Here is a 72089-nt window from a genome sequence, read left to right on the forward strand (position 1 = left end):
CCCTGTTACAGCCTAAAGTTAGATTGTTGCTCACTTCTTATGCCCTAATGTCAGATTCCTGCCTGAGTTTACTTCCAATGTCAGATTCCTGTCTGAAGCCCACTTCTTTGTCCTTAGCCAATGTCAGACTCCTGCCAAGCGGTACCCCAAAAGGCTTTCCACAGACAAGCTGATGGAGGAAGCCTGTGTGCTATATTTGGCAGCTTGGAAGGTTCTGACTGTGTAGGTTCCATCAGGAAGGACCCCAAGCAATAGGGGTTTAGATGAGGGGCTGATATCTCCAGTTAAGACCAGGTTAGTCCTGCTCTCAACTCTGTAGGATGATCTGACACCTTCAATATTGCAAATGTCAAATAGCTGTTAGCCAGGTGACAGCAGATGCCACCTGCTGTGTCTGACTTTGGTCTGACATGAATCTTTGAACACTGATGACCCTACTTCCCCCAAGGAAGTCCAGAGATCACTGCAGTGGAATTATTTTCTTATCTGCATCCTGCTCCTTGCTGCTAACAAGGAACAAACTAAACAGACCCTATCAGTCAAATGGCTTAGGGAAACTTGGAACCAGCCTGAGACCTCAATGCTCTGTGTTCTCAAAGCAGGCTCCTCAAACCGCCACTTTGAACAAAATGTCCCTTATATGCCACATGTCTGGTAAGACACTAATTAAATTCTCTGAAATAGGTGACAGAAGAAGTTGTCACTCTGGCAGTTATTTCTCAAAGTTTGTCTGTCTTCTCCAGAGACTGTTTTCTCTAAAGCTCACAGGACCCAAGTTGTGTCTCAGATCTCACCAGAACACAGAGACAAAGGTTGTCAGTGGCACGCCCACTCCAGTGGAGTCTTTGTGACAAGTCTAAAAGCTTGGCCACAGTCCCGAGGCACAAAGTTTCAATGGAAACTGGTCTCCTGGAGAGTCTTTGTCATCCCATAACAGAGATGTGTTTCAGATTTGTCCTTGTGATAGTGTGGAGGGTCTTGTATGCTTTCCTTCAGTATTTTACTGAATAAGAGCTAGAAATCTCAGGGCTAGTTCAACAAAGTAAACTTAGAATTCTTGTTACAGTCAGGTATGGCAGACTACATTACATATTAGAAGAAAGTTGGTGAGTTCCTCTGACAAATGGAGGTTCCCTATGGATACTTGAAATAACAGCTGAGTCACTCCCATATTCAGGAATTTACAATGGTCTAAGAAGAAGGAGGGTTGTGGTTTAAGGAAGAACTAGAGTATTGCATTATTCATGAAAAGGTTAACAAGAGCAGAACCCCCTGGTGCTCTGTTCAGGGGAATATCACAAATTGCATAAGGCTCAGAGGAATAGCATAAATTGTGACTAGTATGCAAAGTCCTCACCTGGCTCCTAGAATAGCTAACTTTAGATAGGGCTGCTTTTTATCTCAGTTGTAATCACTGCCTGGTTCCTTTATGTATGCATTTCTCTGTTTTGTGTCATTATGCATAGGATAACTTCAATGTACCTTGGCTGCTGTATCACCTGACTTCTTTGTTTTCTTCTGTAATATAAGTCTGATGCTCGCTTTGAGAAATTTCATTCAGATCCAACATTCCCTTGTGTACGTGTCTGTTTGTCACTCACCAACTCCTTGCCCACCTGAGTACGGGGACCCTGATTTCTCCCGAGGGTTGAGGGACTCTGAGCCAGCCGTGGCATGTCAGTACATGACTAGTTGATCATGCACAAGATATAGATAAGATGGTATTTTTCTCAAAACAGCATATAAGACAACTAACACCTATTAATTGGAATTGGTCTACTGAAATAATATAGGTGTATGCCTATAATCCCAGTACACAGGAGGCTGAGGCAGAGGCAGAAAGATCACTATGAGCTTGAAGCCAGTCTGTGTTACATAGCAAGCTCTGTATCAAAACTATACATACATTCATACATAATACATACATACATACATACATACATATATGAATGCATGGATTCATGCACATACATACATACATATGACCAATTTAATATTTCCAATTGTGTTAATGAAGCCTTCTGTTTTTGTGAAAAGTACTTAAAAGAAACAGGTGAAAGCAGGAAGCATTCTGGCTCAGAGTTTGAGAGGTTTCAGCCTATGGTTGACTCTGCGCCTAAGCAGAGACTGGGCAGCACAGCAGGGACATATGGCTGAAGAAAGAAGCTCACTTGGACAAGAAGCAGAGGACAAGAGACGTCTTTCTGAGGTATGCCCCAAGACCTGCTTCCTCCAACTAATGCATCTTATGAATCTATTGAGGAATCAATTCATTGATCAGTTCAGAGGCCCCATGATTTCATCGCTTCCCAAAACCTGTTAGCTACAACCAAGTTCCCAGAACACAAGCATAGAACATTTCATATTCAAACCATAAGACTAATCAGTGGTATATTGATGATTTTTAGACACTGGAGATGATAAGATCAACAAAGAAAGATATCTGCCTTTGAGGAACAACAGCTGGGTGGACAGACCACGAGTCATAAATCGTGGGGAAGGAAGGCTGTGGGAGTCTGAGAAGAGATAGCTCAAGAGGCAACGTTAAAGGAGTAAAATAGCACAGTGAGGAGGGGAAGCAGGGGCGGCTAGGCAAACAACAATAAGAAGCCAGTGGACAGGAATGCCCAGTGTGTGGGGATATGACCCTTAGCTTGTAGCATCAAAAGGTCACATGGAAAATGCTGCCTGGAAAAGCTTTGGAGGACATGAGTAGATAGAATGTCAATGAGAAGATAAGCAGAGCAACCCATGAGAAGGATGTGGTCAGATCAGATCTGAGTCTTAGAAAGTGAATTCTATTATCATAGTGGATGCAGATTATAAAGACAAGGTTTGAGTCAGGCAACCTGATCTGGAAAGTACATTGTTGATAGATTCGAGGCCAAATTTCAAATCATAGTTATTGAATTGATGAATGGATTAATCAATTAACTAATTAATTAGTAATAGCGAGAGTGGGTGAGCAAGCAGGGATCTGGCTCCAGCCTCTTCTCCAACTAAAGTAGCTTGCTTTTATCTATGCACTGCTCTTTGCCATAGACCTTGAAAGAAATACTTTGTGCCCTTAAAGAGGTACTCTGTCATCCATGGCTCAGGCAGGAGGCGGTGCGGGCCTCTAAGGCAGTGCTTCTGAGAGAAGACACCATGGCCCAGGCAGGAGGTGATGCAGGCTTGTAAGGTAGTACTTCTGAGAGAAGAAGGTGGCCAACAGTTTGCAGTTTCTAGAACACAGAGGGAATGCTGACCAGCCCAGTATGTGAGTTTGGGTTTTCAATTTTTTTCTTTCAAGAACAAAATAACATAAACAAAAGTACCCAACAAGAACTTTTCAAATCTATCTCAAAATTGTCTTCATTTAAATTTAATTTTTTCATTTTTTTTTTCATTTTTATCATCCAGGTTTGAAGGTGTATGCTTGTAATGCCAGCATTTAGAAGGTTAAGGCAGAACACTAGGCTGGGCTACATGAAATTCTATCTCAAAAAAGAAAATTATATTTTAATGCAAACTGACAAACATTATTTTAAAGAGCATATTGGTAGGTTAGTGAGATATTTCCCTATAAACTTTATGTTAGTTTTGACTTTACTTCCCCCACACCACACACAACTCACTAACACTTTCAACTGGAAATCTCATAAAGTTTGAATTTGTCCTAATTAGCAAACTGTGAAAGCAGCACCATTGGCTTGCCTAGGATACTTTTTTTCCAGGTAATTAGAAAAAGTTAACAATCCCAATTAGTTCTTCCTCAAGACATTTAAGTCACAAGACAGTGAGCCATGTGCCTCTGTGTACCAATGGTAAATGACTACCCTTACACACTGCCCATCTCTCTACAAAAGTCTGTGTTACAGTCCTACTCTTCTCCTGGGATTAGGAGGGGTAATGGTTGGCTTTCTGTCACTATTCTGTGTTTCTGTTACACAAAATACATTGAATAATCAGGATATAAAGAGAGAAGTTTTGTTTTGTTTTGTTTTGTTTTGTTTTGTTTTGTTTTGTTTTGTTTTGGCACAGTATTGGAGACTTCAGTTTTAGTGACGATTTGCCTCATGCTCTAGCAAGGGTGTGATTTTTATCAATAGCAGATAGTTTCTGCAATTGTGTAACATTTAGAATTCTGGAGATTTTCAGAGGGTATATAAATGGTAGGGCCCCAAGAGGTGTGGCAGGTTGTTGGTTGTTGGTTGCTTGCTATTGGTTGAGGTTGGTTACAATTTGTTAAGTAGTCATGCACAAAGAAGAAATTAGATGTCCTGAAGATGAAGATGAAACTTGCCCTAAGGAACTTGATGCCCCTAATCAGCAGGAAGTAATCCCTTTCCCCTTTATCCTTTTTTTTTCCTCTCCTATCTGCCTCGGACTGGACTCAGTTGATCCCTCAACTCATAGGAGAATCAGGGTTCCAGTACTCAGGTGGGCAAGGAGTCGGCGGGGTGACAAACAGACACAAACACCAGAGAGAGTGTTGAATCTCAGTGTAATTTCTCGAAGCAAGCATCAGACTTATATTACAGATGAAAACAAGGAAGTTAAGTGATACATTAAGGTCATCCAAGGTACATTGAGATTACCTGATACAAAATGACTCTTTACACAAAACAGAGGAATGCTTACATAAAAGTTAGCAGGAATCAGGCAATGTTTACAACTGGGATGAAAAACAGTGTTTGCAACTGGGATAAAAAACAGCCCAGCTAAGGTCATCTTAATCTTAGAAGCCAGGACCAAAAGCTTTATGCTCTTGCCATAGTTAATCCACCTTCTCCCTAGGCCATTATAAATTCCTGTATATGGGAGTGACTCAGCTGTTATTCTAAGTATTTACTCGAGTTCCTTCTTAGACCACAACCTTCCTTATTCCTAGGTCATTGTAAATTTCTGCACATGGGAGTTACTCAGCTGTTATTCTAAGCTTACTTTGTAGAACTAGCTCTGAGACTTCTAGCTCTTGTCCAGTAAATTGTAATGCCTGATTTCTTTCACTATATACACTGGAGGCATTTCGTCTGAATGAGTAGGATTTTTACTAAATTTAAAACCTAAGGTCAGATCAACGATTCCCTAGGATATTGGAAAACTGGTGGAGGCTAATCTAACTTAGCTATATTTCAAATCATCCCTTGGAGGCAATTATAATAGAACAATATTGAAGGAATGCACACAGATCCATTCACTGACTGATGTAGAGACAAATTTGGAGCATTCGTGCTACGGGATGCCAAGACTCCAGGAGAAAAGTTTCCATGAAACTTTTTGCCTCAGAACTGCATCCAAACTTCTGGGCCTGTCACGTGGTTTTCACTGGCGTGGGTATGGCATCTATCTAGTGTTTGGCTGTTGAAAGGGTAAAAGAAAAAAGAACCCATAAAGTAGCAAAAGATGGATACATTCAGACTAATAATCAGTTGTCCCTATTACTTTGGGGCCTGTATAGAAATAGCGCATTATAATAGAAAGACGGGGGAAAGGGAGTCTGTCCACCTCAGAATCAGAACAGGGCAGGGGTAAGGTCTCTATAGCCCATTCAAAGACACACCTTACAGTAGTTACTTTTGAATATGAATAATAGGAAATTTCTAATATGAATTTCCTAATGTGGACATTAGGAAACTGGAACTGTTTATTAGAATCATCACCAAGGGCAACTCAGTGACAAAAAGGCAAGAAAAGGATCCTATAGTAGTTATCATTTCTGTAACATGCAAGGAGCCACAACCCAGGCAACTGTGTGTGTGTGTGTGTGTGTGTGTGCGCGCGCGCGCGCGCATATGGGAAGGGGGCGTCCCCTGCAGGTGTCACAGTAAGCAGGGAACTAACTAGGAAGAAATGAGAATGAAAACTCTTAGTCAAACTGGATCAAACTTCTGGAGAATCTGATGCCAGGAAGTTTATTGCCAGTATGTTTAAACACAGTACATTTAGGAAAAGGTTTCCAGGTGATAATCATTCCAATTCCAGGTTGTCTTAGTCAGAATTTCTATTGCTGTGACAAAACACCATAGCCAAAAGGCAAGCTTGGGAGGAAAGGGTTTATTCACTTATACTTCCATATCATAATCCATCATTGAAGGAAGTCAGGATAGGAACTCAAACAGAGCAGAAACCTGGAGGCAGGAGATGATGCAGAGGGCATGGAGGAGTGCTGCTTACTGGCTTCCCCTGGCTTGCTCAAGCTGCCTTCTTAGTGAACCCAGGACTACCAGCCCAGGGATGGCATCACTCACAATGTCCCATCAATCACTAATTAAGAAAGTGCCTGACAGCTAGATCTGGATCTGTAAACATTCTAGCTTGTGTCAAATTGACATACAAAACCAGCCGGTATACAGAAAGACAAGAAAGTTTAATGTGTAACTACATTGAAATAACTTTACAAAGTACATGCCACCATGAAGATAGGTTCTATAAGACCTGGTGTGGTCTCTGACAGAGGTAGCAGAGAAGCCAGAAGGCTATGAAGTATATGTGACATTTTCTCTAAGGGTGAGTTGTATTAATGGAGAGATAAAGATAAAGGTGTAGGGAGGGATAGTCTGGGATAGACATTCTGGGTGATTTGGGTGAGGTCTGACTCCACAGATTGCACAGGACGCAAGGTCATGGACAATATCCACTCCAGCCTTCTGGGCATAAAATAGGTATTCCCTGCGTTGAGGAGACACCCCTGTGTGATTGCCATTCTTGGTTTCCCTAGTGATCTGTAGGTGCAAGGACCTTTGTGCTCACAGCAGGTATTTGACCTTACAGTTCAGAGGAAGAATCTATAAGGGCAAGGGGGTGAGGCAAGCTGGCTGCCAGAGCAGGAGGCTGAGAGATTACCTCTTCAACTGTCAACTTGAAGCAGAGAGACTGAATGGAAAGTAGGGAGAGGTTCTATGCTCTCAAGTCCCAGAACTTAAATGTCCTTCCTCCAGCAAGCTCCACCTCCTAAAGGATCCTCAACCTCCCTAAACAGTCCCACCAATCAAGTGTCTATGAGCCATCAAGGAACATTTCACATTCAAACCACCACACACCCCTAATGACCTGACCTCCGTTCATAGGCTTCACTTCGTAAAGGTTCCAACTCCTCACCCTTCCCAAGTTTTCTCTTCTCTCCTTCTCTCCCCTCTCTCCTCCCACTTCAGTCCCTCCTTTCTCCTCACCACTCCTTTCCTTCCTTCCCCCATGGACCTCAGTGGGGGCAATCCAGTTCTAAACGATGTCAAAAGACAACGGGATCATGGGGACAGAGTTCTCACACCTGAGATTAGTGCCCTTACAAAAGGGACCCTTAAAAAATTCTATTTTTCATGTGATAAGACAATGACAGTGGTCATCTATAAACCAGGAAGCAGGTAGCACTTTTTTTTTTTTCAGTACTGGGAAATGACCTAGGGCCTCACCATGTTAGGTGGGCTGCTGGGCTCTCTGTTTATTTTGAGAGTCTCACTGACTAGCTAGGCTGGCCTTAAACACACTCTGGAACACAGCCACTCTTGAGCTTGCAGTTCTTTTGCTTCGGCCACAAGAATTGTTAGAATGGCAGCCCTGGGCCACCGGGCCCAGTTCTGATCTTGGATCCACACTTCCGTCTGTTGTTTTAGCCACCCAGTCTCTAGAGAGCTTCTGTTACAGTAGCCGAACAGACTAGAACACCAAGGGACCCCAGCTCCTGGATGCTCCCTTGTGTCTCCTGACAGCAGGTTCTCAGATCTGAGGAACAGTCTGTAGGCATTATGTTTTTGGGTACTGTGTTTTCTGATTTCTCTGTCCCCATATCTTGTTCCAATCTGGACATGGCATTGTAATTGCTTATACCAAGAATTTCCTGTCTCACATTTGTATAAACAGTTCTTACCATTTATTCCCTTCCAGGGGAAGGGGGTGGGGAAGATTGTCTCAGATTTGCCATGAGGATGGAGAGATGAGCCAGGAGGAGAGGATCTGAGAAGACACCATGAGAAAAAACATCTGAAGCGCAAGAACCAGATCAATAGTAATATGCGAGTATTTGGATCATGGCTGGAGGTAGCCGGATAGCTTAGGGGCTAATATCATCATTTACCTAGCTACTGAGGTGCAGCATGAAATGGACTCTGTGTGGTTATTGGGGACTAGCATAGGTTAAGGAAATACAGCCACTGGATTAATTCACTGGTTACGTTTATAATAAAAATAAGTAATTTTACGACAGCTTCTGTCAATTCCCCTGACCATAAGGCCCCAGAGTCCAGGCAACTGATAGCTTGATGAGGAGGGATCATTGCTGTCTTCTGAGACAGGGCTTAGAGTTCACTTGTCCATAAACAAAACGAGTTTCAAATGGTGGCTTGCTGCCGCTGGAAGCCCATCAGGCAGTCAGGCACTTTATGCAAAGGCACATGTTAAACACTGTAATCTGAGTGTAGAGTCTAACCATTACACTATGGCTTCTGTCTGCAGTATGATGGAGTACGCAAACAAATAACTGAATGAGAGCTTTAGAGAATCATCCAGTTAGAAGTGAGAGGCAGAGTGTATTCCTTTTGACTTCCCCACCCCTTTAGAGTCACTATGCAGCGTTACTCTCATCCCTGGACTCCATACTAAGTGGAAATATTAGTGTCTCATGAGTACCAGTTCCTTAAGAGGCTTAGAGCTCTTTCTGAAAGTGTGTTCTCCTGTGTCTTTGGGCCAGCTGCCTGGATAATGGGAGGGTTCCAATGGATAGGTAGTTGAGGCCCTATGTTTCAGTCCTGGGTCAGCCACGTGTTATACAGCTGAGCCTTTGAGCATGGGTCGGGCCAGGTGCGATTTCTGTTAGCATCTTGCATTCTGTGTGTTACAGGTTTGTTTGTTTGTTTGTTTGTTTTTGGCTTGTAGGTCATACTTGGTGACAGGACCTTTCCATAGCTCTTCTTTTCTGGTAAAAAAAAAAAAATCAGTAATAACAGTCCAACCGCTTTACTATGTCTTTATTTTTATAACTTTCTACCAGAGTATTGCTTCCCTTAGTTGGCCTGTGGGTTGGGGACACAGATTTGGCTACCACACCCACAAATACTTGACGACAGGCAGCAGGGAAGGCAGGGGGCCAGGGCTTGAAAGTCCCAGAGTTTACGGTTCCCACTGGGATGTAGATTTGATGGACCCATCTCACCTTCATAAATTACCGACCATGGCCTTTACCGACCGCAGCTTCTCTTTCCTTTGAACTTTTCTCTGTGTCTTTGTTCCAAAAAAGTCCAAAGAGTCTGTTCTAAAAATTGGCCATCCCCCTGTTTGGACGGGCCGAGGCTGCAGGGTGTCACTGTGAAAGGAGACCTCTCTATTAGATGTTCCTGTGGTTCCAGGCTCACTGAGAGCTGTGCCTCTGCCTTGGCAAAGGGACTCATCGTTTGAAAAGTTATTTCTAGCCCAGAGCAGCTGTTCACAGCTCAAGTTCAGCAAATGCCGTCACTTTTGCAGACTCAGTACCAGCATGCCCAGGGACAGCATGGTGACCTGAGTGCCTGACTTTGATGAGTAAGCAGAGTGACCACTTGTCCAAGGTCTTATAGAAGTCACCCATCGGGCATTCAATTATACTCTCTCTTCTCACCTGGTCCAGCAAAAGCCTTAGAAGCAAGAACTCAGAGAGTCTCCTAGCCCCAGGTTGCTGCCCTGGAGTTTCCCAGGAGAAATAAGATTATTATAATTAAATCAGCAAGAGAATCTCTCTCTCCCATGGGTGCTTGTGTGGCAGGAAGTGTACTCGATACTTTCAAAAACTACCGTGCTCATTTAGAGACAGAGGCTTCCATGAACTTCATGGCTAGGAAATAACAGAACTAGAGCTTAAACCCAGGTTCCCAGGGACCCCAGCCTCTCCTTATTCCAGTATGGTGTATGGACGCGTGGAAACCCGTCTAGCTCCTTCTGCCTACTGTTCTTCAATAGTTTGACGATATTCTGCTAAAATAATCACTCCCCTTGCCCAGCACCATCTCCATCTCCTTCCTGTATGAGGACATCTTCCATTCCATGTGAACGTCAGAGCAGGAGGCATGGAAGTGCAATGTGCACAGCTCAGGCTACTGCCTGAATTTCTCTTTCTCTGCTCTCCTTGGTCAGCTATGCCATGTAGTAGTTTTTAAAGGTCAGCCAAAACGTCAGTATGACATTAAACTGCCTTTGGCTTCTGGTATATCCTTAGGTCATCTCTCCCTCTGGCTGCTTCTTCATGGCCTCCAGTGTTCATAATTCAGGTCTCTATCCAGAGGTGCAAGGACAGCAGGAGCTCTACCTCTGTGACCTGCTCTTCTGTTTCATTTTCCTGTGTGGTAGAGGTGGGTTGAGGAGATGCAGATCTCTCCATCCTTGCTCTGGGAGGTACACCATTGGCCTTGTCTCCCTGACTCCATAGATAGACTCAGGAGGAAGGTCACATAAAGTTTTGTTCAGATGCTCACTGCACTCAGTGCCTGTCTTTATGGTGCCTCTATGAGTCAGTGTACCAAGGGCTCTTTCTCCTAAGGAGGTGTTTTTTTGTTTTTTGTTTTGTTTTGTTTTTTGTTTTTTTGTTTTTTGTTTTTTGTTTTTTGTTTTTTGTTTTTTGTTTTTTGTTTTTTGTTTTTTGTTTTTTGTTTTTTGTTTTTTGTTTTTTGTGACTCCCAGGGTTCCAGTCCTTCCTGGTAATTTAGTATCCTTGTCTGTCTGGGAAACCATGGGCTCCTGGGCCCACAGAAATCAGAACATGTGGATAGAGGGTTGAAGTGTGGTTTTCCTTTACAGCACTGGGAGATGTGATTGTGTGCTCCATTGTCCCAAAAATGTATCTTTTATCATTGTATCCATCTCACCGTGTTTTCTTTCCCTCCCCCTGCCCCACCTTAAGAAGACTGTAGATGACTGGGTCCTTGGCTTCTCAGGAACTGTGTAGACAAGACACAAAATTAAAACTTCCCCTCCCACCTTCAGAAGCAGAGGCCTTAGTTCTAAGAGGATTCTTTTTATTTATGATTTAAGAGATCCAAAGAAGCAATTTCTCAAACTCCACAGAGAGCCTGTTTGTCTGGCAGGAGGTAATGGAGAGGAGACAGGGAGATGGATTTGTGGGTTCTAGGAGCTGAGAGTCAGCCCTGCTTCCAAGGAGAGTGATTTCAGTACACATTACCCCAGGGCACTTGGCAGACAGACTTGGAGGTGGCTGGGCCTGAGGGTCCAGTCCAAGGGAGGCTGCCACAGAGATAAATGATGTGGGCCAAGGAGCCAGGGCCAGGTGGGCTTCCTGCAAAGGCCTTGGTTGGCCTCTGACATCAACAACTTCCTGGAGCCCAGGGACATTGAGGTGACACATTTTTCATTTTCTGTATTTCTTCTGCCAACAAGAAGAAACAAGAGCTTGGCAGTAGAAATTAAGTTGTTATAAGAAAATGGAGAGATTCTTAAACTTTCTGTTTGTGGACTGGGATTTACGGCCTTGCTCACCTGCCTCTGCACGCACCCCTTGTGCTAATCCAGTGAGGAGGGAAGGGCTTTGTTCACACTTTATGTCTGGACCTTCTGTCCTGGGCCCAAAAATAGGCCTCTAGCTGTGTCTCCCCCTCCCCACCCATCCCATTTCAATAACCATTCATCAAAGAGTTTTAAATGGAAAGCATTTGGTAAACACTGCTCAGTTTTTCCAGGCCTTTCTGCCTCGGAGGGATCCGGCACGTCATCTTCGGGAGACTGGATAGCCCTCGAGAGGCTGAGAAGCAGACTCCTTCCGGACAGACCTAATTAACCCTGCGGACCCTTCTGTCGCCTGCCTGGGTGTTCTGGCGCAGGGTCTGCCTTACTGTTTAGACAACACCTAATCTTGGAAATGCCTCTGTTGAGGAGCCTCACCCCGCCCCCAGCATATATTAAATTGACTATGCACTCAGCTGGGGGAGCAGAAATCAGACGTGGGAGGGAGAGACTGTTACTGAGAAGCAGGATGGGTAGAGATGTGACCAGGACTGAAACTACACCGAAATTCTGATTAAAGTACCAGATCCAGTTGTACACTTACACTGTTGAAAATAAACTGGAAAAAAAAAGTGACTACACACTGGCTCTCATGTGCAGTTGTTTAACGGACATGGTGTGGCCTGTTTCCACTTCCTGACATATGGCTACTGATGAGGGAAAATCTATTTTGATTGCAGAGTGACCTTCAGCAGTTGGCTACTCTGAGAGATGACCAGCAGGCCACATTGTTTTCTTCTTGCTCACACATCACTTTCTGGCCGTTCTTGACGGGTCATAAACACACATAGAATGCTAACTCAGTGGCTTGCTAGCTGTCCTCAAGTTGAAAAGGCACTTTTAAAAATAAATGTTCCTTATGTCTACTTTTTTCCACATTTTCAACTCTGACATTTAAGTGCACATCACAGACTGTCAAGTAACACATTTGAAACCCAACTTTGGAGCACCCCCCCCCCAATGTGTTTCCTCCTCCAGGGCCTGAGGTGAAGCATCAGGCTATGCATGCTGTAGATAAGATCATTAGAAACAGTGCTCGTTAGCTATCATTACATTGCAAAGCAAGCTCAATCTATTCTTCTAAATTCCCATAGGAAGCTGTGTGTGCAACCAAGGCAGATGACTCCACCCAGGTTGATGAGATCCACTGTGGCAAACACTCAAGGTCTGCTCAGCATGCTCAAGGCTGGGAAGGGCACATGCTATGTCATTCATGAGCATTCACCAGTGGTCAATTACTTTGAAGCTGGCCTTGCTTGGATCTTCTTGTTAGAAAGCTGATATTCCAGAAAAGGTCTCACCCCCTGGCTTGCATGATGTCGCTCATTCTTTTTTTATTTATTAGATATTTTCTTCATTTCAATGCTATTCCAAAGTCCCCTATACCCCACCCCCAACCTGCTCCCCAACCCACCTACTCCCGCTCCCTGGCCCTGGCATTCCCCTGTACTGGGGCATATAATCTTCACAAGACCAAGGGCCTCTCCTCCCATTGATGGTTGACTAGGCCATCCTCTGCTACATATGCAACTAGAGACACAAGCTCTGGGGGGTACTGGTTAGTTCATATTGTTCCTCCTATAGGGTTGCAGATCCCTTTAGCTCCTTGGGTACTTTCTCTAGATCCTTCATTGGGGGTCCTGTGTTCCATCCAATAGATGACTGTGAGCATCCACTTCTGTATTTGCCAGGCATTGGCATAGCCTCATAAGAGACAGCTATCTCAGGCTCCTGTCAGCAAAATCTTGCTGGCATATGCAACAGTGTCTGGGTTTGGTGGCTGTTTATGAGATGGATCCCCAGGTGGGGCAGTCTCTGGATGGTCCTTCCTTCTCAGCTCTGAACTTTGTCTCTGTAACTCCTTCCATAAGTATTTTGATCCCCATTCTAAGAAGGAACAAAGTATCCACACTTTGGTCTTCCTTCTTCTTGAGTTTCATGTGTTTTGCAAATTGTATCTTGGGTATTCTAAGTTTCTGGGCTAATATCCACTCATCAGTGAGTGCATATCCAGTGTGTTCTTTTGTGATTGGGTTACCTCACTCAGCATTTTCAACAAATGGTACTGGCTCAACTGGTGGTTATCATGTAGAATAATGCAAATTCATCCATTCTTATCTCCTTGTAAAAAGCCCAAGTCTAAGTGGATCCAGGAACTCCACATAGAACCAGAGACAATGAAACTTATAGAGGAGAAAGTGGGGAAAAGCCTCAAAGATATGGGCACAGGGGGAAAATTCCTAAACAGAACAACAATGGCTGGTGCTGTAAGATCTAGAACTGACAAATGAGACCTCATAAAATTGCAAAGGTTCTATGAGGCAAAAGACACTGTCAATAAGACAAAAAGGCCACCAACAGATTGGGAAAGGATCTTTACCAATCCTAAATCTGATAGGTGACTAGTATCCAATATATACAAAGAACTCAAAAAGCTGGACTCCAGAAAATCAAAAAACCCCATTAAAAATGGGGTACAGAGCTAAACAAAGAATTCTCAACTGAGGAATACTGAATGGCTGAGAAGCACCTGAAAAAATGTTCAACATCCTTAATCATCAAGGAAATGCAAATCAAACAATCCTGAGATTCCACCTCACACAAGCCAGAATGGCTAAGATCAAAATTTCAGGTGCTGGCAAGGATGTGGAGAAAGAGGAACACTCCTCCTTTGCTGGTGGAATTGCAAGCTGGTACAACCACTCTAGAAATCAGTCTGGTGGTTCCTCAGAAAATTGGATTACAGGAAGATACAGCTATACCACTCCTGGGCATATACCCAGAAGATGTTCCAACTGGTAATAAGGACACATGCACTATGTTCATAGCAGCCATATTTATAATAGCCAGAAGCTGAAAAGAACCCAGATGTCCCTCAACAGAGGAATGGATAAAGAAAATGTGGTACATTTACACAATGGAGTACTACTCAGCTATTAAAACAGTGAATTTATGAAGTTCTTAGGCAAATGGATGGATGTCGCTCATTTTTGAGTTTCAACTATATTCTGCAACTTTTTATTCAATTCTTTGGTAGGCTCCACCTCCTCACCCAGATACTTGGATGCTAGAGTTAAGCAGGGTTTCATCTGTGCACCAATATTTTTCTTACTGGGTACTGTGTACCCCAATGGCTTAAGTTACTCCTCCTCAGACACTGCTCACATCCACAGCTCCCACCCAGCCTCTTCTGTGAGGTCCCTTGTGTGTATACTGCTTCATGGGACCCTTGTCTCCACTGCTAGGCTAGGCCATAAGTCTCGGCATCATCCCCAGTGCCTCTTCCTTCCTCATCACTGTCATCTAATCAGTTTCTACTGTCTCTCATCTCTCCCCGCCACCAACCTACTCCTGTCCTCCTCTCTTATCTAGACTTCTACAACCATCTCTTCACTGATACATCTTTCCCTAGCAAGACCAGGAGGATCTTTCTAGACCCAGTAGGACTATATCACTCTTCAGCTAAAATCTTTGTCAAGAGCCCTCACAGCCTTTAGAAGAAATTTTAAACTTGGGTAGGGCTGACAAAGCCTTCGTGATGAGGAACTCTCCTTCCAGAACCTTCTCTTCACCTTTAGGACCCAGACTGGATATCCCTGTTTGCATTTTGTATTACTGCACACAGACTGCTCCCTCTGGATCTATGGAGCCTTGTCCCCTCTGTGAGGTCACCTTTCCTGCACAGCCTTCCCCGCCTTCCCTCTCTGCATTAGAGGCCCTTGTGGTACTTTGTTCTTCCCCGGTGCAGCACTTCACGTGCTGAACTGCGGTAGCATCTTTGCCCCACAGGCATGCTCCAGAGAACATAAAACGCCTCGTCTGTCGTGATGTCTACAGTGAGTACTTCATCATGGATGCTCAAAAATACTTGATGAGTGGATGACTGAGGATGCCTTATAGACCTGTTTTTGTTTGCTTGTTTCCTGATTCTAAATTCTGAACAGGGAGAGATCAATTTGCCTGGCTGGAGTCAGTCCCCATCCTTGGTCTGACATGCTGAACAGAATGTGAAAGTCTGGATGGAGTTTTTTAGAAGATGGGGGTATGCTCACTAGAATTCCATGAGGTCCTTCTCTAAAATGATGAAAATAAATTTTACTTTTTGAAAGCATGAATTATGTAACACTCACTACTTGATACAAGTCCATTTAGCTCATCCTAAAGAGATGAAACTTCACTCAATACTTATTTCTTACACACTCATTTCTTACATATTACTTGCTGACCCATCAGCCCACCCCGCTGTGTAATGAAGTTTCTGCTGTGTGCCCAATGCCAGGTAGATGCCTGGAGGATGTGATGAAGACCTCTACTTTTATGATGCTTACTTTAAAAGATATACAAATTGAAATTTTTGTTGTGAAGACTAAACAAGTTACTATCTAGGGAACATTTTGACCACTGCACATATATAGGTTTTGTTTTTAATTGCTGGGGTACAGAGTGTTTGAGGTGGAGTTTTTTTGTTTGTTTGGTTTTTGTTTGTGTTGTTGTTGTTGTTGTTGTTGTTTTTGTAGCCAATGCTGGCCTCTGTCTTACTGTGTGACTGAGGATGACCATGGGCTCCTGGTCTTCCTGCCTCTATACCACAACAGCCTGCTCTGAAAGTAGATTTTCTTACCCACTGAAATGGAGAAGTGACCCTCCAGATCTTTGGGGAGAGCAATGCAGCATGCGGAACTGGGTTTGGATTCCCAGAACCTACATAAAACCCCAGCTGCAGAAGCCTGCACCAATATCCCCAGCCCTAGGAGGGCAGAGACAGGGGGACCCCTGGAGCTTGTGAGTCTAGTCAGCTCTGGAAAAACTACACTAGCTGAGAGCTCGCCATCTACTGAGAGAAGAAAGAGAAATATCTGGATGGTGAAGATCAGTCAGCTTAGAGACCACTCTGGGGTTGCTATGGACTCCGGAGCATCTATCTTTGACTATGATTCAGATCTCAAAAGAGATACTTGAGCTAGAAATGTCAGTCTTCAAAGTCTCACCACACAGTTAGTCTGTAAAGCTGAGGGGAAGTGTACAAAGAAATAAAGTATGATTGGCTATAAGGAGTCTCAAAGCCAGGCAGACAGGCTGGTCACAGAACGCTGTGCAGAGTTGTTATGTACACGTGTTAGAAAAGAGGAGATTAAAAAAAGTCTGGTATTCCATAAGGAATACTGGAACCGAGAGAAGGACCTTCTGTTTCTGGTTTAATGGAGCTTAAAATCAATGGTCTGCTTCACCTTCTTAAGCTGATAGAGTGGCTTCTCCTATCAATCACTATGGCCTCCTTATCCAAAGACTTCAAAGAAAGCCTGGAGTGATTGGAGATCAAGGTGGCTTTGTGGCTGGTCAAGCCAGAAGGTGAGGGAATCATTAGGCTAGACCAAGAGGATCAAGTGTGTCTAGGGGGTGTGATGAGCAGCCATTAAGGGCACCAAGCAAGGATGCGGGATGAGCACTCTGTATTTTGGAAATATGAGCGGTGTGGAGAGTGGTTTGGGAAGGTAGAGTCTCATGCAGAAACTGGGAGACTGATGGCATTTCTACTTCAGGGATCCGGAGCAACAAATCCAGGGCCATGCAAAAGGTGAGCTATTTCTATGCAAGCAAAGACCATGGCAAGGAACCAAAGAGCCTAGGTGACTTACTGGCTAGAAACAGTAAGAGAGGTTGATACCAAGGCCCTGGTTTGCATTTTCCCTAACACATCCTCACTCTTCACAGAATTCCCTCAACATTTTCTGCAGCCATGACTCTTTAACTTTCTAATGTGGCCACTGTGCTTCCCGAAGAGAACATACAGATTCCTCTAAAGATCACTGCAGCCCTGCTTCAGTGCTCAAGTTCCTTCTCCATTCCCCTCCTCCTGGTTTTTCTTAAACCCGTCCCATTAGCCTTGTGCTCTGACATCAAAACTGTTCATGGAGGTCACCGATGATCTCCATTTTGCCAAGCTGCATAGCCAAGCCTCAGGGGGCCTCTTCTGAGCCTCCAGTGTGGCTGGTCACTCTCTGTCCTAGCTCAGTCTTCAATGGCACCAGGCCTCAGCTGTTTTTCCATGGTCGCTGAGTGACTGGAATACTTCAGGGCTCACTCCTTAGGCTTCTTTTCTCTGTAATTCAAATCCTTGAAAATCTCCTCCAGCCTCATGATTGTGGATGATATCTTTGAATGCACTGGTGGCTCTTTAGTTTGTCCCTCCTGGACTCCAGGCTTACCTAGACATTGTGCTCACTGAACATCTGTTCTTGGGTGTTGCATAGACACTGACTCAAACACACGTCAGAAAGATTCCCAGTCCCTCTTCCTCAGCTGTTATACACATGCTCCCCATTCCCCACCTTCCCTCCCACTCCTATCTCAGTTAATAGCAACTCGATCCATCTAGTGTTCATGCCAAAAAATCTTGAAGTCATCTCTCTTCTCTTTCTCTTACAATGCACATCTAAATCTCCATAGTGCTGGCAAAATATACCACCATGCATTCTCCACTTGCTCCTGCCTTGGTTTTACACTACTGGAATACACTCAGCATCTATGCCTACATATCCTCTTGTCTATCCTCAGTACCACAGCTTAAATAAACCTTTAAAAAGGCAATTAGATGATGTTTTGTGTGTTTGTGTGGTGGGGGGGTGACTCAGTCAGAAAGTGCATACCTCAAAAGCATGAGGACTTGATACAGACACCAGCACCAACCAAAAAGTTGGGCACAGTAGCATAACTCTGTAATCACAGTATTAGAGTGGCAGAGACAAGATGAATCCTGTGGCCAGACAGACAGACAGTCTAACTGCATTGGTAACTTCTAGGTTCACCAATCATCTAGAGCTGATGTTGACCTCCACAGAAATGTGCACACATGTGGTAGCATATGTTACCCTTCACAGGTGCCTACGCACACAGACACATATGCTCACACACTCATATGGGGTGCAGGAAGCCAAAGCTCCAGGAAGGCTCTCACATGCACTCCTGCCTCGTCTGCTCTCCCTCCTTGGCTCAGTGACCTTAAATCCTTTCTTCGCTTGCTCACTCTGTTCCAAAGAGCCTGGACTCCTCACTGTTTCTCAAATATGCCCAAGAAACTCTACTGTTCGGCCCGCCCGCTATCAAGAAGACCAAGCCCACACTTTAATCTCAATTCTGTACAAATGCCTTCTTCAGAAAACAACGACTATCTGCCATGTTTACTATTGTAACTCACCTCATCCCAGCCTCCCCAGGTCTTTATTTTGACATCTTTCCCCTAGCACCGGTCATTTGTACTATCCTATACTCCTATGCAACATGCTTGGTTATTGTGTCCATTATTAATTGTCTCCCCCTGCTGGAATGTCAGTCCCACAAGGCCAGAGAGACTAGCTGTGTTCACAGTAGGATCCTGTGTAGCAAGATCCCTAGAGGCACTCGGGAAACATGTGTTAGATGAATGAATGAGTTCTTTAAGTTTTTAAGAACAATAAGCTTCTTTATACGCAAAAGCTGACTCAATATCTCCACTGGGGTGTGAAATGAACAAATACATAGAGGTTAAAAGGCAAATATTACCAGGAACAAATGATATACTGAGCCTCAGACTTGTGATGTGATCCATGGATGTATCTCCCAAGGGTCTGCTTTCCAACTCGCTCCTTCCATGTCTCCTTCATTTTCAGCTCTGCTCTCCCCGGGATGAGGAATGGATAGAGCAATAGTGTCTGCCGAGGGTGCATCCTTGCTCAAAATCTATCTTTTTCCTTCTCATCCCCACACAGTCCTCACTACGACACAATATTAGAAAAAAACGGATCCTAATGTATACAGTCCCCATAACAGAAAAAAAAAATGAGAAGTATAAAAAGAGAAAGCCGGAGATTCATAAATTAGCCACCATCACCAGTGATTTTTATTTGATTCACTGGAATGTAGAGGGAGCACAGACACTCACTATACCTTTATAGTAAGAGGGAGGAGACTAGGTGAGCCAAGCCAAGCAGAAGGCTGGGATGGGAGCTATTCCTTGGGGTTAACATGAGGGCACTTGAAGATGGGAAGAGGGTCGCCACCAGAAAACAAACAAAAAACAAAAAACAAAAACAGATCACCTGTGTACAGCCATCATGAGAATGCATCTTATTTTCATTTAGGGCAGATTCCCAGGCCAGGATGCTGCCGGGAATAGCTAGGAAGTTGTTCCATCAACCCTGGAAAGAGTCCAGTGTGTGGTAAGTGACCTCTCCTACTAACCCTTTTTAAAGATCCCTGTTACTTCCGCACGACTCTCTCCCTATACTGCTGATCTTCTGCAGCATCAGGAACAGGTAGAGTGAGGCCAGCCTTTTATTTCATGAAGGAAGGAGCTCCCGTGAACAATCAGTCCTCAAGAGAAACACTATGACTTGTTCTCCATGCATAGAGTGGGTTAACTGTGGTCAAGGAGTACTCAGCGAGCAAAGCACTGGACAGACATGGGAATTTAACAACATCTAGTTCCCTCTTCCCGGCGTGTGCTCTCCTCTTGCCAATGCCCCCCCCCCAGTAGTCTTGAGGTGACTATTTTATTTTCCACATTCGTCGCTTCTGCAGTGTATCTGTATTTCTTCTTGTTTGGCGCCAGATGTCAGATTGGCTTGCGTTATTCCAGGATGAATCATTTGGTTTCCTGTCCATGTTCCTAACCTTTCCAGCGCCTCTTGTATCATGTCTCAGTCATCCCTGCTGTTTACAATGCCTCTCAACTTAAAGCCATCTGCAAATCTCATTAGTGACATGCTGATTCCTTCTCCCCAAGATACAGGGTGTGCTGAATACAAGGCCTGACACCAATTCTCTCTTCCTCATTTGAGGAAATAATTATTCACACTGTTCTCAGTTATTACCTTTTTAAAATATGATTATAGTCTTATTGCATATATATTATGCTCCCAGTTTGGCCAAATCTAGACATGTGATGTCCCGATTAATAATGTTTTGTTTTGTTTTTTAAAGTGAGGTAGAAGGGATGGAGACATCCTAGGATGTACAAGGCCTGGGTTTGAACCCTAATGCTGCCAAAGGGAAGAAACTGAGTTAGTATCCACTTTAGAGAATAGTTAATTATTAATACCGTCAATAAGTCATGTTTCCTAGTATACTTAAAACATTTAGCTTGCAAAAATTAAAAAAAAATGTATTACCCCACTTCTTAAGGTGAGATTCAGCCTTGATTGCAGTTGCTTTACATTGATTAGCCAGGCAGTAAGAAACCATGTCTTGATAAACTTCAAAAATATGATTCAAATATTTCATGTTAGCAGCAAGACTCTGAGGAAGCCACTGGGCCCGTTGTGATTCACTGGCTCTTGGCTTCAACTTTCCCTACTCTTTTCTGATATTATTCAACATGTTTTCAAATCTTATTCTTCTCTCAAAAACCTCAGAGCCTGATGCAATGGCGGATTCCTGTCATTCAATGTGGAGGAAAAGAAGACAGGCAGATGGTGAGTTTAAAGCCAGCCTGGGCTACAGAGTGAGCCCTTGTCTCAGAATAAACAAAAGATCCAAAACTCCTTTAGTATCTTCTGTTCTGAGCTCCAGATGTTGGACTATAACGAAGAGCTGTCTTGATGCTCCAAGGGCTTCTCTATTCAGCAAAGAGGGTGAAGAGAAAACCATGGTGGGGCTGGAAAGATGTACAACTAAGGGAGCCAGTGGGGAGCAAGAGTGAGGTGCGTATACATCCAGACCCTGATAACCTCGCCCAGAGACTGGCAGGAGTATGACTTCCCTCCTTGGTCTGGGTCTGCATGCTTGGGTCATGTAGCCTGTGTAAACCCCACCTCTGCCACCCTTGAGGAAGTCACATAGCCTGGTGGCCAGATTACAGGTTTAACTTCCTCTCTCCCTATAAGGACATGCCCAGCAAGCACCTGGAATTCCTCTTCATGCAAAAAAAAAAAAAAAAAAAAAAGTTCCCAGAACTTCGGCATCAGGTAATAATGTACACCCAGCCCCAAGACCTCTAGCCGCTCACTCCCCAAGGCTTATATAGCCCTTGTTGTCCCCAATAAAGGTGAGCGGTTTCACTGAAAACTATCTCGGAGAAGGCCATGTCTGTCCACACTCACACAGACCAAGATTCTGCGGCACCCACACACCCAGATAAGCTTCTTTCCTTCCAAACACCCCTGAGTACTTGCCACGTCTGGATCTGTAATATGCATTAGCCCATTAGTTCCTCACTGAAACCCCACTCAACAGCTGGCAGAGCAGGATTCAGAGGGTAAGTGATTGCCTCTGATGCAGACAGTGGATGGATAGACACTCAAGCTGCAGACACTGGAGATGATCAATTGCTAGAGACTATGCTTTTGTTTTGGCTGCTGATTTCAGAGGTTTCTATCCATGAAGCCTTGTTGCTTTCTGCAACAAGGCAATGTCACACAGACACATCACACTGAGAGTACATACTACAGGAAGCAGAAGGGAGCAAGGAGCTGGAGTCCCACAGTCCCCTTTAAGGGTGTGTGCCTCCCAGTGGGCAGCACCCCTTAAAAGTTTCTACTGTTACCCAACAAAATCAACTCCAAGACAAGCCTTGAATATATTCTCTACATAGTAACTTACAACTGAAATTCAAAGAACAGAAACATGGAAAAAATATTCTATCTTGTTAGTTATTGAGACTATATATTAAAAAATTAAAATGCTACTTTGTACCAAGTTCTTTAGTAAAAAAGAAAAAGAAACAGTATGTGAAGCTGGTAGGGCTGCAGTAATAATATCTCTGTTGCACAGGGCTGTGGGGGATATAAAATGGTACAATCTTTCTGAGAAACAGTTTAGCGCAGGCAATACAGACCACTGCAAGGGGAGCCAACCTCACTGGCCCTCAGAAGGGATAAAACCAAGCACTACTCCATCCAGACCAATGAAACCTCGCACTGTCACTGAAAACCATGGGAACATTGAATGTATTAAATGGCCTATAGGGACTTTCTGGTTATTCAAAATTTATTGCAGAATAGCAAATACCATGAGGTTATGATATATAGAGGAGAGAGAGAGGGGTCAGGGGACATAAAGAAAGGAGGAGGGGACTGGAGAAAAAGACACCAATTAGTTAACTGAAGTTATTCATAAGAATGACTCCAGGGCTTTTTCTATTGGCATTCTATGCATTGTGCTGTCTGTGTGTACACATGAGCATGCACAAGTCCATGTGTATATGCACACATCTGTAGATGTGGAGGTCCCTGAGCTTGTAGAGGCCAGAGATCAACATTGAATTTCCCTTAGTGGCTTTTCCACTTTAATGTTTTGATATGGGTCTCTCAATGAACCTGGAGCTTCACTGGGCCAAGTAGACCAAATGGCCAGCAAGCTCCAGCGATGCTCCGGTCTCCATGCCCCAGTACTGGGGTAACAGACATGTGCTTTGTATGGGTGATGAGCATTCAAACTCAGGTCCTCATGTTTGTGCATCAAGCACCTTGCCAGCTCAGCCATCCCCTCAGCCCCATTAGCCTATACATTTTAGTAAGTTTAAAAAGTGCATAGAAACATCCACACTTCTAGCTTCATTATAATAAAGATCTAGCTTCGTTATAATAAAGAATATTTCAGAATAAAAATCAAGTTTTTGAAAATCACCATCCTGGCACATTAAACTAAACCTGGCTTTTAAACTCCGAATCCATTGTCTTTTTCCATCTTATTTTTCTTCAGCTCCTAAGCACGATTAAGTCGTTGATAAATCCCTTGATGACCTGTCTGATTTCATCCTCTGCTTTTTAACCACGATACTGATTTCTCCACCTGGACAATTTGTGCTTCTAAACTCTGCAGCCCAGTCTTCTCCCTACAACAGGCAGCTCTTCTGTTTCTTCAAAGCCTCTGGTGGGTCACCCCATTTCATCATTTGCTTCTGTAAAACTTGGCTACGGCTTACAAGGGTTTCTGTGTCTCTCACAGATGCCCATCAGTATGTGAGTTCGGACAATCCTTTGTTGGCAGGGGCATTGTCCATCCTTCCCAGATATCTGTCTTCAGAGCTTCACTATGACAACAAACTCCTCACCGCACATCTAATGGAGCCAGAGAACATGCAATGAAGGATCGTTTCATCTCAGGTATACTAAACTCCTACGCCCTTCCTGTACATGCACAAAGGTAAGAATAGAGATTTCCTGCTGCCTCTCCTGGTCTCAGCTTTCCTCAGCTGCCTATAGTCCTTTGCATAGGATTGAGGCCACGTGCCTTTGCTCTGCCCAATTTGGCATGTTTATTATCTTTTAAGTCCTCATTTGGTCCTTGACTCTCTTCCCAACAGTAACTGAATGGTTGCCCCACATTCCTCTATTGCAGAATTGGACATAAAAACTACATATGCAGTCTCCTTTGCCTTTATCTTTGGGAAAGTATCTGTAACTATGTCTATGTCTGTGGGGCAGAAGGAAAACACACATAGATGGCAAGATTCTGCTACTTGCTATGGTTTTAGTGTTTCTTCCAAAGAACATGAGTTAGGACTTTAATCCCTAAGCCACTGAAAGGTGGAAGTTTTAGGAGGGGATCAGGCAATGAGGGCTCTGCCCTGTGAATGACTAATGCTAGCATTATAAGAATGGGTTAGTTATTTGTGGGAGTTTCTAATAAAAGGGTGAGCTTAGCCCCTCCCTTCTCCCTCATTTCCATTCTACTGAACTTCCCACATGAGGTAACACAGCATATGACCATCACTGGGGGCCAGTTCCTTACTTGTGGACCTCCCAGCCTCAATTATGGTAAGAGATAGTTTCCTTTCTTTCAAAATCACCTAGGCTGTGCGCAAAACTGAGTTATAGCAATTTGAAATAAAAGAGTCTAAGCCAAGCCCAGACAGTCCTAGACTGAAACTACACTCATTTACCTCATACTGTAAGTTCCCCGGATGCAGTCTCTGAAAGCCTTCTTATGCACTCCCTCAGAGGAGCTAGTGTCTGGAACCTGTCTGTGCTCAGCGCCACCATGAAAGCTTTCTCCTTGCAAGGTTAAGGACGCAGGACAGAAATGGGATTCAAACAGTGTGGACACTTTCGGCTTCCACATGGCACCAGAGACTTGAGGATGTGTGCTGAGGCTGGCAAGAGTGAGAGATAAACAACTTCAAAAACACAGAAGAGGGTTTTAGAACTAGTCTTGATTGTATATACATGCAACGCGGTTTTTTCCTTAATTTCCACACCTACTATAACCCTCCCCCCATTTTCCTATGCCATTTTTAGCAGGGGTCAAGATGTTATGTACGATTCAAAATGCAAATGGTGTATCAGGTTTAAAGGATCATCTTTTCTCCCATGGGGGAAAACTGGGATATTGCACATCAAACCTGGAAGAACATAAGAAGTCTCCAAGTCAGTCAGTTTGCTTTCTGCATTTAAAATGAACCTTAAGTATATTTGGTCCTAACTGAGAAATACCAATACCTCTACACCAAAAGATTTAGCTTTTCCAAAATGTTACTCTTGAGAATGTCACCACCCCCAGTGAGACCTAAGGAACCAACCCTTAACCGTATTTATAATGTTTTCACATTATCTGTTTTTTTCCATTCTCTTATTCCAAAGGACAAAGCTAATAGTGTCTCCCCCACTTGGAATTGTGCAACTTTTGGAGCCTTGGTTGGTTGTCTCTTTAGAAATTAGAAATGTCTTTGATAATGTACAGCTGCCTTCATTTTTTTTTTTATCATAGTTGCTGAAAAGCACCCCAGGAGGCTGACCCTTATACCCTGAGAGATGGCCATGGTTTTCTCCTGAAGCTCTTGTGAGATCATGAAGAGGCTAAGGTCATCATTTAGGATCCAGATCATAGAATGGCAAATCCTAACCTCTCAGCACCATTTCCTCTTCAAACCCAGCCAAAAGTTTAATTTTATGTGCACGGGTGTCTTGCCTGCATGCCTGTTTACCACATGTGGAGGCCAAAAGGCAGCTTTGGATTGCTGGAAGTAGAGTTAAGGTGTGAACAGCCTTATGAGTGCTGGGAACAGAACTGGTGTCCTCCAAAGTGTGGAGCAGAGACCGTAGGAAAGGCCATTCAGAGACTGCCCCACCTGGGGATCCATCACATATACAGTCACCAAACGCAGCCACTATTGTGGATGCCAAGAAGTGCTGGCTAACAGGAGCCAGATATAACTGTCTCCTGAGAGGCTCTACCAGAGCCTGACCAATACAGAGGCAGATGCTTGCTGCCAACCATTGGACTTAGTATAAGGTTCCCAATGGAGGAGTTAGAGAAAGGACTGAAGGAGCTGAAGGGGTTTGCAACCCCATAGGAAAAACAACAATATCAACCAACCAGATGCCCAGAGCTCCCAGGGACTAAACCACCAACCACAGTGTACACATGGAGGGACCCATGGCTCCAGCTGCATATGTAGCAGATAAGGCATTGTCTGGCATCAATAGAAGTCCGTGGTCCTGCAAAGGCTTGATTTCCCAGTGTAGGGGAATGCCAGGGCGGTGAGGTGGGAGTGGGTGCGTGGGAGGGGGAGGGGCAGAGGGAGGTTCCAGAGGGAAAACCAGGAAAGAGGATATGATTTGAAATGCAAATACATAAATATCCAAAACAAACAAACAAACAAAAACAAAGCTAGTGTCCTCTGGAAAGAGTTGCCAGTATGCATAACCACTGAGCCATCCCTCCACCCAGCCTCTCAGCTCTTCATCTCCATTCCTCTGGGGCAAATGGAGGCAGGCAAAACTTTTCATTTTTCCTACTGATAGCTGTGGTTGTGACAAAGGAACAGCAAAGTACTATTTGTGCTATAGTGTGGCATCCCCTAAATACTCGGGAATTTAGAGTGCCCCAAATCAGACAAGGCCAATCCTCTGATAGAATCAATTAGGAGTAAGAATTCCTTGACTTCTTTGTTGACTGGCTCTCAGCTGTGAGCCGCAGGTAAGTTCTCTTTCCTTGGGGAATTCCACCCTTCCCTCAACTGTAGCACTCTGTGCTGCCCTCCTGCAGGAAGTAGGTGACATCCCTGTCTCTCGCCACCGCCACCGCAGCTGCTTCAGGTTCTTTGTGGATACAAAACTTAGCAAAGAGGTAGCAGTTTCGGAAGTAAGAGAACTACTTACCTGAACAGGTCCTGGAAGAGCTCCACATGTTAGTACATGTTAATTATCTTCCAATGAAAACAACGCTGGCTGACACCTATCCGGTTCCTATCAGGGACTGCCCTAAAACCGCTATAAGGAAACCACAATGCTCTCCACAGACGTGTGTTTATTAAAAAAGATTGGGGGGTGGGGTGGGCAGAGATGATTCAGTCAACAAAGTACTTGCTTATGAGGACCTGTCTGACCCCAAGACCCAACACTGAGAAAGCTGGATGTGGTAACACAAAATATGGAATCCTGGCACTGAGACGATTGGAGGTGGGACTTGCCTGGACTACTTGGTGAACTCCAGGAAAAGGTGAGTAACACCTGAGAAATGACACTTAAGGTTATATGCTGGCTTGTGTATGCTCACCCTCACATATGCACTTACACACACACACACACACACACACACACACACACGAGAGAGAGAGAGAGAGAGAGAGAGAGAGAGAGAGAGAGAGAGAGAGAGAGAGAAGCACATGCACGTACATAAATAAGAAGAAAAAGAAGCAAGCCAGTACCCTCCATCCGGCCTAAAACAGTGTTCTTTCCTTAATGCCTCCATTCAGCTGAATGGAACATTGCTGGACTGGGGGCCGACTAAAGGGCAAAGGAAGAGAAACTGACAGATCTGAGGAATGAACGAGCAACAACCGTGCACAGCTGTAGGTGTCTGGCGTGGCATGCAGGTCAGTGGCCTTGAGAGTAGGCATGCACCCACTTGGTATGGAGTACACATCTCACAAGGGTACCCATGGATCCTAGACAAAATGGGTGAAAAGAAACGGTACTTCATCCAGCTGAGCCCCAGCACCCAGTAACCAGTAACTTTTTTCAGCTGCTAAAGTTCATCTCAAGAAAGGCAACCATATCAATGAATAAATGATATACACCAAGAATTAACAAACAGTCCGATGATTTGAAATTTTATTGAGAAAATAGCTATTTTGAGATTATATCCAGTTTCTCATTTGTCAGAATAAATTCTTAACAGTGACCATCATTTCCACTTCTGGGTATTTCTACATCAGCTCTAGGTAAAATACATTCACAGTAGGCAAGGCTATGATATTTGCACACTAGAACAGATGCTTAAGTTGTTTCCCATCCAGAGACTGCCTTGGGAGACGGAGCCAATAAACATCATATGCAGCTCTTGTCCCTTCCTCTGTTGATCTTCCAGAAAGCTAAAGTGAAGCTACAAAACTTCAGTTTCACTTAAGGATGGTTTCTATTTTACAAAACAATAAGACGTAAGAGAAACCCAAATCATCTTTATGCATTTAAAGGCTTGTATACATCCGTCCTCCATCAGATCAAGACGCCAGCAGCCCACAGACCAAACAACAAGCAGCCAGAACGGCCTTCTCCTTCTCCAATGACTCTCAGAGGCTGATGCAAACTCTGGCAGGGCACTTCCAGTGATCGCCAAAGATCTGGGATATGTAAACTACATGATTACAGGCATTGCTCTAATCTTCAAGTGGAAAACCGAAGCATCAGAACTAAGATCCAAGAACTTTTCATGTGGTTGGTTGCTCACCATTACACCAGCACCCAAAGCCCACGGCAAGTTGTGCTTCTAATGTACATCCAAACCCTGGAGCATCGAGCCTGTGACTGTGTATATATGCTGCAAAGGCTGACAAAACGCCATAGCCTCACTGGTGAGCTGGTTTATACTCTGGGAGGAAATGAAGCTTGTTTAGTCACTCTTACCATCACCAGAGAAACACTCAAAGCAGAAACTTTGTAATAGGCACAGACAACAAAATCCTCAATGTTCTCCTAAGGACATTTCTCAGAACACAAATCCCATAAAACATCTACTTTTTAAAAATCCTCAGTAAAATACGTTAGGGAAGTGGTCTATTAAGTGGAAGTGCTTATTGGAGACAATGAGTCCCCCTGGGGGATGGGTATGCGCCTGCGCGCAGCCTTGTTCGGTCTGTCTTCTTTGCTAATAAAGTAAAACATCTCTGAAGCTAGAAACCAAAAACACACATTTACACATCAAAGGTTCTGAAAAGCCTACAGCAAGTCAGCTTTGCATAATACAGCATTTTCCAAACTTAGTAGAACAATATATTTTGCCAAATTCCCTCTTAGAATCTACTCTTGCATAAACTAAATGTTTTTTACCTTATAACTTCAAATTAATAAGAATGAGGGCATAAAAACAACGAGCCTGTTTCCCCTTTGAAAGAAGCTGCTGATTCTGTTGGAGCGATCCTCTATCACAACGCACCTTCACTACTCACAAGCAATCAGCTCCAGCTTCCCTTCCATCACATGGTGCTGTTCAAGCATGTTAATACTTTTAAGTAATCCATGGACTGTTTTTCTGGAAAAATATTTTTTAAGCCTTTTAAATTCCCAGAGTCCTCATTCGTTTTGGACACACCACCACTGAGTGCCAAACAAGCATCCTGGGGTCCCGGCGATTGCAACACCAACAGCAACTTCCACACTAACAAAGAACCAAAGTCTCCCTGGCTTTCCCATCATGAAAAGCAGCACTCTCACGTCCAGCGATGCTTCAGTTAACACACATTAGAAACGTAAAATCATAAGCATCTTGATATTTTAATGGGAAATCCGTTTTGGTGTGAGGTTGTTCGAAACATTCTCATAAGGCAAGGGCGATCTTCGGGGGAAGCGTCTGTTAGAAACCTGAGCCGCTTTTTCTTTAAACTCAAGAATGAAATAAAAAGATTATCAGTATAGAATATAGTTCTCATTTGGAACTAAATACTAAGTCTACAGTGTTAAATTTTAAGATAGAGATATGTATATAGTGACGGACTTACTCTATTAGGTTTGCTTTTTGAAAATCCTTTTATTTTGGAATAATTATAGACTCTTAAAGCATTATAGAAATAAAAGGAGATATTCCATGGCCCCATCATCCAGCTTCCTAAGTATATTTAAATATATTTTACTGTTAATTATGTGTATTGGGGGGAGGGTACAGGAAAATTTTGAGTACAGGTGCTCATGGATTCCAGAAGGGGGTGCCAGATCCCCTGGAGCTAGAGTTCCAGAAGGTTGTAAACCACCTGCTAGAGGTCCTGGGAACTGAACCCACGTCCTCAGCAAGAGCAGTACGTTCTCTCAAGTACTGAGCCATCCATTCAGCTCCCAAGCATATTTAAATATTTATATTCTGCCTTTGAGTGGTTATGGTTGCGGCTGTTGAAAAACTGTTGACCCTACCAAAAAAAAACATTTTGAGCAAGCTTGGTAGGTGCATGTCTGAGATGCAGTACCCAATTCAAATACCACCTGAACAAAGTGGTTTTCTTACAATATTCCACAAGTTTCTGCCTCTGTTGATGTTCATTTTGCCCATTTTTAAACTTTGAAAACACTTTAACTTAGATCTAACTTAAGTATCTTTGTTCCCTGTGTTACTGTATTTATCAGTTATAAATTTTTAGGGATTATAACTGGAAATAAAAATGGTTGCTTCCAAAAAGTATCGGGTCCTCTAGTACCCGGGCATTTGTTACTGTGGGCCTTTTGTGGAGTCCCCTCACGCCCTTGTCCGTGGTGCCTTCAGTATCAGGTCATCACCGTGATGACAGTGCTCACTGAGGGTGTCTTCCTGTGGGAATTAGCAAACTAATTTTTTTTTCTAGCTCTGTAAAATCAACAAAACTAAAAATGGGCATAATCCCTGTTTCCATGCTGTCTGCTACCACCACCTCTGAAACCCAAGGCTCACAGTGTTTGGTCAGGGCTGTGGACCACTTTCCCCAGCAAACTCACGCACATACATCCTGACAGGGTCACCACGGCCCTTTGTCCAGTCTGAGGAACTGCCTGGTCCCTGAAGTATTCTGTGCTCAGTTACAGCTTCCTCCTGTCCCATTTACTCAGACAAACAGAGCTGACTCAGTACTAACATCTAAGTTCTTACTCAGCTAACTAAGGTTCGGCAGCTCAGAAATGTGGTCTTGAAGCACATGGGCTACAGAATATAAGGCTAAAGGCAGTTCAGAGCCATAAAAAAAAAGTCACTTTACAGACATCCTCTCCACTAAAAAGAACAAGTGCTTGTTATTCTAAAATAATTAGGAAGAGTTTGGTGCACAAACAGTACAGTAACTCCTTGGTTGAAGTCTAGAGTCTTTGGAACATGGTCTGCTGCATTCTTCTATCATGCAAGCCCATGCTCCTTCCTCACAGACATTAGCAGAACTTACTCAGGATCACCTTCTAACATCCCCCCAGAGTGAGATTTCACAATCTAGCCCTGTTAGTACGGCTCTTTCTCTTAGGAGTTGTCACAGCTTTCCAAAAGAATCATCCTATTCTTACGTGCATTTTACAATTATAGACTACGCCAAATACTTTTTGGAAGGTTTACCATTAATAATAGTTGAAAATGACTAAGCCTGATTAAAGCATAAACAGATACATGACTAATGTGTCAACCATCCTTCTTCAATATAAAGTCAATCCTAGAGACAACGAAGCCTCTTGATCATTAAATTTAAAACACAATACTCAGATATACTCAGATTTCAGATTGTTGTAACTTGTTTTAGGAGATCGCACAAATACATACACTCACACCTCCCGTACACACATACACCACACACACGTACACACATACTTACCCTACACACATTCACTCACACACACATGCACAAACCCACACTCACTAGCACACATTCACCCCTACATCGCACTCTCATGCGCACACGCGCACGCGCACACACACACACACACACACACACACACACACACACGCACACGAACGCGCGCGCGCGCGCGCGCGCGCACACACACACACACACACACACACATGAACACACACCCTTTGTTAAAGCATCTCTGTGAAACTCGTTGAGTACATGTCCTAAATGCAAATGCACTCACAGAGGTGGATGGGACTGTGAGGACTACCTGTGTCTTATTTAAAGCTTCAAGAATGAGGATTTACAGTGACCTAAGACTTACATCTACCAAAAAACAGAGCAACCTGGGGCGATGTAGGTCAAATGCAGCCGAGCTCCGCTCTGCTCACAGTAGCCGAGTCTCTAGACAACACAGCCTGGTTTCTGCAGAACTTGGCAACATTTTCTGAGCACCACAGTAATCTTGTAAGACACTAATCCTAAACATGGTCCTATTTTTAAAATCCCAGAAGTAGTTTTACAATAACAGAAGCACCTTGGCCACTAAAATCAGCAAGTTTCTATTATATGTAAAACTACCACACAGCAAATCCTTGAACAGCTCATTCACAGTCAATAACTGTAAATTGTCTCAGAAACCCGCTATTTTTGACTCATTCCTTTGGATCCTGCAACTATAATTAAAAATGCACAGGAAATAATAGTTTGTCAGAAAGTGTGACTACATGATATGCGTATTAGGAAACAAACTGCTTTGAGTCAAATGGAGCACTGAGACCTGACACACAGGAGCAGATCCAGGACGCTCGCCACGGCTCATCCCAAGGAGGCTGAACAGTTAGGTGAGCACAATAACAATACAGTAGACAGCTAGATTTCCAGTTCTGGAGTTGATATAAGAATGAGACAAGTAAGCAACGGTGTACTAAATACACAGGTCTAAGGCTGCCATGTTCATCTCTGCTAGCTTAGAGCAAACCTATCAGCAAGTACTTAGTCACACTGGCTTGCGTGCTTGCATGCGTGCGTGCGTTATCAGGGGTATTATATAAACCACCTTTAACATTTGCATATGTAGTACTAAACTGCCAAAGGAGCAGACTTATGAGAGAACAATTAAGAGGCATATTCCTCATTGCTTTTTAAAATTAAATACAGGCTTTTCTATTAAAATAATTTCTATTTTTCCTGGTTCCTAAAATCAGCATCAGACTTCTTAAAAGAATAAGGTCTCAGCCAAAAAGCCACATATTATGTACTGAGACGAGTCTAAGAAAAACTAAGTTAATAAATTAACTTAAATACGTTAAAAATGTACATTCACATCAGAATTGCAGCTTTTGGTCAGCAACACCTGAACCAAAGGCAAAGATCTGCCAAGGTTAAGGCAGGATTTTTATATACAGTACCATGGGCTTGTCCTGCCCACCCACCCACCCAGTTCGCTTAGCATTCACCTTTATTTAAAATGCACTGCCAAGCTAAAATAATAGCTTTCCTAATTTAAAAAGAGAGTCAGATACAGCTCCCTCTGCTTTAGCCTTAAACGTATTACAGCATTCTTTGGGTCTCTGTACACTTGGCATCAGCAATGACTGCCACAATCATAAGACCAGCTGCAATTGGCGGTGACTGTCAGGGTGACAGCAGCTGCAAGGAATTACTCTCCTCTTCTGCTGGAGTCAGTTTGAGGGTCGGCAGCTTCCTAGGAAGAAGCTGAGGGCTTTGGCGGAGGTTGCCATCCATCTGTGAAAAGTACAAGACACATCTGAGTGAGGCTGAGGCTCTCGTCCTGTGGAGCGTGGCCTCCCCATTTAGTCTACAGCCTGGGAGAGGGTAGAACCAGGTGTTTCTAGGACTGATGGAGAAACTTCCTCTGATAAATAATCAATCACTCAAAAATTGTGGATGTCAGACCTTGTATACCAGCTGCCTCAGTATCCATAAGAAGCAATGTGGCTCTAACTCACCCTTCACAAAGTTACAGTAAGTGTTTCAGCGAAAAGACTACACTGCTGGACTTACTTGACCAGACCTTACCTAAGACACTGTCTACAAGTCATTGTGGATGCAATGTTTCTGCGCTCTGCTAATCTTCCCCACGCACTGACTGACAGGCACAGAAAGAAGCCCTTTTTCTAGGTCCCAAAGCCAGTATCAGAGCTGAAGCTTGAGCCAGGACTTCTTATTGTAACACTGCTGGTTTTTAACTATACTTCTTTTCCAAACTGAGAGTGGCCAGCATGCAAAAGCACCCCACAGGAATTGAGAGGATGCAGAGCAAAGGATGCTGGGAAAAGATATGGCAAGCACATGTTCTTTTGGTCTAATCTGGAGGTCCTTCGAGCACAGATCACTTCTAAGCTGACTTCAAGAAACAATTCATACAAAGTATATTTTTTAAGTGCCCAAGAAGTTCAGAGACACACACTCACACCCCTAGAACTCTAGGACAGGGACTGCTCAGTACTTAGTTAGATCTTCACAAACCACCTTCACCAAGACTAATATAGATGGTGCAAGATGCAGATCTGGACTTGATTTTCTACCAACTTTACTCCTTAAAAACCTTGAAAGCAGCTGCCATCAAACCACAAAAGGAGCAGAAAATAATATCCTATCATTCACCCAATAGATAGGCTGTTTTCAGAGCACTGTATAAATGCAGAATACTTAAAACTTCCCTTGTTTCTCGGGATGCTCTTTCAACACAATGAGAAAACATTTTAGCAAAGTGTGTATGTACAAGGATTGCAAAAGACAGAAAATAAGAGATTAATTTTCACTTTCAAATGAGGAAAGGGTGTGACCAGAGAACAACTGTAGCAAGCGGCCTCTGACTTCCAGCAAGAAGTAAGTTTCTCAAGCATTTATCTTTCTTTTAAGCTCTAGGCTTTTGCTATATATTTTAACAGTGTGTTTAAGAAGACCTGCTGCCCTACACTGTTACTCCAACCACCACAAACCTCCCACAGAAGAGCAGATGCTGGTGACCAGCTTACATGACTTCCATAAACTGATGAAGACCCAAGGTAGATACGTATGAAGTAGAAATGGGGATCCTAGTTTTGTCTTCTGCCTGTGTGGGTACTTCATAGTTCCCCATAGGTCACCAATTCCCCACATATAGAATATGGAAACTTTGTCAAATAGCCTTCATCTATTAGATGGGTGAGATCCTTTGACTATGAACACATCTTAATAGGATGTGTATTGGACTAAGCAAAGACTTGGAGTCACCCAGGTTTTAACTCAGACTACCAAAACATATCACCAAATGGAACACTGGGAAGGAACCAAGGTCATCACCGAGAATGCCCGGGGCAAGCCTCCTTGCCCCCTGGTGACAGACACAATCTCATTTAGTCACTGCACACTAGCCTACAGGAAAGAACAATAAGCTACCGCACTCATGCTGGAGCCTCAGCCCCTGTGTCTACAGTCAAACTTGCTCTTGACTTTCTTCAGCCCAAAGACCTTGGCAGGTGACAGAACTGCTCACACGGTCACATCTGTGAAATGGGACAGCAGTAGAATCTGCACATAAAACTTCTGGGAGGCTTGCATGAGCTAACCCCATGAAGCTCTTACACCCCAGTGCCTGTGAGAAAGAGTGAGCTTATCAGACACTTGGCGAGAATCTGCACAGCCTTTCACATGATTCCAATTGGAATCCTCAAATCTTCCACGGTTGGCTCCCTCCCCACTGCCCAGGTCCTTAAGAGTCTCTCACAAACTGACTCTCCAAAGTGTGAAAATACCTAAGCTGGTTAAAAACACTGCAGACTACATTAAGGCCAGAAGACCAGAAGGCAGGAGGCTACTGGGAAAGAAGAGAGACATTACCACTAAGGACGATGGGGCATGGGTGCTTAGACCTGCAGAAATAACTTCAGGACGGAGCTTGAACAGCAAGCAAGGCTTGCTTCTGACTTGCTGTCTTTAAAGGCAATGTTTGTGTCACCCAACTTGATAAATGCAAACTACACAGTAAAAAGCAAACCAATACAATTACTTAGTTTTTCCTCAATGGGGCCGCTGCTGTCTTCAGAGCACTGTATTAAATGAGTCTTTGCTGAAAGTATACTCAAACAAGTGAATACACAAATCACATTACTACATCCCCACAGAGAAGAAAACAGGGACTGAAGTCACCTGACCTTCTCAATTAAGTTGGACTCCTTATTTACAAGCTGCGTGAGCTTCTGCAGGTTTGCATCTACCATTTCTTGTCCAGCTGGGGAGACACCTGAGAAGCCAGGAGAGAAATCAGAGAAAGAAAGGGAACTTTGAAAGACTGTCACACTGTTTAAGGTTGAAAACAATGCTTTTCTGTTTACCCACCCTCCCAATTGCTCTGCTCCCTCCCCCAAAGAAAACAAAAGAGAAATGGAGAGGAAAACACATTTTGGGCTCAAGGGGAAAGTTAGGAGGGACAACAGTGCTCCAGAAGAAATCAGAAAGGAAAACACAAACTGTATCTATGGAGGACCCTGCGCAACATGACATGCAGCCAGCCACAGAGGTTAGGAAAGGCAAGGTAGTCTCATGTCTATGCTGCCTCTCTGGAATCATTACACATCAGTCACTGGTCAGACACTATAGGCAGCTTGCTAAGGCAGCGGTTTCCTACCATCTACTCACCAAGCACCCAAGACATTTAAAAGGATTTTTAAAAGTAGGTCTTTCTGAGCTTGATCCCAGGACATTCTAATTTGGAAAGTATAGATGAGCTGTGTAGTAGTCAGTCAGGCTTGCTAACCACTGCTCAAGAGTGACAAGGCTGGATGCCTCTTGGTTCCCTAATGTCCCATGTCCTAGACCTCCCTGTCTGTAAAGCACATAACTCACGACAAAAAACAGCCTGTCTACCTAAGCCAGGTACTTCATAACTTCTGTTTCTTAAAAGGACAATTTCAGCCACCTCCACAGATGCAAACTTAGTGCCCCGGTCCCTTAAGCACAAGGCCCCCGTCACAGAGAATTCCATCCTAAGTGCCAAGAGCCCTCTACTTACTATATCTCCAGTTTGGTGCAATCAGTTTTCAAGTAGAATCATGGGAGTGTACCTCACCAAAGTCACTCTGCTACTGATTTCTGTTCATGAAGGAAAATGCTGGAAGCAGCAGGTAAGAATCATTTAAAGTGATTGCCCACTCACATGAGGGTAAACACTCACTACTCGTCAGCAGGGACTCAACACGTGGGCTTTAACCTTTCAGAAGAAAATGGCTCACTTCAGGGGCAATACTTATAGGCAGATACGCACAGAGGGTAAAGTCCAGAGGACGGTGGGAGTCAAATGCCTCTCTCTACATGTAAATAACAACACGGAGCAGATAAGACTGGGAAACCACCAGGCCTTGAAGCCATGAACCAGAATCTTAGGCAATCCACAAACTTGTTCTGCTTCGGCACTGTCCGGAAACTATCTGAATAAGCATTAGCTGATGAAATGCTGACTTACCTCCAGGGCCTGGCCTAAAGTAGCTGTCCAGGATGTCATCGCAGAAGCGGCACAGGTTGCAGAGCTGTTTCAGATGCTTCTGTAAGTGAACTTTGGGAAAACTCACTTTATAAAGAGGCGCAAGGAAACCGAACACATAGGCGTCCAAGGTGGAAGGCCTGGAGACAAAGGACTCTCCTTCAGGGGCACTTAAAGGCACTTTTAGGGTTCAAACCCTCTGTCAAGTCCAACAGACAAATCACATTCTAAACGGTTTACTACCATTTTTGTTTCCAAAAGTGAGGCAGTCCAAGTTTTACCTTCTAAGTAGTTTTAAAAATAGTCTAACCATTTACTTTATTCAGAAGCAGCTGAGGTTGTGAACTACAAATGTTGTATACTAGAAGCAGGGTGAGAATAATGTTTGATACTTTTATAGCCACATACTCAGTACAAGAAGCTAATGTTAGATTAATGCAAACAACAACAACAACAACCAATAAATCTTGAGCTAAGAATAGAACCTGGGGCCTTGTGTGAGCTATTTGAGAACTCTGTCACTCAGCTAAGCCCCAGAACCCCCTTTGAAGTGGAAAACTGATCTTTTGGGGGCAACGGAAGAACTGGCTTTAACTTACATATCACTGAATACAACAGCATGTGTCAAAACTACATTTTTTCCCCATGATACAAATGACAGAGTATATTTGTACAATAAGAATCAACACAAGTCCAGAACCACCCACCACCAGCTCTGGGCTGAGAAACAGCTGGTGACTTCCTCCAGGGTGTTCGTCAGGAAGGGCATGGTGGCACGTGTGTATCCAGGGGCTTCATGATCAGTCCAATGGGCAACAGACATGCGCCCTGGATACCCTGTGGGAGGAGGGGCCCTGAGGCTGCTGAGATCGAGCCTCGGCCAGAAGGGCTCGCATCTTCTGCAGCAGAATCACTGACCCAGCTTTTTGTTGTTGTTAAGGGATAAGAGATGGCTTATTTTTGAGTTAAATATGAGTGGCTATGGCCCAGGAACACAGACTTGGATTACTCCACGTAGGGTTTTCAGTGTGGCAGCAGTTTCATGACATTTTCATAGTAATAGCACAAAGAAAGCCGTAAGTCACTTTTTTTTAAATACACTGGTAGAAATATCAAAACAGTGGCTTATGGCTAAATGACTTTTAAGAGAATTTACTCACGTGTCACCAAAGAAAAACTGAGATGTTCCCAATCTGTTTGATAGGAGATTTAGGCACTCCCTGGCATCTCTATATATCTAAAAAGGATGAAAAGTGCTTTGCAGGTAGAATCTCTAGGTAAGGTCACCTCTCCCTTTCCAACAGAGCGCCGGCTGGGAGAATCCAGGCTGTACCTGTGCTTCCACTTCTTGGACATGGTAGAGGGGAGGTTCTCCCCTTGTCAAGAGAATCCTATTCAGGGCTCCTCTAGACATCCTTCCCGGCAGGATTAAACTCAGAGGGAAAGGGATACGAGAGGCAAACCACGGCTTTGTCACGGTGAAGTAGTTCTCATTCTCCACCCAGAAGGTGTGAAGCTGCCAAAGAAGATAAACCATTACAGGGATGCTCCACCAAAACAAACCCCACCCAGCCAATGTGAACCATTACAGGGATGTTCCGCCAAGACAAACCCCACCCAGCCAATGTGACGGTATTTTCATAATTGTCTTTGAATAAAGTAACTTCATTTAAATTTTCCAGATCAAATGACTCAAGGTAAAATGAGATTATTTTAACCATATGAATTTTGTTCACTGCTATATCTCAGGACCCAGGATACAGCCTAGCACATAGTCAGTGCTCAGCAAATAGTCCCAGAATGAATGAACTACAATATAACCAATTCTATACATGGAACAAAGTCTCATCTTCCACCAATAGTGTTTATTTCCAAAGCAATATTATTGTACTGGACTGTAACTCAGTGGTAGAATGTTTCCTTAGCCAAACAAACAAACGAAGCGGACTATCCACTTCAATGGGAAGGTAAATGTCTAGGAGAATTCAGCTTTGTCATAATATAAAAGATCAAGGCTAATACAAGAAATCTCCCCTTTAAGATACAACATTTTCAACTAAGTCACTGAAATACTGTCATACTCAGAGGTACTCACCACAGCAGGGAGAAGTTTCTCTTCCAGGAGAGCAATGTAAGCCAGTGTGTCTGCCCCTTGTTTTGCTGAGAGCTCACAGTCCACATTATATTTCTATAAAAGAGAAAAACAGTCTTTCAGAGGTCAAAGGACATTCCTAGGACAAGGGAGATAAACAAATTAGAACTCCTATTCTCCCTCACAAATGTCAAACCTGACATTAAGAGGGAGGAACACTAACCAATGAAAACTGTTTCTTAATGCACCATACACACAAAAAAAAAAAAACCCAATGTTGCTTACAGCTTGTCAACTACCTTCTATTGCTTCCATGCTTATCAATGACCTTTGTTCAAAGTATGGCGCGTGGTACAAAGTTAATGAATAAAAGCAACTGTTTTTCATAAGGAAGGAAAAAAACATACAGTTCATTATAATGGTTTTTTTTTTCATAAAAAAAGGAAACTTCTCAATTTAGAAACCATTCAAATTTTAATGGTAAAAGATGTTTTCTTAAAGTACTGACAAACCACGTATAACCTTCATGTTTATAGGAATCTTTTTATGTTTAAACATCATGACTTACTACATAAATATTTTCACGTCACGCACTTTAGATAAAGCTTGTAACTATGAGATAAGTGCTTTTTAAAAGTGGAAATACAAAACTCAGTATTCAACTCAGTGGTAGAATGCTTGCCTACCAGTGACTACAAGGTCTTGCATTCAATTCCTAGCATAAAACCAAACCAAACCAAACAATAACAACAAAAGTGATCAAATAAAATAGTTGCCATATGGTGGGAACTCAGGTGTCACACTTAGCATGAAATGTATAGTAACAACAGGACTAAAGTGATAACATTATCAACAAGAATAAGTCTGAATAACTAAATTGAATCTTATATCCTTTTCAATAAATTCACAATAAATACATTACATATACTTCACTAAACTTCCAGATCACAGTAAAATAAAATGCATGCCTTTCAGCACCAGTAAGCAAGTCTTTGTTTCTCTATTGTCAAGATCCAGGCATTCCCAGTTGCCCCCAAAATTAAAAACACCTTATAGTGAACTAAAAACAAGTCATACAGGATGCCAGGTGTGATTGTCACACCCACAATTCTAGCATTTAAAGCCAGTCTGTGCTGCACAGTGGCAGCATAGATTAGCATGTAGCCCAGTCTGAAATAATAATAATAATAACAATAATAATAATAATGAGTAACATGCAGAAAACTACCTACTTCTTCTAAAGGAGCCACCCACCTGTTTTCTTAAAACGTTTAGAATTTTTGCTGGCTTAGAAACAATGCTGTCTTCAGTTGTCAAAATTGGTACATCACCTATAATCAAAAACAATTTACACACAAGCAAACACGGTGATTTATTCTGAAGATTACAATGCCTTAAAAACTACACCAGTTGGCACATAGAAGAGTATGGGTACAAACTTCTATGGGCTTTACAAAAGGCAGCACTAAAAAACATTTTCGTCTCTCCTATTTTCCAGATTTGTCTTGTACCTTTAGTTCTTACTCGGAATGACCAAACAGAACCAACTAACAGCCAAGGTCATTCTAAGAAGCTAAGACGCCCCAAGTACTCTTGGGCTATATGGCTGTAATGCAGGAAGGGATGCAACTGTTGAAAAGGGCAGAGAGGGGGGCGTTTGAAAGCTTATACTGTACCTCTTGACCCTCTCCAGGTGTTATCTATAATATTGACTTTCAAGGGCGCGCCAGAAAACTTGGCATAAGCCTGAAACAGAGTTTGCAATAAGAGATTTTAGACACTGAGAGCAGGCATGCAGGCCTGCAGCAAGGCTCTGACTGACGCACCCTCATAGGCAGCCTGCGGCTGCCAGCGCCCCTCCCCCGTCCGCCGTCGGGGACGCGCAGGCTCCTCGCTCCGGGGGACCTCGGATGCAGGAGGCAGGGCCTGAGGATGCGGGGCCGCGTGTGTGCTTCTCCTACTGCAGGGACAGTGCCGCCGGGCCGCCGGGACCTGACGCTTGCAGGCGGCCCCCCGGTCCCCAACGGAGCCCGCGGCTAGCCAGCCCAGTCCTCCCGAGCCCCGGCCCGCGAGGCGGCCTCACCAGCACCACCAAGGACTCGCTGTGGACCGAAGGGAGCCCCCAGCCTCCTCCCCAGCAGCTGAGCTCCATGGGGGCCGCCATCTTGCCGGGGCTGACCTCTGTCACCCGGAAGTACTCCTACCGCCCACTCTCCAGCACGTGGAATGGAGGGGGGCGGGACGAGGAGCTGGGGCTGACTCCTTGGGGCTTTGGACAGAGTCAGAAAGGACTGCAGCAGGCCTTTGAGAGAGAATTTAGCAACCAGACTAGGAGCTGTGCCATAAGGGAAACAGACCTCCTAGGAGTCCTCCAAGTATTTATTGCATTCAGTATTAATGTACAACAAAACTTGAAATCATCACTATGGTATACATAAATCTGTACAAAAGTAGTTTAAACTGACATGGAGGTCGCTGGTACAAGTTGGGTCTTTGCGATGTTCAGTCATTGTGATGGTCCTTTGCCTGCCTGCCTTTCCAGTTTCAATTTCAGTTGGCATTCTTATGTTAATGTGATTCGACCTCATTCAAAATTAACCCTGTTCCAAAGTTTTTAACAGAAAACTCCTGCGTGCACACTCCTTTAATCCAGAATGGCTTTCTTCTCTAGTGGCTCTCCCCAAAATAAGTTTAGTGCAGCTGGAGAGGTGGCTCAGTTAAGAGCAGTTTTTGAAGACTTGGCTTGGTTCCCCCAACCTATACTGTGTTCACAGTCATTCTACTCCAGTTCTTTGAGACCTGAGTCCCTCTTCTGGCCTGTAAGGGCACTAGCCCTTCACGTGGTACATACGTGCAAGCAAAGCACACACATAAAAAGTTTTGTTGTTGTTGTTGTTTTTTAGTTAAACTTAGCTTTTTCAAAATCATGAACTTCTTCCAGCTTCCTGAGGCTCCCTGTATGCACTTGAATTTTGAATTTTGCTTCTGTCCATACTCACAGGCTTTTTGCCATCCACTCTACAGAAGCTCTTTGTGGCTTCCTAGGTGTGGGGCCAGTGAAGACACAGAAGGTCTTGTGCTTAGAAAGGCTCTTCATTCACTTCATGTTCTGCTGTCACTCTCTTGAAGTCATAATCTTGGTGTGAAGGGCTCTGCACTTTTATTTTAGACTAAGCATTGTAAATCATTCAGCCAGTCTTGTCTATGGACCTAATGGGCGTGCACTAAATATTAATTTCTCAGAAAAACCATTAAAGAGAAAACTTGGCGATGTGGAGATTTGGGCATACTTTTCGGATCTCAGAATCAGGACCTGAGAGCTGTGTGATTTTTACAGACAGAACAATAGTCTTTCTGGAACAGCCCTCATGATACACCTCTGGGTTTTCTGTTTTCCTCTATCACAAGAAGATGCTAGGGTCCCCTTCAATCGAAACCTATTGCCGTAACAATAATATTCAGCAATACTTTCTAGGCATTTTTCTGCACAGTAAGGGAGCAACTCTCCAAAATTACAGTTCTGATTTCCTAAAGTCTTTTTTAAATATTTTGCTTCAAAAATAGTATATCTCAAAAATGGAAAGACAATACATTTCAATCCTAAAAGTCCATTAGTCACACTTTTTAAGTAGGAAATGCTTAGCAAATGTATAGTTGAAACTAAGCAACACATTTACTGAGCAGAGAGTACATCTGAGGTACTAAGAGGCTCTGGAAGAATACATAGATGGATGTGGAGTATCTCCTTAGGAATGTATAGTCTACAAACCAGACATTACACATAGGTAAATATAAAAAGCCATTGTTCCACTAAAGAGATGACTCGGCTGTTAAAGGCTAGGTTACAACCAAAACTATAAAAAGCCATTGTCACAAGTAAATGTAGAGATTTATAAAATACTAAAACACAGAGGAGGAACCGTGCATCACTGTAGGATTGTTGGAGGATGGCTGGGCCCCCTTCATATAAAGAAGGTAACTTAACTTTCTGACTCAGTGTAAAGGAAACTTCATGCTTTGAGAAATAAAATTCTAAGCAATAAAAATAAAGCTGAGCATCTGTATCCTACAATAAGACATTTTAAATAAAATCCTGCAGTGAGGATATGGGTTCTCTGTGTCTTGTTGGCCACTGAGGTGGTGGGTGATCATTCTTTGTGGGCACATAGGTGATTACTTAGTGTGACCTTCTCTCCATCGCTCCTGCTACTTACACTGATTTTATTTGCATTAGAGAGAAATTTAAATCTATTCTCTTATTAAGTTAGGGCAAAGAACACCATTTCTCCCAATCTGATAAGAAAATTCCTTCTTACAGGTTTATGTGTCCCTAGTTAATAGCAACCTTTGTGTTGCTGTAATTCCTTTTGAGATTCTATATCTGCTAGCTTGAATTTTAAAATACTGGTGTACCTTGTTGCACAACCAGGCTGAATACTGTTCCAGACAATGGGAAGAAAGCTGAAACCATCAGAAATCATGCCTGGTATGGGTACTTGGCTCCTGTATTCTTCCTGGCTGTTAAAGACGTTGTTCAGAGTTCATCAAAATCATCATTTCGGATTCTTCCCAGGCAAAGCATTCTCACTGTCTGCAAAGCATTTGTGTATGGGCAGGATGACCTGGAGCACAGCTTTATAATGATTCTTCCAGACCACGTTTTTCCCTGAACATTTTTGTTTTTCAAAAGATGCTCATTCAGTGGCTTCGTCTGAACTTAGAGGACCTGACCTTGGCATCCAGTCCTGTCACTCATGTGTTTCATAGTTTTACTTGGGGCCATGATACAAGTTCTTTTACAGTCCCCACATGCTGCATTCTTGTGACTAGGAATCTATGAAATGGAGTTCCTGGCAATGATGGGATGTTTGTGATAAATGATCATGCAGTGTGGTCCTTTATGGGGGAGTTAAACTGAAGAGCCTTGAATGTCCCTTAGTTCATGTGCAGATTTAGAAATCCTTAAGGAGAAAACTCCCATTGAAAATAGGTCAAGAGAACTGGTTTTTGTTGTTGTTTGTTTGTTTTTAGTTTCTAAGTTTGCTGTGTATTTGTGAGCCAGTGATTTACTTTGATTCCTTGATTTTTCAATTATAAAGTGAAGGTTCATTTAGCTCTGAGGCACCATCATTATATGTGCAATGAACACTTAGTAATAACTGACATTTGTGGAACAATAAATACCAGAATTGTTTTTAGTATGTGACACAACTCATTTGATCTCATGTTATCTCCTCCAGTTTTCATGGAGAGATATTAACATGCAAAGATGTTAGTTAACTTCCCAAACCTCCAGCTAGGTGGGAGAACAAGAATTTGAACTTAGGCAATCTGCTTTAAAGCTGAGACTCCTTTTTAGCCAATACCATAGTACATTCCTATGAGAAATCTGTTTAGAAGTCTTCTTTTCATTCATTTGTTTGAAGAGACTTTATTAAGAAAGAAAAAAAAAGTCCCCTTTGTGGCACAATGCACATATTACGACTTCTTTAAGTAATGTTTAACATTAAGCCATTGAGAAAATCAGTTGATCATCTTCTATGTGTCTAGCACATTGTAAGAGAGTAAGGAGATAAAAGCTGACATTCATGCTTTCAGGTGAATGGCTGGTGAAGTAAAAACTCTGTTTGAGATAACTAGATACTAACAGGAGGTACCATTTTGTCAAGAAGACAACACCCTAGGGTGGTTTTTAGACAAAGGCTTTTAATATCTTTCCATTCTTGGCAAAGGCATAAGGAAAGAAGCAGAGCATTGCTGACCTTGAATCATACGTCCACTGGGTTTAGTTTAGCACAAAGAAGGAAAGGGCATATGGGGTAAACTGGATGGGTGAAGCTGTGACGTGGACGTGAGGGTGTCTGTGGCAAGAAACTGTAAGACAGATATTGGTCAGAAGGATGATGATTAACTAATGGTTACCAGGATTGGATATTGTGGGAATGTGTAGTTTTGAAGGGTGTAAAGGAAGAATAAACCATTTAAACAGAACCAATAGATTCCTCAGTCAAGGGCAACAAGAATAATAGAGTTATTTCAGGAATATAATAGAAGAAGTTTTATGACTCCATAAATAGCCTCAAATGAAGCAAAAATGTTCTGGAAAGTGAAACAAGGAAGAATTGCAGAATATCATAGAAGAAGACCCACTTGGCACACCTGGGCTGCGCATTTTTCACAGCTATGTTGTTAGAACTCAGACTTCAGGAACTCACTGGAAGAAGCAATGTGAGGAGTCAGGATGGCGAAGATCTCGAAGACATAAAAGAAATAGAAAGATCAGCAGATTTGTCTGCATAGAAGATAAAGCTTTTGAAAGGGATGTCAAGATTGATTCCTACCCAAATGAAGACAGAAGTGGCCCTTGTGAGCAAAAGCCTGGAATGCTGGAAGGAGGGATGGGGTCCTGAGAATTGAGAGGCTGAGATTAGGAACGTGATCTGTGAGGCTAACGCTGGAACCATAGATGATAGATAGGCATGTTTTCTCTTTGACACTGGGGAAGCTTGAAGCAGGAACACAGGATGCTGAGTAAGCTTCAAACTTTTCTATTATGATAGAAAGCAAAAGGGCAAAGATATGGGAGATAGCAGGGAAGGGAGGGAAGGGGAGAGATGGGGAGAGAGAGACAGAGAGAGAGAGAGAGAGAGAGAGAGAGAGAGAGAGAGAGAGAGAGAGAGAGAGAGAGAGAGAGAGAGACTATCTCCAGGGAATTTGTGGATAGTGACTAGAAACATTGCTGACAGTGCCAAAAACCAAACATAGTTCAGCATGAAGATGTATAACGCCAAAGGCTGGCTAATCACAGGGAAACCTCAAACAGGTATTTTTAAGTGTGAGCATTGTTTTAGATAATTTTCCTGTTGCTGAGATCAAACTCCTAATGTTAAGCAGCTTAATGATTAGAGAGGTTGCTCAGTAGTTGGGGGTTTAAGAATGTGCACTGCTCTTTCAGAGGACTTGGGTTCTCTTCCCAGCATCCACAGTGGGAGGATCACAAGTCCTGTAGCTGCAATTCCAAGAAATCCATTCTTCTCTTCTGGTCTCGGAAGAATCTGGGGGGTGGGGGGTGGGATGACACTGTCCATCACAGTGAGACAAGCATGGTCCCGGGTGTGAGGAGCTGGGTGTGGTCAGGAGGCAGCAAGAGGAGTGTAAGCTTAGCTCACATCCTCCTCCTTACTCAGTCCATGACTTCGGGCCATGGGATGGTGTTGCCCACAGTCAGGATGGGCCTTCTTTCCTGAAACTTTCCTGGAAACAACCTCAGAGACACACAGAGTTGTGTTACCATGGTGACTCTAAATCCAGCCAAGTTGACAACTAAGATTAACCATTGTAAATGCCAAACATAAGCTCTTCGAGTATGTGCAGTAAAGTGATAAGCGCTAAGGAAGAAATGGGCCAATGCATAATTACAATCCAGTTACCTCCTACCCCTGCAACTGGCACAGGACCAGACAGAAGGCAAATAAAGCTGTTCATGAACTAAACAGCTGGATCTAGTCAATACCAATAGTAAGCTCTACTTGGTAATCCCCGAACACCAGACTTTTCTGGTGAAAAGAATGAACTGTTCTTCAAGGCAGACTCTCCTGAGTCATAAGGCAGACACCACCTAAACGAGCTAATGAAACATCTGTAGCATATGACTTAAACACACTAGGAATGAATAATAGAAACATACGAATCAAATTTCCAAACATGGAAAGTAATATAAGCCCAAATAATCACGTAGTCAAACGGGAAGTCACAAAGGAAAAAAAATCCTACACCTAAATGATTATAAATACAGTAAAGCAAGCTTGGGGAATGAAAAGACAAATCACATTCTAGGAGGAAAATGTGCAAAATGCACATCTGTTAAAAGACTTCTGCCCCAACCCCAAATCCTAAAAAATAGAACAGGCATTGGTCAGCTTTCAGTTATTGTGTCAGAAACCTGAGATACTCAACTTAAAAAGGGTAAAGTTTGCTTTGGCTGATAGTTTTGGACTTGCCAGTTTGTGATCAATCAAATCCATTGCTCTGAGCCATGGCAAAGCTGTATGTAATGCTAGAGAGTGTGTGGTGATGTCACCTCATGTCACATGGCTGCTGAAAAGCAAAAAATGAATGAAGAAGAGCCAGGATGCCAAACTCCCCTTCTAGGGCACATGTCCACAGGACTGACTGGAAGACTCCCATCAAAGCCCCACCTCTTAAAGGCATTTGAGAACAACCCCCACCCCGGCAATAGTGGTCAAAACTGGGACAAAAAGTTTAGACATGGGTCTTTGGGTTCATTTAGCCAAATCATAGCAACAAGAAAGCAAACAACGTAACTTAAAAATTGGGAAAAGTTATAGACAGACACCTTTCCAACGATGCTATATGAAAGGAAATGAGCACATGGACGTTGTAAATTTTATTGCCATTTCAGAACTGAACATTAAAACAACCGTGGTAAATCACTACACATCTCTTAGAGTGGAATGGCTAAAATCCAAACTTGACATCACCAAATAGTTTGTAAGCCCACAGAGCATGAAAGAACTGTCAGTCATTGTTGCTGGGAATGCAAAACTCTGAAAGACAACATTAAATAAATGTTGTCTTACTGTATGTTGTGAGTTAAAGTGTTCCCTTCAAAAAGGTCTACAGAGGGGCTGGGGATGTAATTTGCACAAAGTCCTGTGCTTACTCCCCAGCACCACACAAAGCATACACCATCGTACCCATAATTCCAGAAGCAAGACGACCATAGTTTTAAGGTCTTTTGTACCTGGATACATGAAACCCTATTTCCCAAAAACAAAATAAAACAAAACCATAGCAAAACAAAGAGATATGTTGAACCTCAAACCCCAATACCTGTCAGTATGACTTCTTCTGGAAATAGGGTTTTTGAGGAAACCGTTAAATTGAGGGGAGAACATGCTGGATTAGGATACATCTGAAAGTCTAATGACTAATTATAGGAAAGAAGGAAAGAGAAGCTGAAATAGACACAGATATGCTGGCTTTTGTCAACCTCACACAAACCCAGACATATCTGGGAATTGTCTCCATCAGATTGTCCTGTGGGCATGTCTATGGGACATTCTCTTGGTTGCTAATTGATGTGTGAGCCCACCATGGGCGGTGATATTCCTTAGCAGGTGGTTCTCTGTTGTATAAAATGGTAGCTGAGCTAAGCAGAGGGAGTAAGTCAGTGAGCAGTGTTCTTCCATGGTGCCTGCTTCAGTTCCTGCCTTGAGTTCCTACATTCCTACATCCCTTGACCATAAGCTCTTAACTTATAAGCCAGATAAACCTTTTCCTTCCCACGTTGCTTTTGTTCAGAGTTTTCATCACAGCAACAGAAAGCAAATTAGAACACAAAGAGAAAATTAACAAAGAACATGTAAATATGGAGGCAACCGTGGCACGGCAGAAGAATGCAACGAGGAACCAGGGCAATGGGGAGATTGTTGGGAACCCCAGGAGGCTGGAAAGAGCAGGGAAGGATTCTTTCCTACAGCCGTGACTGGGAGCTCAGACCTGCTGACACCTTGTTATCTATCTAGTCTCTGGAACTGCGAGAGTGAATTTCTATACTTTTAAGCCACTCAGTTCATGATAATTTATTACAACATCCCCAGAAAAATAATGCACTGCACAGTATAGCAGCTGTGCTTCTGGGTATTTACCCAACCAATTTGCAGACTTACAACTTTTCATCAGTAAGACCGTGCCATTTAAATGTCTCCCTAGAGTGATGCTTTGAATGTTCTGCTGACCACATTGCTCTCCAGAATCAATAACAATGATTAAAGACAGGCCTCTGGAGGGAGGCTGCTCCCGGGGCACAATCTTGGCACAGGTATGCCTGCTTACGCCACTGGGATTCAATCATCCTTGGAAATCACTGGACTCCTCATTACAACCCACAAGTCCCCCAGCATTCTCTATTTTGACTGAAGACACATTTCAAAAGTTTTCTTTAAGGAAAAAATGTACAAAAATGTAAATTATACTATATGCATTGCCTTCTATTTCCTCCATTGAGCTACCCTGCATATTAGGAGACAATAAAATTGCATAAAAATTGAATTTTTATGGTGATTACTGAAAAGCTATAGTTATGATTTCATTTTCTGGTTTATATGAAATTAAAGACACAAACCAGTCTTAGTTATTTCCAGAGCTTAGCTTTTAGGGAGCTGACATACTCTTTGAGGTTGTTTATCAGTAACAATAAAAACCAAATCTTGTCTTGTAAAATTGTGATTTGCATATTACTTGCATTAATGCTTTAAATATCATCTACACCCCGAAAGAATTCAGTGTGCACTTTGGGCAATAGAAAAATCCCAGGAAGAAGAGAGTTTGTAAGCTGTGTCATGGTTTATAACTGTGAGATAGTTCACAGTTCTGAATACCTTGATGTCCATGTTCACCTAGGTCTCAAAGTAATGACATCGAAAAATAAAGAGGTGTACAGAAGAGGGGTGCCATCAGAGATGGTGGCATCTGTGTCAGCTTCTTTACAAAACAGTTCTGAATGTAAACACTAGTGAGCTATTACTCATTCTGATTCTATCTGTTCAAAGTATGTATGGTTGCCGGCCTGTGAAAATTTCACACAGATTTACTATGCACCTTTCATATATGATCTACAACACCCAGTAAGCACGTAATGAATGCTTGTGGCTTATTCAACAGCCAGTACCTCAGAGCACTCTTTGCTCCTTTTCCAGCAGCTTCCTCTAATGTCTGCTTTCTCTTTTCACCCTGTCCTCTTCTGCTATAGCCCTGCCTGACTGGAGGCACTGGATTCTCATTTCACTGGAATCCCAATATGGGATTCTGTTCCTTCCTTTGGTTCTGTTATAGGGGTGGGCAAGACTGTTATGTGTCTAAGCACAGCTTAGATGCCTTCTCACTTGGTGATTGGCATGGGTAATAAGGTCACCTTGAGCTTTTGTCTAGTTGCCCATTGTGAAGCGCTGTGGTTGGCTACTGGGGTAGGAGAGATGAAGGTGACTACCATCAGTGAAGGGGTATGGAAGGTTTCCTATAATGAACCTGAGAGCTGAGTAGTCTAGTCTGAGCAAATGTTTATTATTCCACATATGTTTTTTTAATTGCCTAAATGTTACAAGCCTTTCATTGCTCTTCAAAGGAGAAACGGAGTCTTGAGTCATATTTAGGGGAGGGGAGAAAGAGGGAAAGGGAATAAGAACAAGGCCAGAGAGGCCGAGGCTAAGGAGAAGAAATAAGTAGGAAGAGGAAAAAGAAGAGAAGAAACAATGGTTCTAAGCAGAGCGGGAGGCCACCATGCACTTTGCTAGGCTAAGGGTCCTATCAGCTTTCTGATAGATAACTCTCTATCTATCATCTCCCACTGATGGAAAGCCTCACTCAGCTGCCAGCAGCATATGGGTTTCTAAAACCCACCCACAAAATAACTTCATCCAATTTAAAGCAGCTCCCACAACAGACAGGAAAGAGGAGAGAAGAGGCCGGCAACCACAGCTGCCCCAAAGAGCAGGAAAAGCAGCGAGCATGAGTGTCTGAATGAGCCTCCTTCCCCTTGGGGACAATAACAGATGCCTTAGCCAAGTTCAAAATGAAACTGCCTTTCCCTCCAGACCCCTCTGCTGCTGTCACTGTATAATTTACTGTAATTTACCAGCTCGTTGTCTGCATAGTTAATCTCCCTCTTTCGCATCTGGTATCTGTCTTCAGAAACAGTCTGGTGAGACATTCTGCAGAGGCTCTTCATCTATTGTAGATTTAGAACATTCCAGGTCTGTTTTTTTAAACATTGAAAGTGAAGGTGAGTTCAGGGAATTCTGGGACAGCAGGTGTGGGGATCCTGATGTCATCCGAATGAGTTAGGGCCAGACAGGGGAAAATAAAGGATGCTAACTTTTACAGCTAAGAAGGTTCTTAAAATCTGGTTGGCTGCCTCAGTTTCTACATGTGGCAGGCAGGTTTCACTGGGACCCTGAGCCTTCCTGGCTGAGTTGAAGCTGACTGTTCTATGACATCATTCAGGATTGCCTTAACATTTAATTTTTCCTCCAGATGGAAAAAAATCGTTGATTCATTTCACAGAAATTTGTTGTAATTTGGGTGTTTGTCCCCAAACTTATGCATTGGAAACTTCATTTCCAATGCATCAGGGTTGGTAGGAAGGAGTTTGGGTCCTGGGGAGTGGAACTCTCATTAAATGGGATGATATCATTTCTCATGGGGGGGGGGCGTTTAATCTAGAGATTCAGAGGCAATACATCAAATTACCCCTCATATTTTGTCTCCTTTACCTGTGACACAACACACAGACCCTCACAGGATGCTACCACTTGCCACTGGACTTGAGAGCCTTCATCCCAGAGCTTAATGCTCTCTCCATGTTCATTCTGCAGGATATTGGGTTGTAGTTTGGTTGCTCCTCATCCACTATAGTCAACTGTCCCTCTGCTGTGGTCTACAAAAATTCTAGAAAAGTGTAGAAATGGAAGAGTGAGATGAACTGGTTGTCCATTAAGACAAAGCTGCAACCTTTAGTATTCTGTAGTTATGGCAAATACAAAATGAATGGTCAACTAGAATTATAGAGAGCTGGGCATGATGGCATATGCTTTTAACCCAAGATGTTGGGAGGCAGAGGCAAGCAGAGACCTGTGTGAGTTTCTGGCCAGCCAGGGCTGTGTAGTGAGCCTCTGTCTCAATCAATCAATCAATCAATCAATTAAAATAGATAATTATAAAAACACTAAATCTGAAGCCATAATATATTCATGAACAACCTGGTGCCTCCTCTTCCCTGAGCTCTGAGGGGAGGGATTCAATGGAGACATCCCATTCAGAGCTGTGTGTCCCAAAGACTCTCTGTGTAATGTCTGGCTGTGGGTCTCTGCATCTGCTGCAGGAGGAAGCTTCTCTAATGATGGTTGAATAAGGCACTGATCTATGAATACAGAAAAATGTCATTAGGGAGTATTTTATCACTACTTTTTTTAAAGACTTGGAGTGTTTGGTTTTACCCTTGGTCCCTAGAACTACCGAGTGTGTGAAAAGCAGGTCTAAGATTCTTGTGCCTTCTCTTGGGCTCTTTTTCATCTGTTGGTTTGCCCAACTTTGATGTGATGGTCTTTGTTTTGTCTCATTATACTTTCTTTTTTATATTTCCTTGTTATCTCATGAAGCCTATTCTTTTCTAATGACAGACAGAAAGAAAGTGGATCTGGGTGGAAAGGGAGGAAGGGAGGAACTGGGAGGAGTAGAAGGCTGGGAAACTGCAATCACAGTATATGGTGTGAGAAACAAATTATTTTCCAACAAAAGGGAAAGATAAAGAGAGAATCATCCTGAGAGCTCAGAAAATGGCAGCTACCATACAAACTTCACACAGTCAAGCTGTGCTTCTCAGATTTGAGGTCAGGGTGTGAGGTCGGGGCATGAGATCAGGGCGTGGCTTTCATGCTTATTCCCTAGCTCCTTTGGTGAGTGTTTATTTTAGTGCTTCCACACATCTAGACAGAATAGAAGAGAAGTCTGAAATATTTTCATTTTTGTAGTAATAATCCACAGGTTTCCATACTGGCAAAAAAGTAATAGATTCTAGATTCCTTAAAATTTCGATGCTTCTAGCTCCATGTGTAATAAAAACAAGTAGCTAAAGGTTAACTTAATTAGTATGTTTGCAGTGATCACAATTAACTATCCTTTTGCTTTAATTTAGCGTATTTGACAATCATGCGAATGAATTAAGCCATTCTAATGTATTTGAATAAACTTAAGCCGCAAATCATATTAAACTTTGTCAAGAGAAACTGAGGCACAAAGGACCTTAACTTAAGCACTACAGTATGCATGCTTCTGCCATTTTACGGGCCCGAGCATTTCACCTAGCTTCAGTGAAGCTAACTGCCCTCAATTCTGTTGCATAAAGCTGTGGTGGTTTGAAGAGGAATGGCCCCAAAGACTCGTGTATGCGAATGCTTGGCTCACAGGGAGTGTCATATTAGGAGGTGTGGCCTTCTTAGAGTGGGCGTGGCCTTGTTGAAGGAAGTGTCACTGTCCGGGTGGGATTTGAAGTGATTTATGCTCAAGCTACACCCAGTGTGGCACACAGTCTCCTTCTGCTGCCTGTGGATAAGATGTAGAACTCTTGGCTCCTTCTCCAGAACCACGTCTTTCTGCCTGCACACTGCCATGCTTTCTGTCATGATAATAATGAACTAAATCTCCAAAAATATAAACCAGCCCCAATTAAGTAAATATTTTCCTTTATAGGAGTCACCGTGGTCATGGTGTCTCTTCACAGCAATAAAACCCTAACTTGGACAAAAGAGAAACACTGGTAGCTGTGTGTGTGGCCTTGTATATCTTCAGAAAAATGACGCCTAGGAAACTTGCCTGCATGTCGGTGCACTGCACACAGGTACAGTTTTGTTCACGGTGCTGTCGTTAAAGTGAAGCATGATTTTTAGGGGTTTTTTGTTGTTGTTGTTGAAATGTAATAGATTCCATAGAAACAAACAAAGAATTGAGAAAACTTCTTAGAGCCATATAGGAGGCTTCGTTTTCCTAGGTCAGTCAATTCTCCTGTGCGTTCTTTGGACCTCATCTGCCAAGAGTTCACTGTTGCTCTGGCTCCATCCTTCAGAGCTGAAAGTGTGTAGATGGGAATGAGGCTCACCTCTATTGGAAGAACTTTCCTGGCGACAAACAAGCACAGCACTTTCTCGATATTACTGCGCACCAGCTGTGAGCCAGGCAAACCGCCCCTCCCCCAGTGTCTCGGGTGCACAAATGAGAAAGTTGCACAAGAATTCCTTCCCCTGTGCAATCTAAACTTGAGAATATATGTCCAGAAAGTCCAAAATAGATAAGATAGAAAGCATACTAGATGACCTATTGAAGACGGTGATAATGCCCAAGAAATCTCATGTTTGTCTCTAACTCCCCATCCACACACATGTACAGACCCAGACTTGGCAATGATAAAGACTGGAGCAGTTCCTTTTTCTTCCCTTTTGAATTACCCAGATATGCACAACAGCATGGGGGAAATGGACTAACTAATCCCCACCCACCCATCTCTTTGATAGTTACCAACATTTCCTATATATCAGCCACAGCCGGTAGTGATCTGCTGGTATTACAAGGAAATGCTTGTGCTGTCTGGAGCTACCACTGAGTACAGAGGCACCTCTGTGCTGTCTGGAATTAGACCATCCCATGAAGCCAGGTGGTTGGTGTCTGGGTAGGCCGTGGAGGAGCAGCCATACCTTCTCCTGTCCACTCTGTGTGTCCTATCTACAAGACCTGGCTACTGCTCAGCTCCTTCTTCACACTCAGGCTCTAACACAAGGCTCGTGTCCCTGTCAATTGATGCAGCTCTTAGGGTCCATTGAGTTCAACAACCCAAATTGTGAATGAAACTGAAACTTGCAAACCAATGGCCAGCCCAGCAGAAGCCAGTACTGAACCACAGTAGATAGCAGTTCCTTTGACCCCAGCACACACCACACACTGTTAGGATATATTACTGTTTGGAACTTAAATTTGTTTTTCTTTTATTTTGGTGATTTGGTTTGTATGGTGTGTGTGTGTGTGTGTGTGTGTGTGTGTGTGTGTGTGTGTGTGTGTTGAATATAAAAATAAGAGAACATCTTTGGGGTCCAGCCCTTGCCTTCTACCTTGTTTGAGTCAGGATCTCTTGTTGTTTGCTCTTGTGTCTGTGAAGCTAACTGGCACTCAATCTTCAGGATTCTCCTGTCTCCACCAACTTCTCTCCCTCTCAGAGGAGCACCAGGATTATGGTTGTGTGCCCCTGCCTCCGAGTTTATTCTCGATCTCATACTTGTGAGGCAAACACTTTTGCTACTGAACCATATCTCCAGTCCTGGAATGTTGGATTTTGTCTGATACAATTACTTATACTCTTCTGGAATTGTAATGACTTTAAAAATATAAAATTTTAATATATATTTATATATTAAATATATTTAATATATTATATTTATTATATATTTAATATATATTATAAAATATAATATTTTAAAAGTCAAAAAAGAAATAGAAATTCTTGCAAGAAACACAAATGAGAGACTCTGACTCTTCTATTTAGGATGTGACCTAAGGAAAATCTGAGCCTGTGTCCAGAATAAAGGCAAACAATCCCTGGCTCAGCAGAAGAACATTATAGACTTTATCAGCATGTCACATTCATGGTGACCAAAAAATCAAGTTAGCATAATTTATGAAAGGGAATAATTTTAGTCTCCGTGTTCATGGTTAGATGGTATGTATGAGGAACAATTAGTTTGTTTAATATGCCATGTTAACATTGGAACACAATTAGTGGGCATCTTTCAACTACAATCATTGGTTTACATCACAGTATAAAAGTGGTTCTCACTTAAAACTCAAAACTAATCATTTCCATAAAATTTAAGATGAAAAGGTTGTAAGATGTCAAAGTGAGGAGCTAGAGAAAATGTCTTCATCTCCAGAAGAGTTACTAGACAAAACAGCACGAGTCTCAGTTACATTTTAACTTTATATGAATAATTGATAATGTTCCATATACATAAAATCTTCAAAGTTATCTGGGCTTCCTATATTTGTATTCATTGAATATGGCTATCATAATGTAAAGGGTTGTTTTTGTTTCCAGACACTGTTGCTGAATAAAATCTAAACTGAATGATGGTCAATTCTTTCGGAAAATAGGTCAATACAGTTTCAAATCTCACAGAGCCGGGGCTTCTCCATGCTAGCACTACTGACATTGGGCTGGGTGGTTCTTTGTTGAGGAGTTGGGTTCTGTCAGATGTTTTGATGTCCCCTGGACTCTCCTCAACTGAACGCCAGCAGCAACCCCTGTTACAACAACAAAAATATGTCTAAAGGTGAGGGTTAATATCTCTGTAGGTAAAGTGCTTGGCTGCAAAGTAGGGAATCTGAGTTCAATCCCTAGAACTCACTTTTTGCCTTTAAAGTAGAACTTGGTGATACTTACTGGGAGTTCTAGCACTGGAGAGGTAGAGATAGTTGGGTCCCTGCAACTTACTGGCCAGCTTAGTCTACATGGTGATCTCCAGGCCAATGAGAGACACTGTCTCAGAAAATAATAAATAAGATAAATACCAAGACTGACCTCTGGCTTCCACATATACATCCATACAAGTGTATATGCATACACTTACTTGCACATACACACACATATACATACATGCACATATACATATATATATACATGCATGTATACACGCACACATATAGAACACACATATATATGCATACATACACACATGCACATATTTACATAATGCACATACATATATACATATACACAAACACATACATACATATACACAAACACACATACACATGTACACAAACACATGCACACATACATATATATGCACACACACACACACACACACACACATCTCCAGATGTTCCTAAATACACCATGGGGAGATTATGGATGGAAGACTCTCTCCTGGTTAAAGGCTGCTGTTCTGAGGGAAGCAGTATGTCTGTAAGTTCAGTTTGTGATATTTAAATAAAAACTTTGCTTGCCCTGATCTGGAGAAAAGAAGGAGAAAGCTTTTTTTTTTTTTTAATGTAGCATTCATTTTACAGTATTTTGGGAGAGACATCAACGGAAAGTTGCTAGGAAGTGAATGAGCTAGCTGGTGCATGTGGAAGGGTTTTGCAGACAGAGGCTCCATACAAAAGTTTACTTGATCAAGTCTGGAGAGAAACAGGCAGCAGAGAGAACTCGTGATTAATTCAATGTCCCAGCATTGCATCCAGGCTCTAAAAGAACAGTTAGTACAGATTTCTGGGGAAAGGCGTGTTGTATTTGGATAGTAATAACTGAAATTCCACCTTACACCAACTAGATTCCCAGCTCTGTGTGTGTGTGTGTGTGTCCCCAAAAGCACATGGCCAAAAGATGTAGTCAAAACCCATGTAAGGAAGCTGTTTACTATTTGATTTCGCACACACTAATTTGACAGGAAATTTTGCAAATGTATTATTTCTATTTTTCCCAAGAGAGCATGTGGATTTAGTTTGCTATTTAACAAAAACAAAAAATGTAGCACGGTTACACATATTAAGAAAAAAATCTTTAAAGAATTAACCTTTCAAGACGGTGTGTCTCTAAGTGGTTCCTTGGTCCTGTGTTGACAGCCACTAATCATCCTGTCCTCTCAGGAATTTCCAGCATAATCCTGCTTTCCACTGAAATTCTACTCGGTTGCCAGGTTGGAATGAAAATTCAAATCTGCTTCCAAAAGGACAAATGTTCACACAGGTTCCAAATGCAATATGCGAACATCTTATTCTACCTTTATTCATCTATAATTTACAATTCTCTGTTTTGTGAAGCTAGTTCAACAAAACTCTTTTAACTAACTTGTTCTAAGTAAATTTAGAGGACAAATCTCTCAACAGTATGCTTCTTCCTCATCCTCCTTTCCCTTCTCTTCATCCTCTACCTCATCATCCTCTTCTTCCTCCTTGCCCATCTCCTCCTCTTGTCTGTCAAAGCACCTCTCCAAGGGGTAAAGACAAGGAAAGATCTATTGTCTTTATGGTCGTCCAAAGTTCTTAACACAGTGTCTTAGGTCCCAGATAATCTGATGAGTCCGAAACACATTCGTCCTAGGAAATAGAGTAAGTGCTCCCCTGTGGATCCCCCACAATAGGCTGCCTCTAATAAAATTAGAGCTGGCTATTTTCTTACATAGCAGGATGAAAGTGCACAGGTACACAGTTGTCCCATGTTTGTGGGGAGCTTGATTTAAGCAGAATGCCGCAGCCCAGTACTCCCTAGCTTGTTATGTCCCAATATCCCAAGGCATGTTCCTTATCCACTCACTGGTCAAAGCTTGCTCACTGTTAGTTATCTTTGTCTCAAATTGCAGGAAAAGTAGTAGAGAAGTGGCCAGAAGCAAAAGATAGCTTTCTGGTAAGGAAAGGTTACAGAGTGGTGTTCGCAGGAACATCTCTGTGATGGAGACATATGTGGTAAACTCATTAAGGGGCGCCCCTTGGACCAATGCTTGTGGGGGGAAAAAAGGAAGAAGCAGAGAGGAGGTAGGGAAAGTTAGGGTGGTGGATAGCACAGCTGAGTCTCCTCTCAACCAGCACAGATTGCCCTGGAGCTCAGATGATCCTGCAGAGCTAGCTTTACATGGTGGCCCTTTGGGTTCCTTAACCAGAAATTAGTGCTGAGCTGCCCCGGGAGAGGGGCATAACTTTAGATAACACAGATTTTCTTTTTTTTTAATTGAGACAATTTTCAAGGAGGGCCATCATGTATCAACCTTCCAGATGGAAAGATGAAAGTTAATCGAAGCTTCTTGAAGGGGATGAGAACAGGAAGTTGAATAAACTACTCTATTTATATCTTTTTATGGAAATATCTAGAATGGCCACCATGGCTGCAAGGGAGTTTTGGGTGTGTGCTCTCCAGCTAGGAAGCTTGGCCTTTTTTAGCAATAGAGGAATGTAGGGGTGTGTCTTAGTCAGGGTTTCTATTCCTGTACAAACATCATGACCAAGAAGCAAGTTGGGGAGGAAAGGGTTTATTCAGCTTACACTTCCCACATTGCTGTTGATCACCAAAGGATGTCAGGACTGGAACTCAAGCAGGTCAGGAAGCAGGAGCTGATGCAGAGGCCATGGAGGGATGTTACTTACTGGATTGCTTCCCCTGGCTTGCTCAGCCTGCTCTCTTATAGAACCCAACACTACCAGCCCGGGGATGGTCCCACCCACAAGGGGACCTCCCCCCTTGATCACTAATTGAGAAAATGCCCCACAGCTGGATCTCATGGAGGCACTTCCCCAACTGAAGCTCCTTTCTCTGTGATAACTCCAGTTTGTGTCAAGTTGACACAAAACCAGCCAGTACAGGGTGGTTCTGATGCTGTCCTGTTCCCCAACTGGTTCTTGATCTGTCAGTGAAGAAGTCACGGGTCAATTGCTAGGCAGAAGGAATAGGCAGGACTTCCGGGTTCCTGGAGAAAAAGATGCAAGGGAGGAGAGGAGAGTTTGCCACACTTCTGAGGGAGAAAAGGTGACCAGTCATGTGAGGTCTTAGGTGGAGAGGCAGCCTGTGGCTGATCCTACAGGCGGGCTGGCAGAGATGTAAGTAAGTTAGGGAAGGTGGGAGGTGCAGAGATAAGAATATTGATAAGGGCACACTTTTCCAGGTAGGAAATAGTAGCGCTCAGCAAATGTGTCAGAGGCAAGTTAAAAATGAGCAACTTGTGTATGTGTCTTTTATCCATGGATTCAAAGGAAGCTGGGTAGGAGTTGATAGCATGGCCTCTTCCTGGAGCTTAGGTGGGGTAGCAAAACCAACTCAACAGAGGAATGAATAGTGAGGAAATGGAAAGGAAAACCATTGTTTGAGTTTACTTAACAAATGGACTTCATTTGTTAAAATGAAACTTCATTGAGGAAGCCTACCTACAACTCTTAGAGTCAGAAAGAGCAAGAACAAAAGAGAGGTTGTTCACCTCCAGTGATGTGCTTTAGAGTCGACACCTGTCTCAAACTCAGCTAGATTTCATGATGGACCAGGGCTGAATTTCCAGAGCTCTGCAGAAATAGACTCCTAAGAATGCACTTCCAGGCTGTTCTCCCAAACCCCAAGGCACATAAAGAGCAGGCATTTCGATAGTTAGTTCTCCAAGACCTGATGCATATTAGGACAAGTGGCTTTATGTAAAGGGTGGTGTCTACTAAAATACAGGTCAGTTATGGCAATGGGAAGCTCAGGGAGGAGGGTTTCAAGTCTAGGACTACTCTGGGCTACATAGTGAGTATGTGGTTAGCCTGGCTCTGTAACAAAACCCTGTTTCAAAACAAAAATTTTAACTGAATGGGAAGTAAATGAACTGAAATACGATTCTGTTTCTACAAAGAAAATGCTTATTATATTGACCCAAACTAGCAAAGGTACAAAGGTACCATTTTCTGTTAATGTTACTTGGAGTTTCAACATAACGATGGTGAGAAGAAAAGGAGACTGAGAAATGTACAAGGATCTACATATCTTTTTCTAAACAAAGGAGCAGGGCCAGTTCCTGCATGGATTTGCACAGGCATTGGAAAATTCCCCACTTCTGGGGTATATATAAAGAGATCAGCAGCCTACAGAAGGCTTGATAGTCAAGTTCGACTAGATAGTGGTACTCATAGACAGTGTGGCCCGATCAACAATGTGACCCTGGTCTCTATTCAGTATGTTGCCCCCCATAAAAGATTCATGTATAGAAGGTGTAAGCCTAAGCTAGAGACACAACTGAGAATTGATTGGACCTCATAAGTAGATTCATTTGTTCATTGATGAATGAACCATTGGTATATGGGGCCTGTTTGTAGGAAGTAAGTCACTCTAGGATGGCTTCAGGAGGTATATATTATCACCAGCTCCTGTTCACCCCTGAATCTTGGTTGCTGTGAAGAAAGCAATCTCCTCTGCCTCCTGCTACCATGATTCTCTCTGCACCACAAGTCCATATCGATAGAGCCTGCCACTTATGGATGGAAATCTCTGAATCTACGAGCCCAGACAAATTTTTCTTCTTTGTAAGTCATTCATGCCAGGTATTTTTGTCTCACTAAGGAAAGAGTAATTCATATAAGTTGAATAAAAGAATAGAAAAGTCAATAAGCAATGGGAAAAAGATTAAATCTGTAGAAATCCAAACAGCAGAATTCTGGGACCATAGAAGACCTGGCTTCTGGAAGGCCAAAAGAAGCATTTTGGTCTCTTCTCCAAAGGTAAATTATAACAGTAAGTTGAAGCTGAAAAAGTTATCAAGTCTCAGAGCTTCTTGCCATACAGGTAGTTCCCTCAACGTATCTGTCTGATCTCACCTTTGCCCCAGTATCCACCACTTGAGGCAAATTCATTGTCCCATAAGTGTTAAACAAGCTTACTGAGAGCCTCTATGGTGGTTTGCATGATAATGGTCCCTGTAATAAGCTCATATATTTGATTATTTAGTCCTATTTGGTGGAAGTGTTAGGGAAGGATAAGAGGAGGTGGCTTCATTGGAGATGTGTCACCAACATTACGGTTTCAAAAAGCCCATGACACTCCAAGTCAGCTTTCTCTGACCCATGGTTGTGTCTTCATATGTGAGCTCTCAGCTAGTGCTCCAGTGCTGACATCCTCCCAATCATGGTGGTCATGGGCTCACCCTCTGAAGTCAGAAGCCCCACAGTAAACTCCTGTAAGCTACCCCAGTTATGCTGTTTTAATGCTGCAGTAGAAAAGTAACCCAGTCAGTCTCTGTTCCCTTCAACAAAGTATGGCCAAGCTTCGTTCCAGATTCGTGGCACAGGCACCTCATTCTCCTCCTTGGGTATTGGGTATTGGGTGTACTCTCCTCAGATTAAAGCATCTTTAGAAAATCTCCACCCTGTGGAGCAGGCTTGTTAACACAGGGTCTCATGTCTCACATTCTTCTGCCAGAGAGCACCTCTCTTCTTTCCCTCTGCCCTTAACCCTCATTCTCTGCCCTCATTCTCATCCTCTCCCACACACAAATAATAGAAGACAGAGACCTCTCTGTGTACACAGACAGAGCCATACAGGTGCTCAAAATGGGGGCAAATTTTGCCCTTCCCATGTTTTATTTCTTAAACCTCAGAAGAGTCTTGAGAGCTGTGTATTTTCATAATTTAAGAAGAAAGTGATATTGCCAAAGGGCTCTCTTTTGAGCTCTAAGTGACCCACTTACCAGATTTAGCAGTAACCAGCATAGGTGATAGCTGGTAGTGCTAGCCTGCCCCAAGTACATTCATTCACACCAAGCGGCATGGCATGGGATAAGAGAGCACATACAAATATCCACAGGTCTGGGGCCAAATCCCTTCTGCCTTTATTAACTCTGTGACCATGGAAGAGTTCTTTATCCTCACCAAGCCTTTACCTCTTCATCTGTAAAATAGGGACCTGACAATCGTATCTGCTTCTCAGGCTGTTGCGAGAACTAACTGATGTAAAATTAGCTCTTGGCACAGGCTCTGGAATGTCGTATGCACTGACAAATGACAGATGTTACAGTAGCTGGCCCATAAATAAGCCTCCTAGGAGGAAATTTAGGCTCATGTAAGGAGAAAGAAATCAACTTGATCCAGAAGTAAAACTTCAGGAAAGATTCCAGACACAGCTCAGAGCCTGGCTTTCCAGTAACTCACTACTCTGCCCCATAGAATGATGGGAATACTAATAAATTATAAAAAGAAATGTTTTGCTAAGAACTGCTGATGGTTGGGAGGTACAAGGTGGAGATACTCCAGTACCACCATAGCCTCCCACAGTAGGTCTGTTATACCTGCCCGGGAGGGAAGCAACCTCTCCAGCCTCGTGGCAAACTACAGCACAGCTTTGGAATCTTACGGGAGCCAAGGTATCAGATGTGGCCTCCCAGCAGACATGGCTGGGACTTCTAGCTAATATGACCATGACATCTACGCACAAATATGACTTCTGACCAAAGGAATGAGAATGTTCAGCAGGGATCATAGTGGACCATTGTAGATATGGCATTATCTCCAGATGCCACGTGATGTTCTATGGATATAGCAGGACCTTTGGAAGCATCCACAGTCCTAGGAAGACTTTTTAGGAAGTTCAAGGATCTCTGAGTTCCAACAGGAGTGGTCCTCAAGTCAAAGGAGGTAGGACTGCCCCATCCTTGGGGGAAAAGAGGAGAACGTCTGGTACTATGCAGTGGTCCTAGCACCTAACTATCACGCTGAAGTTCTTGTCTGTTATCCAGGATCATAAGAGTGAAGCTAGGAGCCTCCTCTTTAGCCTGTGCCTCAGTGAGGAACTGATAACACAGATCTGGAGCCTGAAGAACTGGGTTAAAGCTAATTGGGTAACAACTTCTCTGAGCTTCATCCTTCCCATGCACAGAAAGGAATGTGCAGGCTGAAGTAGCATTTCTTCTGTGGTGTATGCATTCCGTCACCTCCACATTCAGATAGGCCAGGTCTCCTTAACATTCCTTCCCCACTGAGACATGATAATTCTCCAAACTTGAAGTTTACCATTCCTGTAAGTCATCGTTTAATGGGAAGTCTATGTCTTCTAAAATAATTAACATTCAGTTCTCAACCTAGAACATTATCCAAATTTAGATAAGAGACATTGTAAGGAGAAGGTATTAGCGGGTACCACTTCTCTTTTTGGCATTAAAATAAAGACTCGGTCAGAGGAAGAGGAAACTTTTGGTTCCTTGGGTACAGAGCCGGTGGAAGCAGGAGCTACGTGGGAGTTTGTCATATCAGAAAGGGACTTCTCAGCTAAGGGATTCAGGAATCAGGATTAGCCAAGGCAGGCATGCCCTGCTGGCTTGAGATCCATAGTTGGTCACAGGAAACCCTCTCTAAAGGTTTGTGGGTAGCTGGGGAGATAGGAAGCCACAATCCCAGGTGCTGAAGGCTGTTTGACCTGTTACTGAAGAGAAAATGTGAAATGTCAGAGTGCAGAATTCATGGTTTGGGGTCCATTCTATACCTTCTGGAATATCCCTCATCCCTCAGTAAAGGACCTCTTGATAATGTGTTTCTCTGAAACTCAGCATCCTCATCATTAGTAAAATGATTGCTGTTGTCAGCTCTCATGGAGAAGGTGCCAAGGGGAAGTCAGTTGTCACAGAAGACTGTCAGGATGGTGTCTAGTGGACAGTGTTTTGTTACAATGTGAAAGTGCTAGAGACGAAGGTCAGAACATCTGTCTTGGAGAAAGAGAAAGCAGCCTTTCCTATCTGTGTCTAATGAAGGCAAGAGAATAGTAGCTGCTGCCAATCTGTCATTGAAATGTAAGGTATCTATTGCAAGGTGAATATCAGCCCCAAACCGCAGGTTCATTTTCAGACAAATGACAAGGACATCAATCTAACAGACATCTGCTCGGCAGAAAATAAGTGAGGATGTTTCCTGGGGTGGGCCTGTAATTTACTGGTACAGCCAACCTCACAGCGTAACCCTGACTGCCTCTCGACTGGAACATCCTGTGTTTGGGGTCAGGAAGCAACTCTACCCTGGGCAGACCTCACAGAATCAACGCTGAACTTTGCCTCACAGTCCTAAACCACACATCTCCAAATTCTAGACTGACAAATTCCCTCTCTGATTTTAATGGCCTTTCCTGAAATGTGTTGATTTTTAAAATCCATACATGTTAAATAGAAGTGCCATGCTAGATAGGTAGGGCTCCGTACTGTTTGAATTCACAGCGTGTACTCCACTGCCAAAAGGCCACTTCCTCCCATAGCCTGATTGCTTTGGGGTTACTCCAGTGTTCCCTTCCTACAGCCGACACCTACCCAGGAGCCTAAAAGTGCTCATTCTGGTTTCTTTCTATTCACATTTATTTTCTATGTTCTTTTGAACGTCTCAGCAGGTTTTTTTGAGTGGGATTGCTCTGAGAAGAGGTATTATTTTTAGAATAAATTGAATCAAGTGAGATGAAATCTTATAACAAATTCATTATCTCAAAGAAGGGAAGGTTCTTTATCAGTTACAATTCCTATATGAGAGGCATAAGTATGTTCATCATAAAAGATGAAGTGTATATGTATATTATTGTGTTTCAATTACTACTGGTGCCGAAAGGTGGTCTGGTAAGATATTAATACCTTCTTGTTAAAGGTTTTCAGTTCACAGCCACTAAAATCCCCAAGCTCAAACTAGCTGGTTGTTATTTCAACCTGGATGGACTTTAGAAAAGACAGATTGGTATGGAACAAACTTTTCCCACTTGGAACCTCATTTCACCCAAGAAAATTCTGTGTATTCTCATATTGTATCCTTTTAAATTGGTATATAAATAAAGCATTTGTTGATGTTTTAAAACCATACAATGATTTAAAAAATAGTTCTTTGATCTATATATAATTTTATAAAAAGTAATGAGATAAATTGCTGACTTTCACATAAAAATTAAATCTCAGATGAATGTTTGATAGTTCAGGATGTGAAGCATCTTCAATATTCTTCAGAGTCAATCAGTATTTTTTAATATTTTTATTATATATTTTCCTCATTTACATTTCCAATGCTATCCCAAAAGTCCCCCATACCCTCCCCCCCACTCCCCTACCCACCCACTCCCACATTTTGGCCCTGGCGTTACCCTGTACTGGGGCATATAAAGTTTGCAAGTCCAATGGGCCTCTTTTCCCAGTGATGGCCGACTAGGCCATCTTTTGATACCAGTATTTTTATTTTATGATCCTTGGTGCTGAGAACACTGATTAAGACAACAACATTATATATGGCAGAAGTGTGGTTATAGCCATTTCAGAAATTGGTAGGACATCTGTCCTAACCCAAGCCAATGGGCTGACCCCAAGAACCAGGATGTTAAAGCAAAGATTGGTGAGTAGACTTGACATCTTGGTGGCAAAAGTAAAAACCAAATTTTAGTAAGTAAAAACAAAATTCTGGATTACCCATAAAGAAAATCTCCCCAAATAAACAGAGGTTTTTTTTTAATTTATACTTAAATTTGACATAAATCTCTTACTTCTTTATTTGAGAAAATTTGGAGATATGAAAGCCACTGTCTGTAGAACTTAGCAATGTGCAATCCATGCACAAATATTTTAAGAGGTGGGTGTGGTTATGCTTTTTCATGAGTGTGCTGTGTGTGTGGAGGACAGAGGCTGACCTCTGATGACTTCCTTGACCACTGTGAATGACTTCCTTGATCATCTCTTTCCTGAGACAGAATCTCTCTAAATCTGGAGTCCATCAGTTCAGCTAGACCGGCTCACCACGACCCAGGATATCCCTATCGTCCATCTTTCTTCTGCTTCTGAAAAACATATCCTGGAGTTGCTCTTCTGAGATTAATTCAAACATTTTAATATAACTGAGATTATTCAGTCATTTTACTTTCTCCTGAAAAATGCAAGATCATAAGACTGCCCTCTCCATGTGATACGCTGTTTTGGGTGAAAGTATTGGTTCTGTTTGCTTTGTATTTTAACAGATTAAACACCATTGTTGGGGGGCTAAAGAAATGGCTCAGTCAGTAAAGTGTCCGCTGTGCACGCATGAGGACCTGAGCTTGGAGCTCCAGGACTCAATAGAAGTCAGGCACCCCCAGGGCTGAGGAGGAGTGGAGAGAGGAAAATCCATGCAATTCTTTGACCAGCCAGCTTACCCAAATCACTGAGCTTGAGGTGCAAAGAGACCCTGTTTCAAAAGAATAAGGTGAAGAGGGAGGTACCAAAAGTCAACCACCGGCCCAGACACACAGGGACGCACATATACTTAAGCACCTGAATACAGATGTGCACAAACAAAAACAAGTACTCACACATGCACACACACATATACACACATACGCATATACACACACATACATATACACACATACACACACATATACAAACACACATGCACACACACATACACACATATATACACACATACATATACACACACATACACACATATACAAACACACATACACACATACATATACACACACACATATATATATATATATATATATATATATACACATACACACATATACACATGTTCAAACATACACATACACACACGCACATACATACACATGCACAATACATACACACGCATATACCCACAAGCACGCACATACACACTTACACACAGTGCAAGATATGCTTTTAAATTAAAAGAAGCTAAGAAATAAGAAGACAGAACAACCAATCAAATGTAGATAATATACTTTATTGGGTTATGATTATACTGGGGGACAATTTAGAATGTGAGCTGCATTAAACATCATTACAGAATTATTTATTGCAAATGAGATAATGATATTGCACTATACAGATAGCTTTACTCTAGAAGATACCTACTGGAGTACTTAAGAGTTAAACATCCTGTATTTAGAATCTCCTTTTAAACAAGAAACAACAACAACAAAAGTCCTAGAAATGAGACAGGGCTGGGGAGAGAGGTGGAAGATTTAAGACTCTGAGACAACTGGGCCTTGTACTTTTCCTTCAACCATTTTATAGGTTTGAAGATGTTGAAATTATAAAGGTTTTTTTTTGGGGGGGAATGTAAAAGCAGACACACAAAACCAATAGCAGGGAGTTCTAGTTTCAAATCCCAGACGAGTTCGCTCCTCCGCACCACAACCAAGATGACAACAAGCAGAGTTCCCACATGCTGCCCTTCTGAAGAGAGAGGCTCTCTCTTGTCTACCTTACATCCAAATTGAGGCTCCCTGAGGCTCCAGCTTTTGACTGTCTCTCCTACTAGATTCTTCACTTGAAGGAAGCTTTGAGCTTTCATATGAACCCCGTTGTCCCTGGGCTGCTACTGGAGAAGCAGAAGGACCAGAGTTTTCCTGGCCACCTTCAGGGTAAGACTGAGCTAGACGCTCCCTCACCTCAGATTCCTGCTTCCAATTTTTACTTGGCCTCTGTAAATTCCGTGCTTTCTCACTGGCTCAGTAGTTCATTTAATTTCAAGAGTATTTTCTACCCTAGGCATTTCATTGCTTCTTAAAGACCACTCATGGTATCTTTATGACCCTAAGTAGTAGCATTTGTTTTTTATTACATTTTTAGCGTGTGTGTGTGTGTGTGTGTGTGTGTGTGTGTGTGTGTGTGTGTGTGTGCTGTGTGTGGAGTGCAAGTGGAGGTCAGAGGACCACTTGTGGCAGTTGCTTCTCATCTTCTACCCTGTTGGTCCTGGGGATCAGACTCAGGTCCTAGGCTCAGCAGTAGACATGCTTACCTGCTGAACCATCTCACAAGCCCAGCAACAGCATTCTACACTTGATCTTAGCCAAAAGCCCGAGAAGCAATAGCAACAGCATTTTAAATGGAAGTTAAATTTCAATTATTTTTCCCAGTTCTTGCAGAGATTTAACTAGGTAGTTTCAACAAGAAGCAGTGTTAGGGGAAATATTCATTACCACATGACTTTAAAGAAGCAATGCCCCAGTGTAGGGGAATGCCTGGGGAAGCGGGATTGGGTGGGTGGGTGGGTGGGTGGGGGAACACACTCATAGAAGCAGTAGGAGGGGGGAAACTAGGAAAGGGGATAACATTTGAAATGTCAATAAAGAAAATATCCAATTTTTTAAAAAGGAAAAACAAAGAAGCCATTAGACTTATAGCAGAAATTCTACATATTTACCTTTTTTCAGTTTTTAATAGTTTAATAATTAAATTCATAAATCTTGAATAATTTACTTATTAAAAACACAGTAGCCTATAGTTAATAAGATGCTACTATTCAAGACAACGCTTTGGTTTTATATTGTAATACATCTTTATTAAAAAGCAGCATATATTCAGAAGATTGAGAAGTTACATATACAAAATTTGACAAATTGCTATGAATGATGCAGCCCCTCCATGTAATCATTACTCAAACAGAGAAATGAAAGCATGCCTATCATCCATGAAGGGATCCGCCTCACCCCGCCCAACACCCAGTGTTTCCTACCCTGCAAAAACAAGCAGACCTCTAACAGTATAGGCTTTTTATTCTTTTTTCTTTCTTTTTTTTTAATTGGATATTTTCTTTATTTACATTTCAAATGTTATCCCCTTTCCCAGTTTTTCCTCTCCAAACCCCCTATCCTACCCCCCTTACCCTGTTTCTATGAGGGTGCTCACCTACCCACCCACCCACTCCTGCCTCACTGCCCTAGCATTCCTCTACACTGAGGCATCAAACCTTCACAGGACCAAGGGCCTCCCCTCCCATTGACGCCTTCAGCTCCTTCAGTCCTTCCTCTAACTTCTCTATTATAACTTCCCTGTGCTCAGTCTGATGGTTGGCTTCAAGCATCCACATCTGTATTGGTCAGGATCTGGCAGAGCCCCTCAGCAGACAGCTGTATCAGACTCCTGTCAGCAAGCACTTCTTGGCATTAGCAATAGTGTCTGGGTTTGGTGTCTGCATGTGGGATGGATCCACAAGTGGGGCAGTCTCTGGATGGCCTTTCCTTCCGTCTCTGTTCCACTCTTTGTCCCTGAATTTCCTTTAGACAGAAGCAATTATGGGTTAAAATTTTGGACATAGGTGGGTGGCCCCATCCTTCAATCGGTGGGGGCATGCCTAACCTCTGGATAGGTTCTCCCTCCCCTTTGTGGGATATTTCAGCTAATGACATCCCTATGGGGTCCTGAGAGGTTCTTGCTTTCCTGGCATCTGGGACTTTCTGGTTGCTAACCCCAGTTCCCAATCCCCCACTGCTACACACCTCTTCAATTTCCTGGCCTTCTGTACATCTCCTCCATCCCCTCCCATACCTGATTCTTCCCCTCTTTTCCCCATCCCCTTTTTCTCCCAAGTTCCTGCCACCCTCTACTTCCCTTGATTATATTGTTCCCCCTTCTAAGTAGGACTGAAGCATCCTCTCTTTAATCTTCCTTCCTCTTGAGCTCCATGTGGTCCTTGAGTTGTATTGTGGCCATTAAACACTCTTTGCCTAATACCCACTTATCAGTGAGTGCATACCATGTGTGGTCTTTTGGGTCTGGGTTATTTCATTCAGGATGATGTTGTCTGGTTCCATCCATTTGCCAGCAAAATTCGTGATGTCCTTGTTTTTAATAGCTGAGTAATATTCTGTTGTGTGAATGTATCACATGTTCTATATCCATTCTTCCATTGAGGGATATCTGGACTGTTTTCAGTTTCTGACTATTATTATAAATAAGGCTGTTATGAACATAGTGGAGCATGTGTCCTTATAACATGTTGGAGCATCTTCTGGGTATATGCTCAGGGATTGTATAGCTAGGTCCTCAGGTAGTATTATGTCCAATTTACTGAGGAACCACCAGACTGATTTCTAGAGTGGCTGTACCAGCTTGCAATCCCATCAGCAATGGCGTAGTGTTCTGCTTTCTCCACATCCTTGCCAGCATCTGCTGTCACCTGAGTTTTTGATCTTAGCCATTTTGACTGGTGTGAGGTGGAATCTCAGGGTCATTTTGATTTGCATTTCCCTGATGACTAAGGATGTTGAACATTTCTTTAGGTGCCTCTCAGCCATTTGAGTTTCCTCAGTTGATAATTCTTTGTTTAGCTCTGTTTCTCATTTTTTAATACAGTTATTTGATTCTCTAAAGTCTAACTTCTTGAGTTCTTTGTATATATTGGATATTCTCCCTCTATTGAATGTAGGATTGGTAAAGATCTTTTCCAAATATGTTGGTTGCCTTTTTGTCCTATTGACAGTGCCCTTTGCCTTACAAAAGCTTTGCAATTTTATGAGGTCCCATTTGTTGACTCTTGATCTTTGAGCATAAACCATTGGTGTTCTGTTCAGGAACTTTTCCCCTGTGCCCATGTGTTCAAGGCTTTTCCAACTTTCTCTTCTATTCGATTCAGTGCCTCTGGTTTTATGTGAAGATCCTTGATTCACTTGGACTTGAGCTTTGTACAGGGAGATAAGAATGGATCAATTTGCATTCTTCTACATGTTTACTGCCAGTTGAACCAGCATTTTTTGTTGAAAATGCTGTGTTTTTCCACTGGATGGTACATATTTAGCTTTTAAATGCCCTGTTCAGAATACAATTGTCTCAACATTAAAAAAAAAGTTCCAGCATGCCAATCTTATTAAACTTAGTTATTCAAATTATTATATGTTCATAATTCAATATTCCCTGGCAGAAATCTATAAAGGTAGGCAGGGTCACAGAATACGGTCTCTGTAAGCATTGTAAATACCTTTCCCAAGAGCCGTGGACAACAGAGCTGAGAAGCACAGCACATCGTTCTCTTTAGCATTTACATTTGCCAGGACAGATTACTGAAGCCCCTAACTTTTATGATATTTCTAATTGCCATAAGCTTGGATGCTTTGACTATCCAGAGGGATGTCACACTTCCCTTTCTTAAATATACTTTCATACCCTATTGACAAGAAGGAATATGTGGTGAATAAAAAATAGGCCTGGGAAGCCAGGCGTGGTGGAGCACGCCTTTAATCCCAGCACTCGGGAGGCAGAGGCAGGCAGATTTCTGAGTTCGAGGCCAGCCTGGTCTACAAAGTGAGTTCCAGGACAGCCAGGGCTACACAGAGAAACCCTGTCTCGAAAAACCAAAAAAATGAAAAGGCCTGGGATGTAACTCAGCAGTAGAGTACTTATCTAGCACGAGCAAGGCTCTTACACTCATATTCAGTACCTCAAAAATAGATAGATAGATAGATAGATAGATAGATAGATAGATAGATAGATAGATAGATAGATACAATCTATTCAAAACAACCAAACATCAGAATCATAAGTGTCCGTGAAGTCCCATAGTTCCTGATCATCACAGACTAATTATTAATGTCAATCACAAGCTGTGAATGGCCATGACCTAATCCAACGTCTCATGTCTGTATCTCCTCTCAGTATCAGATAATACATCTGGCTGTACATATACACACAGTAACCCTAGGGTGGGACTGGTGTGCTCCTATCTGTAGTAACGGCCTCTGCCAAGTGTGGAGCTCAGTTTCTCAGTTTCTATTCTATCACAGTAGCTGAAGGTGTTGTATACATGTGACCAGAGCAGTAACTGTCACTCTGAGACTACGCCCTTTCCTACTTTTTACAAGAGGGTTGGGTGTCCCTTCCCTAAGAGAACATATTGTATGAGGTCAAAGATTGCCCAAGTCCTCGTGTTTTATGAGAGGGTTGGGTGTCCCTTCCCTCAGTGAATACCTTCATGAGTTTGAAAGTTGACATGGGAACCCATAGCCTCTCCATTTCCTTTCACTTTAGAGGAATAATGCTAGATAAATATGATGTATGCTAAATTAGCAAATTTGATCACAAGACAGACATCTGAACTCTACTGAGTTAACCAACAATAGTGATTTTTTAATAATAGGCTTACATATTTTTATTCAATCTTTGACCAACATCTCCACTCACAACATTTATGGGTAGTAGCAGCACCATCCTCTGAAGGATGCACCAGGCTAGGGAGTAAAGCCATTAAAGACTTCCCAAGGCCATGCAGTAATGAGTCATAGGCAGTCCTAATGAGGAAACTATTCCTACTTGCTTAACTGAGTGTCCTCAAAAGTATTTCAGAATTCTACATTTCAGGAATTGGCTGCAGGTCCCTGATGTCAGAGGAAGTCAATCTAGGAACAAATATGTCAATGCTATCCTAGACATGGTTATCACATGTCCTAGGCACTGGTCCACTGGTATGAGGAGAGATACCATGACTAAAGCAAGTCTTATAAAGAAAGTGCTTAAATGGGGGATTACTTACAGTTTCAGAGGCTT

General features: G+C 42.7%; 1 protein-coding gene across 4 annotated transcripts; it reads right to left on the reverse strand.

Annotated features, from left to right (window-relative positions):
- Positions 1 to 27486: 27486 nt before the first annotated feature.
- Mtx3 (metaxin 3) lies at positions 27487 to 40968 on the reverse strand. Of its 4 annotated transcripts, none has more exons than XR_015045382.1 (10): positions 40874 to 40968; positions 40467 to 40536; positions 40045 to 40121; positions 38794 to 38886; positions 38032 to 38214; positions 37859 to 37935; positions 36681 to 36838; positions 35374 to 35462; positions 29378 to 32959; positions 27487 to 29261 (listed from the first exon to the last, which is right to left on the reverse strand). XR_015045382.1 is itself a non-coding variant. In XM_021180752.3 (9 exons), the coding sequence occupies exons 1-9, from the start codon at positions 40952 to 40954 to the stop codon at positions 32849 to 32851; spliced, it is 939 nt and encodes a 312-aa protein (XP_021036411.1). In that variant the 5' UTR covers positions 40955 to 40968; the 3' UTR covers positions 27487 to 32848. The 4 variants fall into 4 exon arrangements, 1 of the variants encoding a protein (XP_021036411.1); XR_015045381.1 differs by having other exon boundaries at positions 27487 to 28251; positions 28816 to 32959; XM_021180752.3 differs by having other exon boundaries at positions 27487 to 32959.
- Positions 40969 to 72089: the final 31121 nt, after the last annotated feature.

Source organism: Mus caroli, unplaced genomic scaffold, assembly GCF_978045245.1.
Source record: "Mus caroli unplaced genomic scaffold, Mus_caroli_1 scaffold_15, whole genome shotgun sequence".
In the NCBI taxonomy this organism is placed as follows: Eukaryota; Metazoa; Chordata; class Mammalia; order Rodentia; family Muridae; genus Mus; species Mus caroli.

Coding starts and splice junctions, on each gene's coding strand:
- Mtx3 (XM_021180752.3), bottom strand. CDS start 40,954: ATGGCGGCCCCCATGGAGCTCAGCTGCTGGGGAGGAGGCTGGGGGCTC. Junction 38,887..40,044: donor TAAACGTTTTAAGAAAACAG/GTGGGTGGCTCC, acceptor TCTCTTTTATAG/AAATATAATGTGGACTGTGA. Junction 36,839..37,858: donor CAGTTTTTCTTTGGTGACAC/GTGAGTAAATTC, acceptor CTTTGTCTCCAG/GCCTTCCACCTTGGACGCCT.